Source organism: Diceros bicornis, unplaced genomic scaffold (genome assembly GCF_020826845.1).
Source record: "Diceros bicornis minor isolate mBicDic1 unplaced genomic scaffold, mDicBic1.mat.cur scaffold_97_ctg1, whole genome shotgun sequence".
Classification (NCBI taxonomy): Eukaryota; Metazoa; Chordata; class Mammalia; order Perissodactyla; family Rhinocerotidae; genus Diceros; species Diceros bicornis.
The window spans coordinates 635,667-707,755 of NW_026691866.1; the positions used below are offsets into that span (position 1 = coordinate 635,667).

General features: G+C 46.6%; 1 long non-coding RNA gene across 8 annotated transcripts; it reads left to right on the forward strand.

Annotated features, from left to right (window-relative positions):
- Window positions 1-5,862: 5,862 nt before the first annotated feature.
- Window positions 5,863-34,159, forward strand: LOC131403956 (uncharacterized). Of its 8 annotated transcripts, none has more exons than XR_009219664.1 (5): window positions 5,863-6,090; window positions 7,205-7,275; window positions 13,568-13,630; window positions 33,426-33,544; window positions 33,705-34,159. It is a non-coding gene; the product is annotated as an uncharacterized LOC131403956 (long non-coding RNA). The 8 variants fall into 8 exon arrangements; XR_009219665.1 differs by lacking the exon at window positions 5,863-6,090 and adding an exon at window positions 6,690-6,892; XR_009219663.1 differs by lacking the exons at window positions 5,863-6,090; window positions 7,205-7,275 and adding exons at window positions 11,138-11,337; window positions 13,381-13,476.
- The last annotated feature ends 37,930 nt before the right edge of the window (window positions 34,160-72,089 follow it).

Sequence of the window (72,089 nt, forward strand, 5' to 3'; positions counted from 1 at the left end):
TCCCAGGCAGAACCAAGACACCATCCAGGGAGACACCACGCAACGGAGAAAAGAGTACAAGGACTTGAGCGTGTGGAATTTATCACTTCTGAGGATTCCGCTTTGTCAACAAATGAATAATCCTGGAGACCTCGTGGAAGCCCAAATTCAAGGACTTCAGTGGAAATAGGCATGCAAGAGCTGTGAGACAGAGGGAGCCCATCTCACTGAATTAGTGAGGCTCTCGCTGGAGCCATTCAACTACTCTATTGTTCTATCGTTTGGCTGTTATTTAGCTTTCATAGAACTGGTGTATTTTAGAGACCCACACATTAGTTGTTGGTTTACACGATATGAAATAAAATGAGGGAATCTATGATTTCATTTTATTTATTGGAATTTGCACCTGATTCTTATTGTTTTAAATTAGCTATTACAAATACATTTGAGCAAAAGTTCTTAGTAACCTCATGCCCTCCTGTATTAGTCAGGGTTCTCAAGAGAAACAGAACCAGTTAAGATAGATAGATAACTATATCTACATCTACATCTACATCTACATCTATATCTACATCTACATCTATATCTATATATCTACATCTACATCTACATCTACATCTATATCTACATCTATATCTATATCTACATCTACATCTACATCTATATCTATATCTACATCTATATCTATATCTGGAGAGAGAAAGAGAGAGATTGATTAATTTTAAGGAATTGGCTTATGCAATTGTGGGGGTTTGGAAGTCCAAAGTCCACAGGGCAGTCCTGCAGGCTGGACATTTCAGCAGGAGTTGATTTTGCAGTCTTGAGTCTGAAAGCGGTCTGGAGGCAGAATTCCTTCCTCTTTTGGGAACCTCAGTCTTTTCTCTTAAGGCCTTCAACTGATTGGATGAGGCCCACCCACATTATGGAGGGAACTCTGCTTTATTCAAAGTCCACTGATTTAAATGTTAATCACATTTTAAAAATACCTTCACAGCAACATCTAAACTGGTGTTTGACCAAACAATTGGGCACCATGGCCTAGCCAAGTTGACACATAAAATTAACCATCGTACCTCTCCTCTTGACCATCATCACCTTCCACCAAGGATGACATCTTACCTTCCAGTTCCTGCCTTTCCACTTCCAAGTAATTTATGATCTCCCCTCTTCCCCCACCATGCTAATCTGTCTTTCCACTTTATCCCTATATCTGCACTGTCCCATACATAGCCACTAGATACACATGTCCTCTAAAATTTAAATTTTAATTAAAATTAAATGAAATAAAAAATTCAATTCCTCAGTAGCACTAGCCACATTCAGTTGCTCAATAGCCACATTTGGCTTGCAGCTACCGTATTGGACAGCGCAGAATAGAACATTTCCATCATTGCTGAAAGTCTATTGGCCAGAGCTGCTCTAGATGGTTCTTCATTGTAACTTTGCCTTCACTATCTAGGCTTCTCTTCTCAGACATTGACTCCTTTTTTAAAAATTTATTTTTTTATTGAGGTAACAATGGTTTATAACATTATATAAATTTCAGGTGTAGATCATTCTATTTCGACTTCTTTATAGACTACATTGTGTTCACCACCAAAAGTCTAGTTTCCATTCATCACCATACAACTGTGCCCTTTTACTCCTTTCACTCTCCCCCCACCACCCTTCCCATCTGGTAACTACCAGTCTGTTCTCTGTGTCTATGTGTTTGTTTGTTTTTGTTGTTTTTTTAAATCTTCCACATGGGAGTGAAATCATATGGTATTTGTCTTTCTCCATCTGACTTATTTCATTTAGCATAATATCCTCAAGGTCCATCCATGTTGTAAATGGCAAGATTTCATCTTTTTTTGACTGAGTAGTATTCCATTGTCAGACATCAACTCTTAATCTCAGAGTTCCAGGTTTTCAGTCTCCTTCACCATCTGGATAGTCACATAAATCCATTGAGAACGTTGTAGAAAGTTGTTTTGGTGCATTTGCATAATTGTTGCATGGAATGTTTGTGTATTAGTCAGGATAAGTGTGCCAGCTGCTGAAACAAACAACCTCAAAATATCAGTGGCTCAATATAGTGAAGGTTTAGTTCTGGCCCAAGACACAGTTCTGTGCTCTATGCTTTGCAATCATCCACTCTTCTTCCAGGGCCTCAGAGTTCTCCATTGGATCCTCTGCATCTAGCTGGCCAACTAAGGAAAAATAAGGAAGAGAGTGCAGGATGTTTGGAGGCCAGGCCTGGAAGTGGCTATATCACTTCTGCTCATACTTCATTGCCAGACTGGGTTATATAGACCCATCTAACCACTAGAAAGGATGAGAAACGTAGTCTTACTGAGTGCTAAGGAGGAAAATTAACAGAATGGTGAACACATAGTGTTATATCACGGCATGTAAAAAATGAATTCTATGTCAATGAATACTATCTCTCAAATAATGAACCATGTATATGTGTAAACTCTTCTGGGTCACAAAATATATATTTTACACATCTCATACAAGGAAAATAAAAAATATCAGTAGCTGTCAAATGATGAGTTTCGAGGCCATATAGAATGGAGGATAAGAAAGGATAGACTTTGGATTTGGAAAAGATCTTTTTGAATTCTAGCTCTACCACTAGCTGGTCAAGAACATACTGGCAGCATGATCTTAGGCCAGGTGCCCTCAAAGGACTGTTATTGGGTTTAAATAAGGCAATAAATGCTTATACTGGTGTAAATGCTCAATGGGTGGAGGGGTTCCATAGACATATTCATGTGGCATCACAGCCTTTCTCCCTACTTTCTACTTTTGAGTCATCTCTACTTAAAAGTGAATTTTCTAATAGCATAGGATGCAATGTCAAATATTTCTGAATAGTGATTGCAAAATGAAATACTTTCCATGTTCATGTCTGTTACAGGTTGAATTGTGTACCCCCTAAATTCGTATGTTGAAGTCCTAATTCCCAGCACTCCAGAATGTGACCTTATTTGGAAATAGGGTCATTGTGATATAATTAATTAAGATAAGGTCATACTGGAGGAAGGTGGGCCCCTAATCCAATATAACTGGTTTCCTTATAAAAGGGGAAATTTGGAGACACACATGCACACAGAGAGAATGCCATGTGAAAATGACATCAGAGATCGGGGTGATGCACCTCAAGCCAAGGAATGCCAAAGATTGCTGGCAAACTACCAGAAGCTAGGCGAGAGGTACGGAGCAGAGTCTTCCTCAGAAGGAACCAACCCTGCCCACACCTTGATCTCAGACTTCTGGCCTCCAGAACTGTGACACAATAAATTTTTGTTGTTTAAGCCACCCAGTTTGTGGTACTTTGTTATGGCAGCCCTAGCAAACTACATAATATAATATCCAAGCAGTTATTGACTCAAATATACAGGATTTAATTTTAAAATTGTGTGGTGTTTACACTTTAAAATGTAAAATTCTAATTTCAACATATTTCCAAAACCAATCTTCCATTCATTGATCCAACTGTTTCTGAGCTACAAAAACGGCAATTTCATATGGTTCACCCAAAGAGCCATATGTCTACTGAGATGAAACACTGGCTTTCTTTACTCTTTGCCTAATGGGGCCATTAGGGACCCATCTTTGGAACTAGACTCATTAACATTACACAGATTATCAGCTGTGACCCGGGCCAAGTCCCTTACCTGCCCTGAACCTTTTTCTCCTCTAAAAAAACAAGGGGGTGAAGCTAGATCCCCTCTAACTCGCAGCTAAGACATTCTGTAGCTTATAGGAAGACTTGTCCCTCTAGGCAGACTTCATGGCCTGTGGTCCAGGAAGTACAATCAGAGCTGTTTACAGAAATCAGCTCTGCTAATATAAACGGATTTAAGAACAATATTAAAAGGGAGTGCTCCAGCAAATTAAATATTCAAAGTGAAAAACTCTGCATTTAATAAAAGTCTGTCACCATTTAGAATGCATAATTTTAGCATAAATACTCTAGAAATATTCATTTAGTTTGCTATGTGTTATTGTTAATAAAGAGGGTCCTGCATTTAGATGTCATATGTCATTAATAAATCAACCATAGAATGCAAATTTTAATTATTTTGAATTATCTATTTACTGTTTAATTATATTTAATTTTAGACTCTCCTAAGATGGCCTAATAAAAATTTGGGATGCTAAATGATGCCTCACCTGGTTACTCTATGTATTTACTGAAAATAATTAGCTACATTAATTGTTTGGGGGATTTTTTTCCCTTAGTAAACTAATCTGGGTGAAAGGAGACCTAAATAAAATATGCTAAAAAGATACATTTTTTTTTTTTGCCAGGGTTGTAGTACAATGTTGTTTGCACTAAAATCAGTAAAGTAAACCTTTGCACACTATGTGGAAATTAATAAACATAAACCTGACTAAAATGGAGTCAGGAGGCCAAAAAGGGGAGCTCTGACACCCTATGAAGATAGCAGAGCCCAATAGGAAGAAGAAAGACTTCCTCTTCTTGCCAGCAACAGCTCAGCCAATGATAGACTACCACAACTCAGCCAATGAAAAGCCACTACACTTTCAACTCCCAGTCTCCTCCTCTTTGGAGGACTCTTTGTTTACATTAGCCCTCCCAACTTCCTCTTCCCCTCTATAAGAGTTTCTTCTCCCTTTTCTGCAGGAGGACTTGCAGGTGGCTTGACATGGTTGTAGACCTTAGATTGCAATTCTTTGCTGATCCCAAATAAACCTATTTGTGCTGGAGAAATAACTGGCTGTTTAACGTCCACAACTACCATGGAATCAATTTGGTATAATGATTTGATATAACAACTAAATAAAAGTAACATCAGGATTACCCTTAGACCTAGGCAAGAGGGCCCCTACCCTGGCTTCTGTATATTACAAAGCGTGTTCTGGCCCTTTTCTGGCCATGCCATTCTATGCAAGGCAAGGAGGCCCAGGGCCAGGGGACATGCCTGCCTAGAGCGCACTCTCTCTCTCTCTCTTTCACACACACACACACACACACACACACACACACACACACACACACCATTCTGCAACACATTTCAGGTACCCATCACCCTGACAATCCCTGCTCAAAGGGCCCTAACCTCCTTTCTGAGGCCCTTAAAGACCTCTTTCCTGGACCCTTCCTGCAAGGGTGACTATCACTTCCTGGAAGGTGCTCGCCCTTAGGCCTGAGGAGTGGCCAAGAGGAGGCTGAGGTGGGGATGAGGACAGAGCTAGGACTTGTAGACTGGGGTGGTGGCGTTGGGGAGACACACACATCCCTGCCAGTGTGTGAGGCCCCTCACAGTGCAAGACTGGGCCCGGGGTGGGAAATAAAGTGGGCTGGGGAGGGAGTCAGAGAACTAAATTTCCCTCTGGCTTTCCAGGTTCTTATGAAGGCACATTGGCCAAGGTAGGAGGAGAAAACATATTTTATCTACAATTTGTCATCGTGATTTATAATTGTTTAATATTTTGACAGATGGTATGAGGGCGTCCATTCACACTCTTGCCCTGGCCCTGGCAAATGTGAAGGGAAGGCTAAGTAACATTATAATTTTATATTATTGACCTTTGAGTAGTCCATCTCTCTTGCTAATGATTGATTTACTAGTTTAAGTCACACCTTGCAAGTAAGTGAAATTAATGACTGAGCAAAGAAACCAAAAGAAATGAAGAATAAGAGACTAAAGAAACTATAATTTCTTTTTTTCTGCCCTGCAGGTTTTGGAGTACGGTTGTCTTTCTTCAGGAAGCTTTTCCTCCAAGTTGGTGATGATGTTGATAAAAACTGATGCTTCCTATGTGCTGGGCCCTCTTCTAAACACTTACACACGTTAACAGATCTAATCTTTATAGCAATGGCATAGCTAGGCCCTGCAGTAACCATCTTCCCGGTTTTATAAATAAGGAACCCTGGGCTTCAGGAGGGTGACCTGCACTTGGTCACACAGTTGGGCAGTGGAAGAGGGGATTTGAGTCTAGGCAGCCTGGCTCAAGTCCCTGCTGCAGGATTCTATATCTGCACAAACAAATGTCTGTTTTGCAAGCAACTTGTTAGCAACTTTCCTCTCCTCACCAACTAGTAATGTGACCTACAGCATTAACCACATCCTTATGGTCAGCACGGATTTACAGGTAAGGGATTGTTCTGCTGTCAGGGCTGAACACAGTTGCTTAGAATTTTGTCTTTTTTGTGGTGTTTTCTTTTGCTTTTAAGTGCTGGTAGGAAACCAAGCTTAGCACAGTGCGTGGCACTCAGCATATCCTGGGAAGAAGAGAGGGAGAGGTGGCAGGAGGGAAAGAGAATGCGTCTTGCAAAATTAATGTAGTTTCATGCCAGGACAAAAACTGATCACGTGACTTGCTCCCAGCCAAGCTCCATCCTTTACCCATGGTGGGGATCAGGAGTGGGCTTCTGACTGACCCTCAGAGAACGGCTCCACCTGGAGGAGGACCAGGGTCTGTCCCGTGAGAGTTCTGAACGGTTAGGGAGAAGGAAGACGCCAGTCTCGGGCAGAGAGCCCTCGGCACCCAACCCCCAAGGACCCCTGCCCATCCCGCAGCGTGCAGCCTGGGCCGGCTCCCCCCAAGGCGGCTGTCAACCTCTCCCACGACACCCCGCCCCTCCACGACACCCCGCCCCTCCACGACACCCCGCCCCTCCACGACACCCCGCCCCTCCACGGCCGTCGGCCCCGCCCATTCACGGCGCCCCGTCCCGCCCCCTGCACGGCGTCGGGGCGCCGTGTTCACCCGCGGTGCATGGTGGGGCCGTCGCCCCCGACAACCCGCCCCTCCCCTCCGCGCGCTGGCCCGAGGCGGCGCGGGGCGAGCGTGGCGGCGGCGGCATGCGCCAGGCCTCCGCTCGGTCCGCGCCCCTGGCGAGCCCCGACTCCTAGGAGAGGCTGGGCCGCCTCCAGCGCGGGCTGCGGGACAGGTACGGCCTACCCGAGGCGGGGGCGGGCATAGGCCGGCGCCCAGGGTCGGCCGGTGCCCTGCCGTCTGTCCTTCCCACTCGCCCCGCCCGTGGTTCCCCTGGGCCTGGGTCCGCCCGCGACGGCCCCCAAGCTCCCACTGGGGCCTGGAGGACAGAGTTTACCGGAGAGACCCCCTTGTTGGAGATCTCCCGCTGGAGGACGCGGCCGCGTCACTGAATTTGCCCGGAAGGGGGAGTAGGAGTTCTCCTGCCTGTCACTCTCAGTCAAGCCTCGTGAATTTCTCTCGTTCCCTCTACACGCCCCCTCCGCAGTCTCTTCAAATTGTCATCCCACCCTGACAGCTGCACTGCATCAGTGGTGACAGGTCCAGGAACACAGGCAGGTGAGTGTGTGTGTGTTTGTCAAACATATGCCCTATTTAAATGCGGGAGACTTTCTGAGGGCCATAGTTCCAGCGAAGGGATGAAATTTCCAGACAGAGAAGTCCAGCTTCTGGAGTATGCGTGATACCTTGATTAAGACATGAAAGATGAGAACCGCTGAAGACAGCTAGATCTAAGAGCACATACAGAAAGAAAATTAAAAAGCACTTTGCTATAAATAACCACATAAAAGATAAGTTGTTGGAACTATTATTTAGCTGCTAAATTAATTGGTGTTGGAAATCTCTAGTTGACAAGAAAGGAAATAGATGTTTGGATCTCTTGATAAACAAAAGGTTTAATGAGTGTTAAAGTTACAAAATCATTTTAGTGAAGAGAGCTGTGTGTGTGTAACAATGCTAAAATGACAACAATAGTTATGTGTAAGGTAAAGGCAGAAGTAAGTGGTTTTGAAAAGGAATTATATTGGTTTTATGCTAGATTTAATTTTTGTCAAATGTTTATAGAGCATCTACAACAGGCCTCCTTAATTGTCCTCACCATATTTTACTCTTTAATCTTTTTCTATATCCTATTTTCTTTCTGACATACCGCCACTCACCCACCCCAGGAACCTCCTCAACTCCAGCTTTTGAAAAATCACTTCCTTCAGTGGCTTCCCTGCACTAAGTATTGATCAGCCTGTTCCCTAACTCATGCAACCTCGGCATTCTTACAGGACTCTAGATAGTGGCTTGAGTGACTTGCTCCCTGCCTAGATGGAGAATTCCAGGAGCTCAGAAACCATATCTAGCTGAAGCTTTAGCTGATAATAGAGTACCTTAGGTGGAGGAGGGGCTTGATATATGTTTGTTCAAGGAATGGAAGAAATCCCAAGTCAACCAGCTAATGTCCAGGAGGTATAAATGTCTTGTATAGAACATTAGCCACACATTGCCACTAAATAATGACCATGTTCCAGTCAACCAGGAAGAGTGGACAGTGTGATATTTCAAAGATGATATTGTGTCTGCATATACTTGATAATTAAAAGACAAGACATTGCTCTGTGCATCAGTACACTTAAAGTGCTTTTTTTTAAAGAAAAAAAACCCAGTTTCTTTAATGTTGTTTGTTAGGTTGTGTTTAAAATGAAACCATTGGGGCCAGCCCCATGGCTTAGCGGTTAAGTGCGTGCCCTCCGCTACTGGCGGCCGGGGTTCGGACTCCAGGCGTGCACCGACACACCACTTCTCTGGCCATGCTGAGGCCACGTCCCACATACAGCAACTAGAAGGATGTGCAGCTATGACATACAACTATCTACTGGGGCTTTGGGGAGAAAAAAAAAAGGAGGAGGATTGGCAATAGATGTTAGCTCAGAGCCAGTCTTCCTCAGCAAAAAGAAGAGTATTAGCATGGATGTTAGCTCAGGGCTGATCTTCCTCACACACACACACACAAAAAAACCCATTATATAAGATTAAATACATTAAAAGAAATCACCAGGGGGAAGAACAATAAGAATAATAAAATAATTTTTTGTGTGTGTGTGTGAAGATCAGCCCTGAGCTAACATCTGCCAATCCTCCTCTTTTTGCTGAGGAAGACTGGCCCTGGGCTAACATCCGTGCCCATCTTCCTCCACTTTATATGGGGCGCCACCACAGCATGGCTTGACAAGCAATGCGTCGGTGCCCGTCCGGGATCCGAACCCACGAACCCCGGGCCGGCGCAGCGGAGCGTGCGCATTTAACAGCTTGCGCCACCAGGCTGGCCCCTAAAATAAATTTTAAAATTTCAATTCTGCTCCAAGGTTCCTTAACCATTTTGAAAAACTAAAGTTTGGTTTATAGATTCAAACCAATTTAAGCTATTGTCCCATCCCCAAAGTGAAATCTTATACTGAAGTCCAGCTCCAAGTTAAAAAGCAAACAAACAAATAATAAAACAAATTCACCTCTGGGTGTGCGTGTAATTTTTTTCTTTACGTTTTACTAATTTATTTTTATTGAGGTCACGTTGGTTCGTAACATTATATAAATTTCAGGTGTATATCATTATATTTCGACTTCTGTATAGAGTCCATCGTGTTCACCACCCAAAGTCTAGTTTCCATCCGTCACTGTACACATTGTCCTGCTTTACCCCTTTCACCCTCCCCACACTCCTCTTCCGCTCTGGTAACCACCAATCTGTTCTCTGTACTGTGTGTGTTTGTTTTTTGAGTTTTTTTTTTTTTAACTGCTTTTTGACTCTGTTCTCTTAGAATAGTAGCTTAGTTACCCCAGGCCTTTAGTTATTTGTATCTCTTAGCCCAAGTTCTAAATTTTAAAATGTCACTGGTTCAAATGGCATTCTTTTTGAACTAAGTTAATTGTGAGTTATCATTTTTGCTTCCTGTGCTAGGAACACCTGGCTGTTTATAGTCCTTATGGTATAATAACTGTGTAATGATTATTACTTCATGTTTAACACTTAATGCTTTAACTATTAAGCAAGGTGAGGCTGTTGAAATTGTATAAGGAATTTGAGTCAAATTTTATAGCCTATTCATGGTTCTGCCTTTGGAGGTTGGTTTTATTTTTAAGTCAGTACAGATCTGTTGCTGTGTGTACTCGTTTTTCATTTTAAAAGTCCATAACTAACTCTAATGCATAGTTAATAAGTACAGAGGCGAATAATTTTGGATACACAGAAAAGTGCGGTGGAAACATGGAAACCTGGGTTCCAGTCTGTGAACTGTTGTGTGACCTTGACCAGGTGGTTCAGCCTCTCTGAACCTTGGTTCCTCACAGAAATGAGAGGCCTTGACTAATATGTGAAGTACGGCCACAGATTTTTTTTTCTCTAGTAAATAAAGAGCCTCAAAGTAAAAGAGTTGAAAGCTGTAGTTTGTGAAGCAACAGATAATGACTATCATTGTCTGTACCCTGTTTGAGTGTTTGAATGTGCCTGTTTTTCTCAACCAATCCCGCTGACCACAAGGACCATTGTCTCCTGAAGCTCCAGAAATTTACAGGCTGCGACCTTGGGCAGTCACAGCTGCTTTGTCAGTCCACAGACTTCCTGGGAGTGAGAGAGAAAAACAACCTGTCCTTTCTCAGCCCCCTTAGAGGTGGGTCATTGCAATGTTAGCTGGTCTAATAGCTGGGCTTTTCCCTTGTACTTGGTGCGTTTCTAGCCAGATTGTCTTAGCTGTAGTCACACATAGATGTAATTTTATATTCTGAATTTTTTCCTTTTTGTATCAGTGTTTTCTTTGCATTGTGGGAAGGTCGTTGAATCTACAAGAGCCTGATGGAATGACTCTGTACAATGCATATAGTGCCACAAGTGTAGTAGAAACATGTAAGTGGAGTTGACACTTACAATTATATAAAAACATCTGTTTAAAAGGCCCATTAACCAGCCCCAGTGTTTTCAATACCAATATTGATTCAGGGTGAGATATCGTAAAGGCCCAGAAATTGATGCTGAGGTATTAGTTGAGTTAAGCTGAAGATGATATTGATACAAAAACTGAATAACAGGTGGCTTAAAAGGAGGAAACTAAACCACATACTACACTTTAAGGACCACCCAGCTGTGTAAAACTTCGAAAGGTCCGAGTGAGGGGTGCAGGTGCCTGAAACCATTGGCAGTGGGTACATATCCCAGGGCTGGATGTTCCAAAGATTCTGAAACAGAGATTTAATCTGTAGGAATTGCAAGATGATCCTCCCAATAATCCTTTCTCTGGCTTTTTATTGGGGTAGACATCTTGTTTTAAGTCTTAAATTTAAAACATATGAAAGACAGCACTCAGAGGCACTGCTGCATGGATGATGAGGTTAGAAAATGGGCCTGTGATGAAGAGTGAATGAGATTAGCATCATTTTGCCTGGAATAGAAGGCCAAGAGGTGTTTGTGGTTTTTCAGTGTAGGAAGTGTCATGCTAGAGAAGAAGTTTGACCAGTCTGTCCCTACTGGAGATAGAGCAAGAACAAAGAAGTTTTATGTTCTTTATTAAAAAGAACTTGCTGCTCGTGAGGTGGTGGATTCCCAAAGAGACTGTGGTCCTTCTTCACTAGAAGTCAGAGGTAAATTGTTACAGTTATTTTGAAATGAGTTCAAGCTTACAGAAAAGTTGCAAGTAGAGGACAAAGACCTCTAATATTTCCCTCACCCAGATTCCTCAACTCTTAACATTTTGTTATATTTTCTCTTTCTCTTTCTATCTAAAATTATTAATCTTTTCTGAACCATTTGAGAACTGCAGATATGATGCCCCATCACTCCTAAGCACTCCAGTGCATAGTTCCAAAAAGCAAGGATGCTCTCTCTGTGATCACCATATAACCCTCCCAGTCAGGAAATCAGTGCTGATATACCAATCCACAGACCCCAGTCAAATTTCACCAACTGTCCTAGCACTGTCTTTTTTATCGTCTGGTCCAGGAGTCCATCTGTGAACCCATTTGCCATGTCTCTTCAGTCTCTCCCCATCTGTGCCTATTCCTCAGTCTTTCCCTGCCTTTCCTGTTCCTGACAGTTTCCTAGAGAACAGCTTTCATTCTGGAGAGTGAGCCTCAAGCTGGGTCCATCTGATGTTTCTTCATGACCAGATTCCAGTCATGCTTTCTTGGCAGAAATTCCACAGAAGTAAAGCATGACATCAGAGGCACAAGGTCATAGATGCCTTTAAGGGTCTGTCTCATAATTTAGTGACGAATTGCTCACTCTGTCCGGACATTCATTTTTCATGAACTAAGTATCCTATTGATCACTGAACCTTAGAAGGGAGGAAAGTGACAAATAAAAATTTCTAACATGGAAGCAATTATACCATGTTTTTTTCACTTCTCTTCTGAGGTCAGTCTTCTTAATGAGAAAATAAAGATCTGTGTGAAGCTATTAGATTAAAAATTTGTGTTTCTGTAAATTTTTTTTTTTTTCCTTTTTTTTTTTAACGTAGACATACCCCAACTGAGGAAGAGATTATTCCCCAAGCAAAGATTCAGTGTTTGGATTTTGGACCCTATTTTCCCATTAAAAGAATTTTGGTTAAATGATGGTTTCCATTCTAGATTATGCTAAGCAAAGAAATTTACTTAACCTATAATTTAGCTAACAGAGTAACTTTTGGGCTTTTTTTTTTCTCTGAAGGAAAACGGAAACTAATAATTAAGAGCTCACAAATGGAATGTGGGCTCAGCCCCTGTCCCTCAGGGGGCCAAGCTAGGCTCACCTTCTGTTGGACTCCTTGTCGTTGATTCAGTCTTTGCTTTAGCATTTTTCTCTCAGACATTATGTGATTTCTCTTTTGGCCTTTAGTTCTTGTTAACTTAGATTCGCAGTTTGGCTTCAGTTAGATGGGATTGAAGCTGGTATGTTGGTGGTGGTTGAGCGGGGCCCTCTGTGGTTAAACTTCCCAAGGACTCTTTTTGGGACTGAGATGGCTTCTCATTTAGCAGTTTCACCCCTAGCCCCTTGGTTTTGGCTGCTACCACCCCTGCTGCCCAGTTTCCCCTACCTCTTGCCCAGGCTGGGTGTGCAGGGTAAGCTCTGTCCTCTAGCTGACTGCCAGCACTCACCTGATCATCACAGGATAGCAGTCAGTGACAAATCACGGCGATGTTACAAAGTTGTAAAAAGAAATCCCCCCAAATTTGAAGTAATAGTGTTAGGGGGCCTGGTCTTCATTAAATGTGAGTGAGGGCAGGTCTACTTTTCAGAGACCTCTTCCTAACTCAGCTACTTGGCTCTGCCCAGGCTTGTCCAGTTGGGAACAGAGCAAGCCACCAGTCTTCAATCTAGGGTGGATTTGTGGAGGCATTGTGTCCAGACCTGGTGGGATCCCCATCGCTCAACTGTCACCGTCTCAGAGAAGTCTGGCCATATCATATTTTACATATTTATCTTGTTTATTGTCTCTCCTTCCCCCTAGAATGTCAGCTGCCTGAGGGCAGGGGCCTTGGTTGGTCTACACCGGATTAGTCTTCAGACCTAGAACCGTCATCATGGCACTCAAGAAATACTTGCTGAGTGATTGAACCTGCTTCCCAGCCTTTTCTTACTGCATTTCCCCATTTACTTTGAGAATCTTGTTTTTGCTTCATTTCAGTGTCCTTTTTGCTTTTTAGACTTCCGTGATGACTGCTAAGTATTTTTGTCTTGAGTTTCAAACGCAGCTGGCATTTTCTGCTTCTTAGAGAGGCCAGAGAAGCATTCTTACAAAGGTGTGATTTCAAAGGAGATCATGTTCTAAATCCAACTGCCTATTACTTATCAGTGTAATTATTCATAAAACATTTTCTTTCTGTATTATAGTGAAAAGAAGAGATTGGACCTGGAAAAGAAACTTTATGAACATAATCAATCTGACATATGCAGGTAAGAAAGGACAGTGGTAACAGTTTTTAAACCAATTTGCATGTGTTAGTCAATAAAAATTTAACCCTAATATATGTTACAAATACCATAGTTACAGTACTTTTACCATTCTCTTATTTCTAATGTGTAGCAGTTTCACCTAAACATTGCAATTTAGTATAATCACTGTCAAATGTAAGAATAAATTTGGTTAAAATTAGTATAAGATAAAAATTATCTTATTTTCATCATTCAGTATTTGTGTTATCTCAGGAATCTATTTTGCTTAAATGTCTTAAGAATAAGATGGATTATAGGCCGGCCCAGTGGCGTAGTGGTTGAGTTTCCGTGCTCCGCTGCGGCAGCCCGGGGTTTGCTGGTTCAGATCCTGGGGGCAGACCTACCTACGCATGGCTCGTTAAGCCGTGCTGAGGCAGCATCCCACACAGAAGAACTAGAAGGACCTACAACTAGGATATACAGCTATGTACTGGGGCTTTGGGGGATAAAAATAAATTAATTAATTAAATAAATTTAAAGAAGAAAATTTGAAAAAAAAAGAAAGATGCCTTGTGGTCTTTCTTTCTTTTTGGCCACAATTTAAACACCTTGAGCCTGTGTATTGATTAAGGCGTAATTGCTGTAGCTGGCCCTTCAACAAACTGCTGTAGGCAGGGTTACATGGTGTCTCACTTATTCCTGGATATATGATAATGACAGTTAAAATTACTATGAGCAGTGGATAATATATGTTATCCTTTTTATGTTACTTAATCTAATATTAAGAGCAAAATGTTAATATTTTTAATTCTATTTTATAGAAACTGAACTTCATCCTTAAGCCAGATGTATGGTGTTACCTCCAATATTGTTCATATAAAAAATTTCTGGCTATTATAGCATTTAATCTGTGATTTATTTACATCATAATATGAGTGAGAAATGAAAACATCTCATCCAGAAGAGAGAGAAGCCAAGAATATTTTAAAACCAAATCATCTATCTATTCCATTTATTTCCTCATCTTCAAGCTTATTCTTTGGTTTTAAGATTTAGTGTACTTCCAAAGGTACCAGTCAGGTAGCCATATGTCTCTAGTAGCTCTAGAAGAGACAAGAAGAGCCAGTGAGATGGTGGAAGAAGTAGCAGTGTTGTAGATGCCATGGCCTCAGAAGTGGGCCCCAGTCTGAAGGAGTCCAGGGCAGCTGCCATTTTTCTAGCCTCTGGCTAAAGGAGCAGAAGACAGGGTATAGACTTTTCCTGCACCCTATTCTTGGGTGGCTTCCTGGTGTAATGGTGGTGGGAGGGGTGAGGTGAGAGAAGAATGGGAACCTTTACCAAGCCATCATTTTGCTGAGTTTGTTCCCCTCGCTCAGCCTCTTGTTGCTTCTTGGAAGAGAGAAGGTATGATTTGCCAAAAATATGCTGTCTTTGACTGCCCGAAGGATAAAATCTAAACTGTCTAACATGGCTGTTTCAATCTGGTTCCCCACGGAAGGCAGAGTGTGAGAGGAGGGTTTGCGTGTAGGTGGTAATTTGTAGGAAGTAGTCACATAAAACTGAAGAGGAAGGCTGGGCAGAATGAAGTAGGAGCTGATCACTGCTGTGGGAACCTAGGGTTCCATCCCTCCAGGTTTTCAGAGGAGCCATGTAGTCTGCCCCTCTTCTCCCCACAAGTGTCCACTGAAGGCAAGGAAGAGGGGGCTGTTTACCTACTGGTTCCTGACCCCTGTTGGTCAGGGCTGTCCCAGGAGGTGTTGACTCCTCACATCCAGGCTTTCCGTGCTGCAGCCCTGGTAGCACCTGATGCACCTGAGGCAGGTGCTGCCAGGTTCACTGCATACAGCAGGTTGCTGCAGCTGTGGCTGGTAGAAGAAAAGGTGGGCCGGGAGGATGTGAGGAGGACATGAGAGGTGTCTGGTACAGGGGCTTCCCAGACCCTCCATTATCTGCCCCTGTTTAATTCTCATCATCACCACCCTTGTCAGCCTCCCCCTAAAATTCTTCATGGACCAAAATTCCAGTTTCTGAAGCATGACCAGATCTTTTGTAGCACAGTGTAAGCAGGTAGGCTCTGTCTTCAGGCGCCTCAGTTCAGTCCAAGTCCCACCACCTCTTCGCCCTATGACCTTGGGATGATTACTTCAACTTTCTGTGCATCCATTTCTTCATCTGTCAAATGGGGATAAGGATATTTATGAGAACTTAATGAATTAATACATATAGAACCTTAAAGCAGCGTCTGACCCAGAGAGTCAATAATTTATTATTCATCACTATTTTTGTCAATATCATCGTTATTCTTATTTATTACTTTTGAGCCTTCTAACATGCTAGTTCCCCTGCCTGAATGTTCTCCCCTCGTCTTTTTACTCTTGCTTTCCCCAATTTTGGGTTAACTCTTACCCATCCTTCAGGTCTTAGCTGAAAAGTAATTTCCACTGTGAAATCCTCCTTGAGTCCTTCTGCTAGGTTAGGGTGTCCAGTCTGTCAGGGTCCCTGACAGGTATTGTACTTACCTGATTGTTTTCCCTGTTGACCCTAGCTGAGTGGCTTTCATATTCATATTCAGAGCCCTGAATATATGAATGATTGCACGGATGCGTGGATGAGTTGCTTATGTGGTCAGCTTTGAAGGTTATTGTGGAGGCAAGAATGAAACTAGAATTTGGATGGAGAAGGCATGGTTACTATTGTACCTGTTCCAGGTGGACACTGGCCACCCCTGGCAGCTTTACCAAGTGCCTGCATGTGAAAGATAGTACATTTGGGTCTTCCTCCATTACTGTTGCTTGTGTCGAAAATGGCAGATATGGGCAGCAGTAAAACCAGTCTCAGGTTTTTTTGTTCAGAAGGAAAAATGGGAACAGCCAACCAAGATTAAAGCACAGTATTAGCATGGTAAGGAAGTTTTTAAAAATTATTGGCCCAGGGGTAGCCTGTTGGTTAATTTTGGACGTCTCCAGTATCTTTGCAAATCTGTGTTTTGAGGGTGAACGTTTTTGTGGTATTTAGCTTATTTTTGCTTGCTAAAAGAATGTTGAATAATTTATTGAGCCAAGAATAGAAATGCTACATACCAGGTACTCTTTTATGATTTAAATACTTGTAAAGGAGAAAGAGCTAGAATTAGCAGTGTTGGTTCTTTGAGAAGAATGGGCTGCACAACGTGAGCTATCCAGCATTACACTTTTGATGACAGTTTCTAAAGGTTTTTTCACAATTTGAGTAAAGTTACAGTCCATATATTATTATAAAATATTTGGGAGGTGACGTCAGCATCATGATGGAGCGAGCTCTCCCCTTAGACTCTCCCCACTAAGATACAACAAAAAGGACATTCATATACCAAAAGAGGACACTCACACAACACAAAAGACATCTGAGAGACCCACCCAGGTATACATCTGAACGTGGAGGTGCTGGACAACCCCCGGAGGAAGTGGAAGGAGGTAGGGAGAGCTCCTCTTGCTCCCCAATGGCAGTGACCTCGGGACCGCATGGCTTGCAGAGAGAGGGGGAGAGGCGACCCTCTGTGGGAAAACTGTGACTCTCCAAGTTCGCTCACAGCCCATGGGAAACCCCCACACAGAGGTGACTGAACTGTTGAGGGGTATCTTCATCAAGCTAGCACCCCAGGAGAGCAGATAGCAAAGGAAGAGCGAGAAGCCCCTGGGATTGGGCAGGCAAAAGAAAGCATCCCTCCCCCTGTCCAGTGCTCCAGCACAGCCAGTCGGCCAAAGTATCCATGGATCACTGTGGGCTGAGAATATACAGCTCTTGACCCCCACCCAATGGTGGCAGGTGGAAGCTGCAACCAGATACTATCATGCGGAGACACAAATCCACACCGTCAAACAGTGTGAAAAAATATATTAAATATCCAGACCAGAAGGAAAGTGACAAGCACCCAGAAGTCAATCCTGAAGGCACAGAAACCTATAATCTAAATGACAGAGCATTCAAAATAGCTATCATGGGGGCTGGCCCAGTGGAGTAGCGGTTAAGTTCACACGTTCTGTTTTGGCAGCCCAGGGTTCGCCAGTAGGTATCCTGGGTGCGGACCTACTCACTGCTCCTCAGGACGTGATGAGGCTGCATGCCACATAGAAGAACTAGAAGGACCGACAACTAGGATATATGACTGTGTACTGGGGCTTTGGCGATAAAAAAGAAAAAGAGGAAGATGGCAATGGATGTTAGCTCAGGGCCAATCTTCCTCAAAAGAAAAACAAAACACAAAATAGCTATCATAAAAAGGCTCTATGAGTTACAAGAAAATACAGATAGACAGTTCAATGAAATGAGGAACTTCTTCACAAAAGAGATTGAAACTATAAAGAAAGCCGGTCAGAAATGTTGGAGATGAAAAACACAATGGAGGAGATAAAGAAAAGTCTGTAATCTTTAAAGAACAGAGCTGAGAGTATGGAGGATAGAATTAGAAATCTAGAGGATAGGAGTGCAGAAATGCTCCAGATGGAGGAGAAGACAGAAGTAAGCCTAAAAAAAAGAGAGGAAATTCTGCAAGAAATATCTGACTCATTTAGGAAATGCAACATAAGGATTATAGCTATTCTAGAAGGAAAAGAGAGGGGAAAAAGGAGCAGAGAGCTTGTTCAAAGAAATAATAACTGAGAACAGTCCAAACCTGGGGAAGTTTGAAGTTTTTCCAAACCTCTCCAAGGCATGTAATAGTAAAGCTGGCAAAAGTCAATGACAAAGAAAAAATATTAAGGGCAGCAAGGCAGAAGAGAGTAAGGTACAAAGGAACTCCTATCAGGCTCTCAGCGGATTTCACAGCAGAAACTCTACAGGCTAGGAGAGAGTGGAATGATATATTCAAAATTCTGAAAGACAAAAACTTTCAGCCAAGAATATCCAGCAAAAATATCCTTCAGATATGATGGAGAAATAAAAACTTTCCCAGATAAACAAAAGCTAAGAGAGTTCATTGCCACAAGACCCCCACTACAAGAAATGCTCAAGAAGGCCCTCATACCTGGAAAAAAAAAAAAGGGGGGGGTACAAATCCGTGAGCAAGGAGAAAAATAGGTAAACAAAATCAGAAAAATTGAAGCTCTCTATCAGAACAGGTTAGCAAATACTTAATTATAACAGCAAAGATAAAGGGAAGGAAAACACCAAAAATAAATATAATCTTGTCATTTTTTTTTTTTTTTTTTTTTTTTTTTTTTTTTGTGAGGAGATCAGCCCTGAGCTAACATCCGCCAATCCTCCTCCTTTTTTGCTGAGGAAGACGGCCCTGGGCTAACATCGGTGCCTATCTTCCTCCACCCTACATGGGACGCCGCCACAGCATGGCTTACCAAGCAGTGCGTCGGTGCGCGCCCGGGATCCGAACCAGCGAACCCCGGGCCGCCGCAGCGGAGCGCGCGCACTTAACCGCCTGCGCCACCGGGCCGGCCCCCTATAATCTTGTCATTTTAACCACAAACCATAACACAAGATGGAATAAGTTGGGACAATAATAACTTAGAAGGGGAAGAGGAAACGGATGGAATTGACTTAGTCTAAGGAAATAAGAGACTATCAGAAAACGGACTATCTCATCTATGTGATTTTTTATACAAACCTCATAGTAACTACTAAGCAAATAATCAGAACACAGACATGTATGATAAATAAAGAGAAAACTAAGAAAACCATCATAGAGAACTACCAAACTGAATTGGTAGTCCAAAACACACAGGACGAGAAACAAAGGAAGTGCAGAAGAACCAGAAAATAGGTGATAAACTAGTAGCATTAAGCCCTGATATATCAATAATAACTCTAAATGTAAATAGATTGAATTCTCCAATCAAAAGAGACAGAGTGGCGGGATGGATTAAAAAACAAGACCCCACAATATGCTGCCTCCAGGAAACACATCTCAGCTCTAAAGACAAACACAGGCTCCGAGTGAAGGGATGGAAGATGATACTCGAAGCTAATGGCACATAAAAGAAAGCAGCTGTTGCCATACTTCAGACAAAGTAGACTTCAAGATAAAACAGGTAATGAGAGACAAAGAGGGGCAATATATAATGATAAAAGAGTCACTCCACCAAGAAGGCATGTCACTTATAAATATATATTCACCCAACAGAGGAACACCAAAGTACGTACAGCAACTATTAACAAACCTCAAAGGGATATTAACAACAACACAATAATAGTAGGGGACCTTAACACCCCACTTACATCGATGGATAGGTCATCCAGACAGAAAGTCAATAGGAAATAGTGGACTTAAATGAAAAACTAGACCAGATGGACTTAATAGATATATAGACAGCACTCCATCCAAACACAGCAGAATACACAGTCTTCTCAAGTGCTCATGGGACATTCTCGAGAATAGACCATATGTTGGGAAACAAGGCAAGCCTCCATAAATTTCAGAAGATTGTAATCATAATAAGCCAAATTTTATTCTTTTTGTTGCGATTGTAAATGAGATTGTATTCCTGAGTTCTCTTTCTGTCAGTTCGTTATTAGAGTATAGAAATGCAACTGATTTTTGTAAGCTGATTTTGTACCTTGCAACTTTGCTGTCGTTGTTGATTATTTCTAATAGTTTTCTGATGGATTCTTTAGTAGGGTTTTCTATATATAAAATCATGTCATCTGCAAACAGCGAGAGTTTCACTTCTTCATTGCCTATTTGAATTCCTTTTATTCCTTTTTCTTGCCTAATTTCTCTGGCCAGAACCTCCAGTACTGTGTTGAATAAGAGTGGTGAGAGTGGGCACCCTTGTCTTGTCCCTGTTCTCAGAAGGGTGGCTTTCAGTTTTTCCCCATTGAGTATGATGTTGGCTGTGGGTTTGTCATATATGGCCTTTATTATATTGAGATACTTTCCTTCTATACCCATTTTGCTGAGACTTTTTATCATAAAGGGATGTTGGATATTGTCAAAAGCCTTTTCTGCATCTATTGAGATGATCATATGGTTTTTATTCCTCGTTTTGTTAATGTGGTGTATCACGTTGATTGATTTGCGGATGTTGAACCATCCCTGTGTCCCTGATATAAATCTCACTCGATCATGGTGTGTGATCTTTTTAAGGTATTGCTGGATTTGGTTTGCCAATGTTTTGTTGAGGATTTTTGCATCTATGTTCCTCAATGATATTGGCCTGTAATTTTCCTTCTTTGTATTGTCCTTGCCTGGCTTTGGTATCAGAGTGATGTTGGCCTCATAGAATGAGTTAGGAAGTGTTCCATCTTCCTCTATTTTGGAATAGTTTGAGAAGGATAGGTTTTAAATCTTATTTGAATGTTTGGTAAAATTCTCCAGAGAAGCCATCTGGTCCTGGACTTTTATTTTTTGGGAGGTTTTTGATTACTGTTTCAATCTCTTTACATGTGATTTGTCTGTTCAGATTCTCTATTTCTTCTTGATTCAGTTTTGGAAGGTTGTATGAATCTAAGAATTTATCCATTTCTTCTAGATGTCCAATTTGTTGGCATATGGTTTTTCATAGTATTCTCTTATAATCCTTTGTATTTCTGTGGTGTCCATTGTAATTTCTCCTCTTTCATTTCTAATTTTATTTATTTGAGCCTTGTCTCCTTTTTCCTTAGTAAGTCTGGCTAAAGGTTTGTCAATTTTGTTTATCATCTCAAAGAACCAGCTCTTTGTTTCATTGATCTTTTCTACTGTTTTTTAATGGTGACAAAGGGGCCATACTAATGTAAGGTGCTAATCACAGGGAAAATTTGGTGTGTGAAGTATATGGGAACTCTGTATTATCATCACAATTTTCTGTAAATCTAAAACTATTCTAACATTAAAATTTTATTTAACAATTTTTTAAAAATAAAGGCAGGGCTCCCTGATATCAATAAGCCTCGTGAAAATGCATTCATTAATAATCAGAGGAAGCACCCCCCACATGCTTGTACACACACACACACACACACACACACACACACAAACAAACTCGGGCACAGGGAGGGAGCCCCGGATCTGACTCTGACATCTCAATGAACAGATTCCAAAAAGCAATTACACTGCCAAGTATTATGCTAAAACAATTATTGAAATTGCTAGTCAAAAACAGTTAATGGATTAATTAAGACAGATTGACCTAAAAGCTGATTTAAAATTAACCTGACGCGTGCATGCTATCTAGATAGTGACTCTCTCCTATGAGCTAGCCTCTCATTAAAATCAAATTCCACTGGGAGAAATTACACACTTGCACCGTGATTGGGAAGAACAGGCCGCGTTCACTCAACCATTGATGGAACTGGAGGGTCATCAGACGAGGTAAATGGAAATGAGTGTCCTGTCCTTCCAGGTGCGCTGCGATCTGTCTCAGTAACAAGCCACCTCCCTCCCATTTTTCCCTTTGAAAATGATGGAAACTCATTAAAATTGCGTCAGCTCAGGACCCCAAACCACTAGGTGCCTGAGTGGGCACATCTGAAGCTTCCAAAGGGAAAGATCGGAAGGGAGGGGCCGTGGGCTGGGGTCCCGTGGACGCACTGCGGGCAGGGAAGGGAACTGAGCAGCTCTGAAAATGAGGCCCCTCAAGCACTTGAGGAAACTCGATGGCTTCCACCCCTCGTTTCTCTAAAGGTGAGAAAACCCATGCTTGTTGGAGACCAAACTCCAGGCAGGTGGCAGAGGCAGGAGCTCTTTTCAGCGTAATGCTTTTCCCCACCCAGCACCTTCTCCTTTCCACTGCCGTATCCAGATGGAAAGAACTCATGGTGAGGTTTGTGGGTTTACAGGCCTGGATCACACCTTGCTCCTGAGTTTAGCCCAGGGGTGTCCCAGTCTGAGTGAGCAGTTTTCGCTTGTCCCCATATCCCTAGCCGGCTGCCTGCCACTGGCTAACCTAGGATCCTGTGGTGTGTGCGCCCATGTTGGGGGATGCACCTGAGAAGGCCTGCCCTGCTGGAGGAGGGTCATGGGCACCCCTCCCTCCAAGGACCCTGGCTCCTGGCAAGAAGGTCTCAGCTGATGTCTGGAACACAGGGGTGTAGGCTCCTTGTTCCTTGTAAACCCCTGGAGTTACCTTGATAACATTTTTTTTAAATGGATCCCCTGCTCAGCATTTTTATGAGATAAAGAATTTCCCCCATTAAAATTATTCAAGTTTAGTAATAATATATTATTGGGACAAGCAGGAAAACACAGGATGCTCCAAAATGATCCATTACTTGGAGGATTTTAAAATTCTAATGAGAGAAACCACTCTCTCTCATTGTTCATCCTCTTGGCCATCAGCAAGATTAGTCTGGGAGAAGGACAAGGCAGGAATTGGGTACATTCCTTATTTATCTCTCTGATTTCTCCAGAGTTTTTCTTTTCTTCAAAGAGAAATCTCTGGGCTCTGCAGGGCTTGTCAGTGGTGATGTCAGGCAACTCTGAGACTGTGCAGAGCAGGAGGATGAGAACAGGGGAGGGAGAAGAGGAAGAGCTGGGACCATCACTTCCCATCACAGGCTGAGGCTGAGTTAATCTCCACCTAGGTCAGGATCCCAGGAATCGGATGTCATCGGCCTTGTCACACCGTGGGGGTTGGGAACAGAGAACAGCCAAGTCGCCACGGCCACTTTCAGAGAAATAAAGTGGGAGGGCACCACTGGGAGCCAGTTTGAAAATGGTCACTAATGTGAAATAATAAGACACACTTTTCAGAAAAGTGAAGACAATTCTTTTGGTTCTCAGACTCGCAAACACCGTGTGTTCTTTAGGAGCAGACTGAAGCCGTTGACCTCTAGGGTGATTGTGAAAGGAATTTGGGCTCCGTCACTGTTTCTGAATAAGTCAGAACAGTCCATCACTCACTCCTTGGCAATGCGGAGGATGACCATTGTCCAGGTGCTGTGGGGTTGAGACCTCTATCACTCAGGGCATCCTGCCAGGCAGAGGGGGCTGGCCTGGTGGCCACTAGACTTTTATCAGATGTGGGATTTGCAAATATTTTCTGCCATTTTGGATTGTGGATTATCTTTTTTCCTTCTTAATATTCTCCTTTTATGCACAAAAGTTTTTCATTTTGAAGTCCAATTTGTCTAATTTTTCTTTTGTTACTTGTGCTTTTGGTGTTATATTTAAGAAATCATCGCCAAATTCAAGTCACAAAGATTTACTCCTATGTTTTCTTCTATGAGTTTTATAATTTTGGCTCTTATATGTAGGCCTTGGATCCATTTTGAACTCATTTTGTGGATGGTGTGAGGTGAGGGTCCAGCTTCACGCTTTTGCATGTGGGTGTCCAGTTGTTCCAGCACCTGTACTAACTGTTTGTGGGTTTCTTCGGATTTTTCCTCATGTATGATTCTATCTGCATAAAGAGGCATAAAGAGGCAACTCTACTGCATTTCCAATTGTTGTGATTTTTATTTTTATTTTATTTCAAACTGTCTGTGCCTTTATATTTAAAGTGCAATTTTTGTAGATAGTATACATTTGGGTCTTATTTTTATATCCCTCCCGAGAATCTCAGCCTTTAACTGAACTCTTCGGTCCACTAATGTGTAAAATGATGAGCAAACAAGATGGTGGGATAGGAGTTTCAAGCACAGGTTGTTCAGCAACAGCCTTGAACAAAAAGAACAAAGTTAGAGGCATCACACTTCCTGACTTCAAAATATACTACAAAGCTATGGGGGCCAGCCCGGTAGCATAGTGGTTAAGTTCGCCTGCTCCACTTCGGAGGCCCAGGGTTCACAGGTTCAGATCCTGGGCGCGGACCTACACACTGCTCATCAAGCCATGCTGTGGTGGTGCCCCACATACCCAAAATAGAGGAATATGGGAACAGATGTTAGCTCAGGGCTAATCTTCCTCACCAAAATATATATATGTATACTACAAAGCCATAGTAATCAAAACAGCATGGCACCGGCATTAAAACAGACACACAGACCGATGGAATAGAAGAGAGAGCCCAGAAATAACTCCATGCATTTATGGTAAATTGATCTTTGACAAAGTTGTCAAGAATACACAATGGGGAAAGGATAGTCTCTTCAACAAATAGTGTTGGGAAAACTGGTTTTCCACACATGGAAGAACTGAACCCTTACCTCACTCCATATGTAAAAATTAACTCAAAATGGATTAAAGACTTAAATTTAAGACCTGAGACCATAAAACTATTAGAAGAAAATATAGGAGAAAAACTTGAGATTGGTCTGGGCAATGCTTTTTTTGGACATGACCCCAAAAGCAGAGGCAACAAAAGTAAAAGTAGACTAATGGGATTCATTCAAACTAAAAAGCTTCTGCACAGCAAAGGAAATCATCAACAGAGTGAAAAGACAACTTACAGAATGGGAGAAAATATTTGCAAACTGTAATCTGATGAGGGGTTAATATCTAAAATATATAAAGAACTCATACAACTCAATAGCGAGAAACAAGTAACTCAGCTGAAAAATGAGCAAAGGATATGAATAAACATTTCTCAAAAGAAGACATATGAATGGCCAACAGATACATGAAAAGGTGCTCAACATCACTAGTCATCAGGGAAATGCAAATCAAAACCACAATCAGATATCACCTCACACCTGTTAGAATGGCCATCATCAAAAAAACAAAAAATAACATGTCTTGTTGAGGATGTGGAGAAAAGGGAACCCTTGTGCACCATTGGTGGAAATGTAAATTGGTGTGGCCACTGTGGAAACTAGTATGCAGGTTCCTCAAAAAATTAGCAATAGTATCAATAGAACACCTTGGTATGATTGATAGAACCAATCATTGTACATAAAACAGATCTGCACATATATGATAAATAAAAGAACGTAAGGGAAAAAATTAACAGTAGAACTACCACGTGATCCAACAGTCCCACTCCTGGGATATATCCAAAGGAAATGCAATCAGTATTTCAAAGAGATATCTGCACCCCCATGTTCACTGCAGCATTAATCACAGTAGTCGAGATATGGAAACAACCCAAGTGTCCGTTGACAGATGAATCGATAAAGAAGATGTGGTACATATACACAACAGAATATTATTCAATCATGAGAAAGAAGGAAATCCTGCCATTTGTGACAACAGGGACGAGCCTGGAGGACATTAAGCTAAACGAAACAAGCCAGACAGAGAAAGACAAATATGGTATAATCTCACTTATACGTGGAATCTAAAAAAACAAAAAAACACATGGAACTCATAGAAGCAGAGATTAGAACGGTTACCAGGGGCTGGGGTTGAGGGGGGGAGATGGTGGTCAGGGGTACAAAGGTGCAGTGACGCGGGTTGAGTAAGTCCAGAGATCTAACGTACAGCACGATGACCACAGTTAATACTACTGTGCTGAATACTTGAGATCCGCTAAAAGAGTAGCTGGGTGCTCTCATCACAAAAAAATGGTAACTGTGTGAGGAGATGAGGTGTCAATTAGCTTGACTGCAGTAGTTATTTCACTACGTATATGTACATCAAATCAGCATTGGATACTTTAAAATATATAATTTTTATTAAAAATATATAAAATTAAAAATAAATAGCTATTGACATAGTTTTGGGTCTGTAACTTTATTTCTTTTTTCTATTCGTTTCCTCCAGTTTTTTCCCCTTTATTTGTCTTTTTAAAACTTTCCTACTGGTTTTTTCAAAGGAAGTAGTGGAGACATGATTCACATGCCATAAAAGTCAAGTTTTTTTATTTTACAGTACTGTTTGTTATGAACACATACATTCATAAACCACCACAGAAATCAAGACAGAAAACAGCTCTGCTGCTCCCAAAATTCCCTGTCTGCCCCTTGTGGCAGCCCCTCCTCCCCACTAGCCAACACTGATCTGCTCCCTATCAGTAGTTCTGCTTCTTCCTGAATCTCACAGGGATGGGATCACACACTATGTAACAACTTTTTGAGCTTTACCTTCTTTACTTAGCAGATTGTATTTGATATTCATCCATTTCGTCTCACATATAAAATGCTTATTCCTTTTCATTACTGAATAATATTTCATTGGATGGATGTGCCACTTATTTACTAGCTGAAGAACATTTATATCTACAGTTTGTCTGTTTGGGTTGTTTCCAGTTTTTGGAAATTGTGAATAAGTCTGCTATAAACATCAACATACAGATTTTTGTGTGAACGTAACATTTTGATTCTCTTTGACATATATCCAAGAATAAGATTACTGGATCAGAAAGATTACATGGTCAACATTTCTTGAACTTTACAAGCAACTCTCAAAATGTTTTCCAATATGGCTGAAACATTCTACTTTCCCAGCAGGAGTGTACGAGCATTCTGGTTGCTCTGCATTCTTGCCAGTACTTGATATTGTTGCTAATTTTTTAAGCCATTCTGAAAGGTGCACACATGTATCTCATTGTGGTTTTAATTTGAATTTCTCTGATGACTGATGATGTTGAGCATTTTTTCCTGTACTTTCATTCCATTTGTGTATCATTTTTGCTGAAGTGCCTCTTCAAATCTTTTGCCAATTTTTTACGAGGTTGTTTGTTTTGTTATTCAGATTGAAGAGTTCTTCATATACAGCGAATAAAAAGCCTTCACAGATGTGTGTTGCAGAAATGGTTTCTCCCAGTTTTTGACTTGTTTTCCTTCTCTCAACAGTGTCTTTTGAAGAGAAGAAGTTCTTAGTTTTGATAAAGTTTAACTAAACAAAATTTGTTATGGGTGTGCTTTTGGTTTCATACCTGAGAAATCTTTGCCTAATCCAAGGTCATGAATATTTTCTCCTAGAAGATTTATAGTTTTAGATTTTACACTTACTGCTATGATTCACTTTGAGTTAATTTTTGTATGTGGTGTGAGACATGGGTCCAAGGATTTTGGGGTTTTGTTTTGTTTTGAGTTATATATTATGGTGGATATTTTTGCATATGAATATTCAATTTTTCCAGTGCCTCTTTTTGAAAATACCATTCTTTCTCCATTAAGTTATTTTAGCAACTTTGTCAAATATCAATTGCTCATACATGTGTGGTTCTGTTTCTGGATTCTCTCTTCTGTTCCACTGATCTGTGTGTTTATTCGTTCACCAGCACACTATTGATTATCGTAATGTTATAATATGCCTGGAAAGCAGGTAGTTTAAGGCCTCCAACTGTGTTCTTCTTTTTCAAAATTGTTTTGGCTATTCTAATTACTTTGCCTACTCAAATAAATTGTAGAATCAACTTCATAGTTTCTACCAAAAATATGCTGGAATTGTAATTGGTATAGATCAACTTAAGGAAAATTAATATTTAAAATACTGAGTCTTCCAATCCACGAACACTGTATATTTCTGCTGGGGTCTGAATGCTTATGTCCTCCCAAAATTCACATGTTGAAATCCTAACCCCCAAGGTTGAGAGTGTTAGAAGGTGGGGCCTCTGGGAGGTGCTTGTGTCATGTGGGTCGAGCCCTCATGAACAAGATTAGTGCCTTTATAACAAAAGAGGCTCCAGAGAGAGCCCTTGTCCCCTCCACCGTGTGAGGACACAGCAAGAAGGCACCAGCTATGAACCAGGAAGCGGGCTGTCAGCAGAATGTGACCGTGCTGGCGCCTTGATCTTGGACTCTCAGCCTCGAGAACTGTGGGAAATAAATGTCTGTTGTTTATAAGCTATCCAGTCTGTGGGTTTTTTACAGCAGCCCGAATAGACTAAGACCATTTCCCTGCTTATTGAAGTTTTCTTTCACTTCTTCCATCAGTGTTTTGTAGTTTTCAGCATAGAGATTCTACAGGCATATTATAGGATTTATTCCTAAATATGTTATGATTTTTGTTGCTATTGTAAGTTGCACTTTAAAAATGTCAGTTTCTGGGGGCCGGCCTGGTGGCGCAGTTGTTAAGTTCTCATACTTCACTTCCACGGCCCTGGGTTCTCGGGTTCAGATCCTGGGCATGGATCTACACACTGCTCATCAAGCCATGCTGTGGCAGCATCCCATACAAAGTAGAAGAAGATTGGCACAGGTGTGAGCTCAGGGACCATCTTCCTCAAGCAAAAGAAAAAACATGTCAATTTCCAATCATTTATTGCCACTGTATAGAAATGCAAATGATTTTCGTATGTTGACTTTGTATCCTATGACCTTGTTACACTCATTTATGAATTCCAGTAGCCTTTTTTTTTTGTTATATTCTTAAGGATTTTTTATGTAGACAGTCATGTCATCTGTGAAAAAAGACAGTTTTACTCCTTCCTTTCCAATCTGTATGCCTTTTATTTGATTTTCTTGCTATTTCACACCAACTAAGAATCCAGTGTGGTGTTGACTGGGGACAATGAGAGCGGATGTCTCTGCCTTGATCCTGACTTACAGGGGAAGCCTTTAGTCTCACTGTCTGTGATGACTGCAGGTTCTCAGGGACGCCTTGTATCAAGTTAGAGAAGTTCCCTCTACTTCTACTTTCCTGGACTTTTATAAATGGATGTAGAATTTCTTCAAATGCATTTTCTGCATGTCACATGATTTTCTTCTTTACTCTGGTGATGTGGTGGATTACACTGTTTTATTTTTTGTCCTATTGGCTATTTTTTTTTCAGTCATTTCTCCAGGGTTCACAATCTCCATCTCTAACTTTTCCTGTTCCACTTACAATTAACATTTTAGTACTTCAGGTAAAATATGGAAATAGTGCAGCCATATTGGGCCACCCCGCCCATCCTTTATGCTGTAGTAACTGTATGTACTGCATCTACATATCTTATGAACCTCAGAAGAAAATATTATCATTTTTTAAAGACTTTATTTTTTTAGAGCAGTTTTTGTTTCACAACAAAATTGAGTGTTTGGTACATATATGCCCTGCTCCCATATGCACAGCCCCCCCACTATCAACTTTGCCCATCGGATGGTGTAATTGTTACAGATGACGAACCTGCACTGACATGTCATCATCACCCAAAGTCCACAGTTTACACCGGGTTCATTCTCGCTGTTGTGCATTCTGTGGGTTTGGACAGATGTCTGATGACATGTATCCACCATTACTGTGTCATACAGAATAGTTTCACTGCCCTAAAATCCCTCTATGCTCACCTATTCGTCCTTCTACCCTACCCATAATATTACAGTTTTTACTGTAAGTTGTGTGTATTATACAAAAGTTAGAAGGAGAAAGCAGAAAAAATGAGTAGCCTTTGACATTTACCTAGATATTTACCATTTCTGAAGCTACTTATTCCATTCTGAGGATCTGAGATTCCTTTTCTGGTATAATTTCCCTTCTCCTAAAGAATTTCCTTTAGCATCTTCTATTGTAGAGATTTGCTGGTAATAATTTCTCTTAGTTTCTCTAAATCTGGAAATGCTGTCTTTCAACAGTGATTTTCGAAGGATATTTTTGCTGGATATACGATTCTGCATTGACAGGTCTTTTTTTCTCTCTCTCTCAACACTTTAAATCTCTTTTCTCATTCTCTTCTGGTCCCCATAGTTTCTGATGAGAAGTCAGCTATTAATCAAATCATTATTCCCCTCTGTGTGAACTGTCATTTTTCTCTGTTGCTTCCAACATTTGCTTTTCGGCCTTGGTATCCAGCTGCTTGATCTGATGTGTCTCTATGTGGGACTGTCTTCATTCTGCTTGGTGTTAGTTGAGCATCATATTTGCAAATGTCTATCTTCCATCACTTGGATAATTCCAGCCACTATTTCTTCAAGTATTTTTGTCTGCACGTTCTGTCTCTCCATTCCTTCTTTGAAGCCGACCACATGTATATTAAAGTTTGATCTTACCTAAGAGTGACTGAGGCTCTGTTATTTTTCCACCCTTTTTTCTTTCTATTTTCCATGTTAATTTCTATTGCTCTACTTAAATTCCATGTAAAGAATTTGTTATTTCTAATATTGTATTTTTCAATTCTAAAATTTTCTTTTTTAAATTTTTCTGCTGAGATTTCCTACTCTTTCATTTGCTACAAGCATGTTTGTTTACCTTCACGGAGGATAGTTATGACAATCACTTTAAAATCTTTGTTTAATACTTATGCTTTCAGCCAAGATGAAATAACAGGGAACTAATTTACCCTTCTTCCCACAACAACTGAAAATTTTGGGGAACATATATGAAACAGTAGTTTTCACACAGTGGGTCTCAGGCAGCAGAGTTCAGTGACCCCTGAGAGACCTGGAACTGACAAGGTGGGCCCTGTGATGGCCCTGCTGCCTGGAGAGAGAATTCCAGGCTCCATCACAGGGAAGGAGAACCCAGGTGGACCCCTGAGCTCTCCCTGAGTTGAAGAGATGGCACTGGGTGTCCTGGGAGGCTGAGGTGACTAGAGCACATATGGAAGACCACCCAAGAAGTGAGAACTGCAGCAAGAGAGAACTTCACAGATTCTCCGTGGGCCCACTGCATCTTCCACTGAGTAATGACCAGTGCACCCATGTGAGGAAACTACCCAACACTACAGAATCAAACACCAAAAAATTAGAGGAAATAATTCTTGGAGCTCACACAGACAGGAATGGTTTGGGTTCAGCCAGTCCACACATGGCTTAGGAAAGCCCCATAACTCGCAGGAGATTGTGTCCAGTATTCAGAGTGGCCTCAGTGGTGGAACACAGTCAGCCCTGGACTAAATGTGACTCAGATCCCACCTGACAAAGCTTAGAATCAGCCTGAATGTTTCCAATTGTTTCAAAGTAACACAACTCTGCCCCAGGAAACAGCTCAAGAATATTTTTAGGAGTACAAACTATCCAGGTTCCAACAAGGAAGAATACACAATGTCTACCAGCCAACCAGAAATTACCTGGTATGCAAAAAAGCAGAAAAACACATCGTGTAATGAGGAGACAAATCACTCAATTGATACTGACCACAAACAGCACAGATGACGTAATTCATAGACAAAGATGGGATGTTATTACTGTCGTCATATTCCACATGTTCAAGAAGTTAGAGACAAGACTGACAATGTAGGGGGTCGGGGGTGGGTGAAATAGGTGAGGGGATAAGAGGTACAAACTTCCAGTCATAAAATGAATAAGTCGTGGGGATGGGATTACATCATGGGGAACAAAGTCAACAATATTGTCATAACTTTGTATGGTGACAGATGGAACTAGATTTATCATGGTGATCACTTTATAATGTATATAAATGTCAAATCACTATGTGGTGCACCTGAAACTATCATAATATTGTATGTCAATACTTCAGTAAAAAAAAGAAAAGGCTGATGATGTTAAGTAGAAATATGGAAGATAGGAAAAAGACCCAAAAACTTTTAGAGATGAAATGTCTGTAATTAAACACCTGTAATGAAAACTTACTAGATGAGATTAAGAGCAAATCTGTCAAAAGATTAATGAACTTGAAGACATACCATAGAAACCATTCAAAATAAAATACAGAGAGAAAATAGACCAAAGAAAATGAACAGAAAGTTAACTGCAGGACAACTTCAAATGGCCTCAAATATATGTAATCAGAGTCCCAGAAAGAGAAAGAGAAGAAAACAGAAAAAACAATTTGAGGAAATAATGACTGAAAATTTTCCATATTTTATTAAAAAAAAAAAAACTATAAACCCACATCTCCAAGATACTTAATGAACCCCAAGTCTAAGAAGTATGAACAAGGCACATCATAATTAAATTGCTTAAATAGGGTGATAACAAGATAATCATGAAATCAGACAGGAGAGAAAAAGACCTGCTGAGTGCAGAGGAACAAAGGTTAGAATGAAGACAGATCTCTTACTGGATCTCAGGCCAGAGCAGAGTGAAGCAAGGTCTTCAGAGTATTGAGAAAAAAAGCTGCTAATTTATGATTCTATGCCTGGCAGCAAAGGGTACAAATAAGATAAAATATCAACTTTCTCAGACACACAAGAGCTGAGATAATTCACGGTCACCAGCGGATCAGCGCTGAGAGATGCTGAAGGAAAATGACACAATATGGAAACCTTATGTGAAGAAAGGGATAGAGAGCACTTTCTGTGGGGTATGTAACATGTCGAATAAAACGTGTGACAACATGGACACGGAGGCTGCAGTGGGGGTGGGAGAGTACTGTTGTGAGGTTGTTCAGGCGTCATGAAGTGGTCTGATATTATTTGGAGATAAACTGTGAAAAGTTAAAGATGTGTACTGTAAACCCTAAGGCATGCACACACACGCACACACACAGCAAAGACTCATCCAGAATAAGCCAAAAAAGACGATTAAATGGAATCATAAAAAATACTTAAATTATCCAAAAAAAAGCAGTCTAAGAGGAAAAAGCAAACAAAAAACAGATTGGTCAACTAAGAAACAAATCGCAGGATAGATTCAAATCTAACTATTATCAGCAGTAACATTAGATGACAGTGGTCTAAAAACCCCATTTAAAAGGCATAATTTGTCAGATTGAATAGGAAAGCAAACTCAACTACATGCTGCCTACCCCAAACCCACTTTAAATATAAAAACACAAATAAATTAAAAATAAAGAGATTGGAAAAACATGCCATGCTAACACTAGTTGAAAGAAAGCTGGAGAAGCTATACTAATAGTAGATAAAGCAGATTTCAGGCACAGTGAATATGACCGGGAATAAAGGAGGTCGTTGTGAAATACAAAAGGGTCCGTTATCAAGAAGACATAATACAGACTGTTTATGCACCTAATAACCGAGCTTTATGGCACATGAAGAAAAATCCTTATCTGCCAGTTCCAACACCTGGGTCATCTTGGGATTTATCTCAGTTGATCCTCTTTTCTCTTAATAATGTGTCCCACTTACTTGATTTTTGGATGTTGGGTGATTTTGCACTGTGTCCTGGACATTATGAATGTGGTGTGGTGGAAATTCTGGATTCTGTTATTTTCCACCAATGACTGTGTCTCTTGGTTCAGCAGGTAGTGATCTCAGCTGGTCTTGAACCGCAAACTGGCTCCTGGCTGCAGCTCCAGCCTCAGTTCAGATCTTCTGTTGTTAGCGAGTGGCTTGCGCATGCGTGGTTCAGTCCATCAGAAAGGTGAGGGCAGAGTCTGAAGTTTCCCCTGCACATTTCTTCCCCTCCTGCAATCCCCCTCCCTCTTCAGTGACCATGTCCCGGACGAGGTGCCTGGAGAAACTCAAAGGTGGGTTTGGAAGCAATTAACTGTTATTCCAAGCTGTTTCTTTTCCTTTTGTAGGTTAAGGAGATGTAACCACCAGCCATCCTGAAACTGACCAAATGAGGCACTCAAGGGAGATGTAACCACCAGCCATCCTGAAACTGACCAAATGAGGCACTCAAGGGAGATGTAACCACCAGCCATCCTGAAACTGACCAAATGAGGCACTCAAGGGAGATGTAACCACCAGCCATCCTGAAACTGACCAAGCCTCACCACAAGAGCTATGCCCATGACCTTTGCTTTATTTTTAATGCAAAGATCTCTCCAGGAGGAGCTTAGGCCTCATTATGTGGAAGCATGTTCTCCAGCTGAGCCTGTGCAAGTGAATACCCCCACCTCTCCCTTTTGAATATTATTCCCCAACTGAAATAAAAGTTCCTGCTTCCCTTAGTTCTGGGACGCCATGACTTTGGAAATGATTCCTCACGGCCTCCTATTTGCTGCAAATACAGTTTACTTTGTGAGACAACTTCCACTGGTATAGTCTTATTTAACTCACCAGGAGGCGGGCCCACTTGGTTCGGTAACAAGCCCACTTGGTTTGGTAACAACCACAGTCCCCCAGTTTCATTTTTCTTGTTCTTGGGCTGTGAAGACTGTGGTTTTCCCAGAGCCACTGCCTCCCATGCCCTGCTCTGACTGCACATGGCCCCAGAGTGGAAGCCACAGGAATTCACTTCAAACTACTCCCCCGGAATCTGTCTGCTGCTGTTCACTCCCCAGTGCCGTCAAGCGGCTCCTGGTTGCGTTATGTACAGATTTTCTAGTTCTCTGTGGGTGAGGCAGTGTGGCGTGATCTTACAAAATCATTACAGGAAGCAGAACCAGTAATTACCCGTCCACTTTTAGAACTGCCTTGTGCACGAACCTCACATCCTTTGAGTCACATTTGGAAAAAGTGTACTTTTCATCTGTTTCAAAGGTCGAGATAGCTTCACTGCAGGGGACTTGAATAGATTACCATCTTCCAGAGGACATGAGTGCAGCGTAGTGAACGGAACCCCTGAATAGCCACGGGTGCACTAGACAAGGGTTGGGGTCGGCTACCCCAGGAGGGAGGAGGAGAGGACAGCTGGAGCCTATTCTGTTTTCAGAGTCCCTGTCAGCACAGCTGTCTGCTCCTGCCCAGAAGCCACCTCCCCTCCTTCTTTGTATGTCCTTAGGGAAAAATAAAGCCAACCTCCTTTTCTCCCCCCTCATCCCCACCAACCCGCCAGTCGTTCAGTGTCAGCCTGACACCATGCCCACCAGTCATTCAGTGTCAGCCTGACACATGCCCACTGGTCAGAGTGGGCCCAGGATCCAAGGACACACCACTGAGCAGTTGGTCTCTGCCTCACAGCTCAGCAGAGATAGTCATGGTAACAGACGCCAGGTGAGAGGGAGATGGGTGAGGGTCAGGACAGAGGAGGTTACACCTGAGGGAAGTTGGGGGTCCCCCTTGTGCCACGGAAGGAGGGTGGTCCTCACTCTGCAGGCAGCAGGAGCTGGGGCACCCAGGAGTGTTGTGCTAGGAGCGTTGTGATCCGACTGCGTTTCACTCAGCATTAACAAGCTCCCACCCAGCCTCCGCCCCTGGCACGCCCAGTGCGTCTCCAGAGAGGGGCAGACACGAGCCAGAAGGATCCCGGCGGCAGTATTTCCCCACCAAGTGCAGGGGGAAGGGCTGTGGTCCTGGGTTTGGAGCTGAGAGGAGGTGGAGAGCTCCAGCACGGGAGGGCGGGGGTGAGCAGGGAATTGACGGGGAGCCCAGCCAGGGACATTGCCAGGACAGGAAAGCGGGTGCAGGTCGGTCCTGGGGGCTCAGTGTTCAGGTGACGGTCTAAGGGCTGGAGCTCTCCCCTGCACACTCATTTCCTGTGGATGGGGCGGCAGGGCCCCAGAACCCTGACACACTGTTGTTAAGACAGTAAATCTTGTAACAGCAGCCACCGTGCATCAAGCACACGCTCCTGCCGTGCTTCACCTGCACCACCTCCCCTTCTGACCACCTCCCGGAAGTGACCTGTAGACCCCATGGGGTTGTCGGATGGTCCTGGTGAGCTGACAGGGTGACGCGGTGGGAGGAAATGAGGGGGATGCTGCTGGCTCTGCTGGCCACGCCACAGCCGGGACTCAGGGCCAGGACACGAGCTTCGTGGGGGTGCTTGCCCCCCATACAGACGTGACGCTGTGACTGGAGCTGCTCAAGAACTTGGTCCGGCCGTGTGACTCCTGAGTGGGGAGCAGCCAGGCTGGCCACACGCGGGCGCTCCTGGAACATGCGTGCGGAGCCTCTGCTCCAACCGTCTGCATCCTGGTCCCCTCAGGAGCAGCTATGGGACCCAAGCGCTCTCTTCTTCTTGACGGTTGACTGCACTTGTCTGAAGCTGGCGGACACAGTCAAGGCGGTGGGAAACGCTGGGCATCGTGAGGGGGACTGGGCCCACCCTCAGAATGAGCACGTGTGTGTGTTGTGTGCCACTGCTGGCTTAGGCATGCTTATAAGTGACATACATGTGCGCACATGCACACACACACGCACGCACACTCACAGCTCCCTTTCACCGGAAGTGTTCCCGAGGGAACGCCAGCCCAGCCCTGGCCTGTGTCCAGGTCTCTGTCACACCCCTGCAGCTGGAAGGCGTGAGCTGAGACAAGGAGAGAGAAGAGGACACCAGGAGAGGAGAAACTGCCTGTTCCAGGAGGTGTCAAGGAGAACAGCGCCCCGTCTCTGAGGCAGAAGCTGGGGCCTTCTCGGGTCCCCTGAGGGCTTGGCCAAGTCACTTTCTACAGAGAACTTGGGGTCCCCACAGCCTGTCCAGGGCCCCTTCCCTGGCTCTACTGAGAAAATACAGACCACTCTGGACAGCACCCACGAGGGCCACGGTGAGACCTGTCTGCGGGGCAGCGGCCTGGAGCAGGCCCTGTTCAGAGGGGCCGGGAGATGTCACCAGGCTGTTAGGGGGGTGGTCTGGGAGGCTCAGAGCAGGATGTCAGAGGCGGTCCATGCCGTGCTGACCGTGTGACTCACGGGGTGCTGGAAAAAAATGGAACTAACCAGAATGCTGAAGCAGCTCTCTCCTGGCCTGAACAGACTCCTCTGTGCTTCTCCCGCCCAGAGGAAGAGGCCAGCAGTGTCCCCATAGCTTCATTCACCTGCCCACACCTGCTGGCCAGGACTCAGGGAAGAAGCCAGGCCTGCTGGTGCCCTGGGCACTGGGTTCCGTACAGGACACTGACTCACACCTCACAGACAGACGCAGCCCCACCCCCTGCCCCTCTGCCCCCTGCCCCCTCACCCCCTCACCCCTGACCCCTCTGCACCCCTGACCCCTGACCCCCGACCCCTGCTCCCCTTGGGCCGGGCTCCAGCAGCACCACAGCAGCTGATGCCTGGCTAGAGTTTCAAGCTGTGGCTTTGACTCATCGCATCTCTGCTCCTTGACTCATCGCCCTGTGACCCGCTCGGAAACCACCCTCTGGTCCTGGGTTGCCTCTCATCCCCGCCTTCTCCCTGGACTCTCACCCTAAGAGCCCAGATGTCTCTGCCCATCTTTCCTTTAAACATTTTTTGAGCAGAGCAGGGCTGATCTTAAAAACATAAATCATGTCTGTTTTGGCCAAATGCAGTGATTTCTCCCAGATTGAGAAATAAATCTGTTTATTAAAAATAATTCTGTTGCAACGAAGCAGGACTGGGGCAGATCTGAGCCGTGATCAGCGTGAGCCGCAGAGAGCAGAACGTACAGCCTTCGCCCCTAAATGTCAGGCCCAGATTATGGGGCTGAGAAGAAACAAAAGATAAGAATGGACGAGGAGAATGGGATTTGGACAAGGATGTTCCTGCAGATGCCTGTGGAGACAGGAGGGAGGAGGGAGGACCAGGGCCTGGGACAGATGCCCTTCCAGGTCCCGTTGGAGAACCGCCAGTCCTGCAAGGCCGGCCTGCGTCAGGGCCACACCGGACACCAGGGGCCCCAGGGATGCTCTCGCTGCGGTGACTTGACAGCAGGAACATCAGAGGGAGGTACAAACTTCATGAGCACTGTCCAGGGATCCTCACTCCAGGCCAGACCCCAGGCTCTGCCTGTAGGTACCACCCGGGGCCACGTCCACAGGGGCTGCCACAGTCCTGTCACCAGAACGACAGTGCGGAGGGTGATGATAGCATCTGTCGTTCATTAAACATGACGCCGCCTTTCTGCAAAGCCGTCAGCCCTCCTGGGGCCCAGCTAAGAAATGGCCTATAAAACCCTGACTCATGACCTCAAAGCACATTTGCCAACCTAAAGAGCCTTCTCGGCAACTGTGTCCAGGGTTTATCCGTGTGCAGTAATTTCACACCCCTGACCTTTAACACGTCCACGGTCTGACACCTCCCCCCAGAAGCTCTCCCCATCAGCAGCACTGAAGCGTCCAGAACATGCTCCACAGTCGTGGGAGACCAGGGCCCTGTCCCTCTGGGTGACAAGTGGCAGCCCTCTGCCCTTTGCCAGCGGACATGTCGGCACACACGGGCCACTGCCTTCGTGGTGGTCTCCAAGCTGCCAGGGAGGAGGAGCTCAGCCCTGTCCCCTTTCTGTTTGTTTCCATGGTAACCTTGAGACTCAGGGGCAGGCCTCCTCCCTGGCCAGAGCTGACCGGCCCTCCTCTGCCCACGTCACCCTGGGCAGAGCGTGGGGTGTGCAGAGGACAGACAGTTGCAGGTGGGGACCCTGTGCAGGGCTCACCTGGAGCTCACCTGGGGCTTCACCTGAAGGTCAAGAGGCCACAGGGATGGTGATGACTGAGCTTGAACTCCACCCCAGATGGTCTCATTCCCAGGCCAGTTGTCTTCCCAGAGAACCCAAGGCTTCCTGAGTAACTGTCAGACCAGGAAGGGTGGTCCTACACCTCAGGCACCACTGTGAACCAGAAGGTGGTGGAGCCTGGTGGCCTGGTGCCTCATAAAGACCCAGGGAAGTGCTTTCTTCCCTCTCCCTCCTCCCACGTCCCTCCTCCCTCCTTCCCTGCCTCCCAGAGGCACTAGGCCTAGACTGGGAACAAGCCCCCACCTCACTGAGCCCCCAGTTTGGATGAGGGACGCCCTCGGAGACGTCCCTTGAGTGAAGCTCTGTGACCCGGCTGCCATTGGAACGCCCACCCGTTCTGGGGGTTGGCTCTACCTCCGCCCTGGGGCCTGGAGGACTTTTCCAGAGCTTGACTAGAAGCTCCCAGGCCCCTGAGCACACTTTGCTCTCCAGCTCGCAAGGATCTCCCCCAGATTCCCGGGCCCTGTCCCAGCCAGGCCCCTCGCGCCTGCCAGGCCTGGGAGCCAGGCCATCGGCTCCTCTCGGGTGACAGTCAGCAATCCTGGGACGCTCCGGGTTCCAACGCAGAGAAACAGGTGCGTGCGTTTGGGGAGAAGAGACTCCGGTTCCTGCCAGGTGAAGTGACCGACGACGGAGGGAGGCTCCTCCCGGTCACAGAATCGGCCATCACAGGTCCCTCCACTCTTTACATTTCTGGAGGCCACCTGGGAAGTGACGGGTCACCAGGAACTGGTAACATGATGGACAGCAAGTAATTAGGGGTGGATTCTCCCTGTTTGCAGCGTCTGGGGCCGCTGTGTGCACAGCAGATCAGGTGAGGAGGGAAAGGGGTGCTCAGGGCTGTGGGGAATGGGTGGGCATGGAGATTGGACCTCTGCCCACCCTGCCCCATGGGCCCCCACCCGCCCGAGCCCAGCGGTCTCTCTGCACCTTCACTCCCTCCCAGCCAGGGCCCCTGGATGAAGGAGAGATGGCTCTGCAGCCATAAGTCCCGCACCCTGAAATCCAGACCCAGCGCCAAGCCCTGCAGTCTGTCGGCCTGTTGAGGGCGTGACTCTGGGAAGGAGGGAGCAGGGTGCACGGGCCTGCAGCTTCATCAGGGGGCAGAGAAACAGCGGTGAGCACAGTGGGAGATGCCTGCCAGGTGAAGGCCCACGGCTGCGGGAGTCGGCCCTGCACAGAGCCAGCGAGCCAGACCCGCAGCAGCAGCACGTGTAACCCGGCCACGTGGACTCCTCTGACTGAGGGTGTGGCCTGTGGGCTCCATGCTGGGTCAGGTGTCCCTGCCACTGGGGGACATTTTAGGGCACAGTGTGCATGACCTTGGGGATCGAGGTGAATTCCAGTAGGTGAGGAGAGGCCACGTGTCTGCTCCTATTTTATATCCGTGTTTTCAGTAACTCCATCAGGTCGGTCTGGGCCACTTTAAGGAAGCCCCTGTCCCACTCCTGCCCCAAGTGGCCAGTCTGTAAGAAGAGCTGGGCAGGCCTGGAAGACACAGCACAGAGCCGCAGCAGAGGCAGGGGCAGCTCGGGGCCCGGGGGCGTCAGCAAGCCGAGCCAGAGGTGGCTGTCGCTGGACATCGCAAACTACACCAACTGTTATGGTCAAACCGACTGTTGGGGGACAGTTAGCTAAAGTTCCAGGTTTCTCTTTGTGGTGATGAAAATGCCCCGGGACTGACCATGGTGATGGTTGCACTTATCTACGAATAAGCCAAAACCATCAAAGGGCACCCTTTCAATGGTGAATGTGTGGTGTGTGAATTACAACTCAACAAAGCTGTTTAAAATGAATGAATGAACAAATAAATAAATACAATGAAAATGGAAAAGAAAAGGATCTGTGAGCTCCTCTAGGTGTTGGGTGTTGGAGATTTCCAGAGGTTCCGGGTCCCCTCTCTGAGGCCGAGCACCTCACCTCAGCCAGCAGGACCTCAGTTTACTCGTGTGTAATTAAGAGATTATCACACACACACGCACCCTGCCATGGGGCCGTTTGGAAGGTGAAGGCGATAATAGTCTTCAGCACAGCCTGACACACAGAGGACATTAAAAGCCATTGCTGCATTCATTATCTGAGTGTTAATATATTACTGAGAGGGGTCCTGAACCACTGCCATAGCGAGTCTCTGCAGAGGTCAGAGGCTCCTCAAGGCCAGGGAGCTGCCCGAAGGGGATGGGACCGAGGGCGCAGATGTCCTGCAGGAGGGTCAGTTGGGGCAGCTAATGGGGCAGGTGGATGGCCTCACCCAAAACCCACCTGCCCAGCAGTGGGGACTCACTTGGAGGCTCCGCTCCCACCCTGCTCCCTCCAGGTGGAGAAAGTGAGGTCAGCCCGGCAGAGCTGAAGGAGGTGGGAAGGCCACTGAAGACTCTCTCTGAGTCACCTGGCGATTTCCCAACCCTGAGTCATGCCCTCCCTACTGGGACTAAGCACTGGTATGATTTGATTTAAGTTGCATGAGAAGTTGATGATTGTATCTAAAGTACCATTGTTGCTACTAATATTATTACTACTACACTTACAACTCTGATGATGATACTAGTAGTATAGTAACAAAAATATTTATTAAGTATTTATGTGCCAAGCACTTAGCATAGTTGTATCTCATATATCTAAATAGGCATTTTTACAATATCATCATTTACTTTCTCATTATTGATATTACACAACAATAGTCACAAATAGTCAAACCATGGTATAAGCAAAAGGTTAGAAACAAGCATTTGATTTACAAAAAGGAAGGTTTCCCATTCCTTTGGAGCCTCCTTAACCCTTCTTGAAGGAAGACAAATGCGTCCTCTTGTGGGCGTCACCAGCACTGCTTCGACTGGCTGACACACTTAGCTGTGTGACTTTGGGATATTAATAAATGTCTTTCAGCCTGTTTCCGTACAGTAGAATGGAGACAATATTGCTTACCTTGTAGGAATGTTAGGGTGAAATGAGAAAATACACATCAAGTGCCTGAGACATTTTAGGCATTTAAAGTGAGCAACTTGAATTTTACCCATATACAGCAACGATTGTCAATTGGGTTGGAGGAGAGGACATGTTCTCCTATAGAAGCCTATCAGAATTTCTTTTATTTTTTTATTTTTTATTTTTTTGGTGAGGAAGACCGGCCACGAGCTAACATCCTTTGCCAACCTTCCTCTCTTTTTTTTGCTTGAGGAAAATTGGCCCTGAGCTCAATCTGTGCCCATCTTCCTCTATTTTGTATGTGGAATGCTGCCACAGCATGGCTTGATGAGTGGTGTGTAGGTCTGTGCCCGGGATCCGAACCTGCAAACCCCGGGCCACTGCAGCAGAGTATGCAAACCGCTACACCACTAGTCATCAGAATTTCTGAGTGAGGCCTTTTTAAAATCATATATGATCTCCCCCAAATGGACATTCTTTTCTCCTCTTTTTCTTTCCTCCCCCTCTCAACTCCAGAACTATGGCTATGTCAAACAACTTTTCCTGATGAAAGACTTTTATGTTGGGATAGAGTGGAAGAAAGCTTGAGAACTTTTGATAAAAGTAGTAGTTTCCAACTTCCCTGTATCAGATCACTTGGGGATCTTGATCTAAGCAGATTCCCTGGCTGAACTACCTAACAGAAGTTCTCAAACTCTAGTATGCATGCACCCGAAGTGCAACTTCCTTTGGATTGCTGACAGTGAAAGGGAGCAGGGAGGGGGAGAGAGGAGAGAGATGAGTTTTGTGTTTAAGAATGAAGAACCCAGTTGACTTTCTGTAAATTGTTAAGGGTCGCATTCTGCTTTACTATGTCTCCTTGTAACTAACTACCCGCATTTATGCATTGCGAAAGATGGGTCTGTGAAGAAAACATCACAGGGACTGATGCCCTGTTAAGGGAAATGCTCCTGACTAATGATGCCAAAAACCACTCTCCTAAACAACTCCAAGAAGGTATAGTAGATTGATACTCCTTCTTCCCCTTTAGTAGTGCAAAGAGATGTTAGGCTCATTGAAATCTTAAAATCATGCAGAATAGAGGTTCTTTCACTTTGAGGGAAGCCAGCGGATGAAAGCTTAAGCGAAAAAGCTGAAGTGCCGTTGTCACGTCGTTGTACGTGCCACTCAAAGAGTGTTACAAACGATGGCGAGGACCGAGGGGCTTCACGTCATTTCAACAGTCCAAGTACACCACCTTCTGAAAGAAATGGCACTTCATCAACTTGTCAAGGTAGGTTATATTTTTGCCTGGGTCTGTTGGTATGTGTAATAGGAACCTTCATCACTGTTGTTGTGAGACCTAATTTGATAAATTTGATGAGCATAATTCATTAGGTACCTCCATCTAATTTCTCTGGAATTATTTTTAGATAACACAAGAGTGGTCAGAAATCCTTGGACTACTTTATTCTTGGTTTGGCTTTCAATTGATTTGGACATTTTGCTAGCTTAAATCATTTTTTGAAGCAGGCAAGGCAAAATAAATGATATTCAGAAATTGATGTTATTTGTAGGCAGGATTATTAATTATAAGTTAGAATTTTAGAAAACATTGATTTGTATTGTAAGACAAAATCTAGTTAGCCTCATTCATTCTTGATAAGTTTGCATGAACTTCTGAAGCCAGTACCCTGCATGAGGATGAGATATGTTTTAGGTATGATCCTTGAATAGTTCTAATTAGATTTATTTAAGTGAAATATATTAAGAATAACATAAGACTCTTAATTTTTAAAAAATATTTCTCTGGCTTTGACTATATGGAAATGATTGGTCGTTATTTGCCTAAGCCAGAAACCTAGGAGACATCCTGTACACGTTGCTCTACCTTATTTCTCCGTGCAAATCTCTATCTCCATTGACAACTCCCTGGTCCAAACTACCATCTCTTGTTTAGAGCATGCAATAACTTCTTTTCCTGCTTTCACTCATGCCATTCTTTAACTGATCACTGGCAGGGAGAAAAGAGGTGGCCATGACTGACTTAAGTCTCAACGTATCCACTTCCTAAAATCAAGAATGGAGTCGTGTTCCTCTAAAGCACATGACTATGTGTGGAGGAGGGTGGCTGCTGGAACTCAAGTGTGATTGTGTTAGGAGTGAGGAAGAGGAGATGGAATAGTTACTGGAGAGGTGACCAATAGTGTTGTCTACACTGTTTTGACCCTTAGCCCTTTTGACTTTCTTTCCATTCCTTCAAAGGGTCATGCTTTCTTCTGCCTCAGAGCCTTTGCTTGTGTTAGTGTCTCTTCTGAGGAAAGTTACATCTTCAACTTGTTATCCTCCTCTTCCATTAGGTATCGCTTAAATTTCACTTCCTTGAGGGAGCCATGCTGACCTTTCCGTTAGATCAGATTTGGTTTCCCTGTTATTTTGTGTCATCTCACTGTGTTTGTCTCCTTCACAGCACTTGTCTGTGAAGTGTTTATTATCCATGTGTCTGTGTGCATCTTTTATTGATCTCTGCTTCCCCTAGCAGACTGTGTTCTCCATGAGGTCAGGAGCCATGTCAGTTTGCTTACCATTGTAACCCCGGAACCTAGCAGAGTGCTTGGCGTATAGTAGGTGCTAGATAACTATTTGTTGTGTGAATGAATGGAGTTGATTTTGAGCTAATTATAGAAACTCTGGTTTATAATATTTATATACAACCTGTATTTTTTTTAGAAAAGCTTTATTGAAACATACTTGACAAAACAAACTGCATTTATTTAAATGGTACGCTTCGGGGTCCTCGCGTCAGGGCCTGCACAGGGCCCTCCTGGCGAATCGCGGCGCCGCTGCCTCGCCGCCCCCTCGCGCGGGGAGGGGCGGGGGCCGGGGGCGAGCGCGCCTGCGCGCCGGGTGCCTTGTCCCAAGTTCACGTGTCTCGAGGGTGGGACTGCGGGTCTCTGCTTGCAACCGCGGCGCTAGAGCGGAGCGTGGGCTGCGGCGGCCGGAGTCATGGCAGGACAGGCATTTAGAAAGTCTCTTCCCCTCTTTGACCGAGTTTTGGTTGAAAGGAGTGCAGCCGAAACTGTAACCAAAGGAGGCATTATGCTTCCAGAAAAATCTCAAGGAAAAGTATTGCAAGCAACAGTAGTAGCTGTTGGATCGGGCTCTAAAGGAAAGAGTGGAGAGATTCAACCAGTTAGTCTGAAAGTGGGAGATAAAGTTCTTCTCCTAGAGTTCGGAGGCACCAAAGTAGCTCTAGACGACAAGGATTATTTCTTATTTAGAGATGGTGACATTCTTGGAAAGTATGTAGACTGAAATGAATCACTATTGAAATGGCATCACGTGAAGCTGCCCATTCCACTGAAGTACTGAAATCTTTCATCATGTAAATAATTTCCATGTCTCTCTTTTATAATAAACTAATGATATCCAAACTAATGACATCCCGTGTCTCTAAAATTTAGTTTCACTGTACTGATATAAACATTTCCAAATAAAAATATATAAATGAAAAAATATAAAATAAAATAAATGGTACGCTTTGATAAGTTATGGCCTCCACCATAAGGTGTACCTCCATGAAACCTTCAGTCAGCATCAAGATAGTGAACATATCCACTACCTTCAAAAGTTTTCTCATGCACCTTTGTTATCCCTCCTTCCCACCCCTCTGTGACTTTCTCTCCCCAAACAACCACTGATTTGCTTTCTATCACTATAGATTAGTTTGCATTTTCTAGAGTTTATATAAATGGAATCAGACAATTTGTACACCAATTTTGTCTAGCTTCTGTCACTTAACATAATTCTTTTGAAATTCATCCATGTTGTGTGTGTCAACAGTTTGTTCCTTTGTGTTGCTGAGTAAGGTTCTGTTCTATGGATATACTACAAATTGTTTATCCAGTCACGTGTTGATGTATATGTGAGTTGTTTCTAGTTTTGGGCTATTACAAATAAAGCTGCTATGAACATTTGTATGTCAGTCTTTGTTATGGACATGTGCTTTCCTTTTTATGGGCAAATACATAAGAGTAGAATGAGTGGATCACTTATGTTTAACTCTTTAAGAAACTTCCAAACTGTTACCCAAAGTGTTTATACATTATACCATTTTACATTCCCACCAGCAGTGTCCGAGAGTTCCCATTTCTCTACATCTTTGCTTACACTTGGTATGGTCAGTCTTGTCTGCCATTCTAATAGGCATGTAGTGTGGTATCTCATTGTGGTTTTAATTTTCATTTCCCTGATGACTTATGATGTTGAGCATCTTTTCATGTGCTTATGAGCCATCTGTATATCTTCTCTGATAAAATGTCTTTTTGAAACTTTTGCCTGTTTTTTTTTTCTTATTGTTAAGTTTTGAGAGTTCTTTATATATTTTGAATACAAGTGTTTTTCTATCAAATATAGTTTTAGGTTTTACTGTTAGGTCTAAAATCCATTTCGAGTTATTTTTGGTATATGGTGTGAGGTATGGATCCAAGTTCATTTATTTTGCCTATGGATATCTCATTGTTCAGCACCATTTATTGAAAAGGCTATCCTTTGTCCACTGCATTGCCTTTGTTCCTTGGTAAAAAATCCGTTGTCAATATATACACAACTTGCATTTTAGCATCATTGTGAGTTTGGGCTGTTTAGAATAGTCTCTTGGAGCATCAGATGCGATAAATCAGGGTTGGATTCTTTCCATTTTTAAGCAAATTCTTTAGTAAGATATAAGCTAAATACAGAAAAGCATACAAATCCTAAGTGTATAGCTTGATGAATTTTCACAAAGTAAACACACTCGTGTATCTACCACCTAGATAAAAATAGGACATTACCAACACCCTACAGCCCCTTCTTATGCTCTTTTCTAGTCACTATCCTTTCTCTCCACAGGTATTGGCTATCCTCCCTTCTGTCACCATTGATGAGTTTTGCCTCTTTATAGAAATGGAGTGATATCTGTACTCTTGAGTCTGCGTGCTTTTGCTTAACATTGTATTTTGGGGATTCATTTGTGTTGTTGCATATAGTAGTAGTTCTTGTTGTGGTATATTATTTACTTCTATGAACATATCACAGTTTATTAATCCGTTCTGCAGTTATTAGACATTTGGATGGTTTCTACATTAGGCTTTTAATGCTTTTATGAACATTCTTGTTCATTCTTTTGCCTTACCTATTAGGTAAGTATTTTCTCTTGGATATATACCTAAGAATGGCATTGCTGGTCATAGTGTATGGATATGTTCAGCTATAGTAGAGACTGCCAACATTTTCCAAAGTGGTTGAACCAGTTTATGCAACCCCTTCCCTACATCCAGTAGTATATGGGAATTACGTTGCTCAGCATTCTTGTTAACACTTGCTATGTCCAGTCTTCTAAAATTTTAGCCATTCTGGTGCATGGATGGTGTTCTCGTGAGTTTGAATTGGTATTTCTCTGGTGACTAATGAGGTTGAGCATCTTTTTATATGTTTATTGGTCATTTGAATATTCCTTTTAGTGAATTGCCTATTTAGATTGCCCATATTTCTATTGGGTTGTTTCTTACTGATTTCTATGAGTTTCTTTTTTTTTTTAAATATCTTCTGGATATGTCTTGTTTCTTTATAACTTTGTATTTTAGAGACTTAACCCCTCCAATAAGCTTCCTGCAAATGTCCCTGCTATAGAGAAGAGGAAGATAAGCCTTTTGGTCTATGCAAATAATATGATTTTTTTTTTTAATGAATTGGGGTAAATCTCATTTGGCACATGGCAGTTCAGTTTTTCTAAAACTAAATTATTGTTTTTGGTAGACGTTCCCTGGCCTTTAATGGGCCCATGCAAATTGGCCCCTTGATTTATTTGGGACAGGGTTTCTCAAAAGTGGCACTATTAAAATTTGAATGGGATAATTCTTTGTTGTGGCAGCTGTCCTGTGCACTGTGGGATGCTTAGCAGCATCTCCCAGGCCTCAACCCACTAGAGGCCAGTAGTACCTACCCCCCACTTTGTGACAACCAAAAATGTTTCCAGACCTTGCTGAATGTCCCTGGGGTGGGAGGTGGGGGTGTTAAAATTGCCCCGGTCGAGAAACACTGATCTAGATTTGTTTTGTGGGTATTTTACCAGTTTACCAGGAAATTACAGAGCTCAAAATTAGGTGTCTTTTCTGAAATCCATATGGAAATACAAAGGACTAAGAATAGCCAAGATATTTTTTAAGCAGCAGGTCAAGGTGAGAAGACTTGATCTATGAGATATCCTGATTTATTATATATAAAGCTATAGTAACTAAAGCACTTTGGTATTAGCACAGTGTTAGACCAGTGGAAAACAGTAGAGAACCCAAATCCAGTTCCACGTGTATCCAGAAACTTGATTTCTTTTAATAGAAGTGCTCTTACAGAGCAGAGGGCAAAGGAGGGGCATTTCTTTAAGTGATCCTGGGACTATTAGATATCAGTATGGAAAAAATTCAAATTGGAACCCTACTTTACTCCGTACACAAAAATCCATTCCAGGTAGATTAAAGACCTAGGCATGAAAGGCAAAACTATTAAGATGTTAGAATATAGTGGTTTTCAAACGATGTTCTTAAGAGTCTTAGAACAAACATGGCTTGTAGTGGCAAGGGGACAGTGGATCAGGGAAGTTCTAGGTCTTGCGTGCTCTTTTGGAAATTTTAAACGCTATTTCTTAAAAAACTGTAGTCCTCCTCAGAAAAGGTTGAAAACCCGTGCTGTGTGGCATAGATAGCCTTCTGTGTTTGTGCAGACTCAAACTTGTTCTTTTTTTTTGAAAATAGTATTGGACTTGCTTATAGGGCTTTCTCCCCTAGTAGTCTGTAAATCCTTCAAGGCCAGGGACTGGTTTTTTTTCATTGTTTTTCCATGGGGTCTGGAATTGTATGGACTCAATAAAATAAATGCTTGTTAAATGAATTCAAGAACTGGGAGTGGAGGGAATGTATAGAGAAGAGCAGAGAAGAAGGAAGGTACTTTGAAGAACACTCTCATTTACAGAAAGGGAGAAACCAATGTATTGGAATAGTTAAGAACCATGTTACAGATATTAAAGAAAAAGCAAATGCATTTATTCTGTTGCAAGAATACAGAGTGTTATGTTTGGCTGTATACCTAGAGGTTATGCTTATGGATTTTAGAATCAGACAGCAGGAGTCAGTCATATCTAGGCTCTGCCTCTTACTAGCTAAACAATATTGGGCATGAACTTGACTTCTTTAAAACCTAGTATTCGCACTTATAAAATGGGAATAATATCATTCGGTGATTTAAGAGGTCGTTGATGACCTTGAGATAGAGCTTTCCAGATTGTGGGATTAAAAGCTAGATTATAGGAGCTTGATTCTACTATATTGTTAAGCCTAAAGAACATTGAGAAGCTTAGTAGGAAACAAACATTGAGACACTGTAAAGAACGATTTTTATAGAAATGAAATACATTTTCTTGAGAGAATCTTACAGTTATATTTTTTAAGCCACGTTATTGGGAGTGGTCTACAAAAGCATAAAGCTACAATTGGACTTTCCTGTTGAAAGTATATTTCTCAAAATGTTTGCTATATCTTTGTTAAGGTAAACTGAGTGGTAAAGTGCTTTTAAACATCTTGAGCATTTCATGTTTTAAAGTATGTTATGAAATTTTTAGAAATAAATCATACATCTTGATTCCAATATTTTTCTAGAAAAATTTCCTGGAGCAACCCCTGATGGCCTAGCGGTTAAAGTTTGGCACGCTCCGCTTCGGAGTCCCAGGTTCAGTTCCCAGGCGCGAAACACACCACTCGTCTCTCATTGACTATGCTGTGGCAGTGGCTCATGTAGAAGAACTAGAAGGATTTACACATAGAATATAGAACTATGTAGTGGGGCTTTGGGAAGGGAGAAAGAAGAGAGGCAGATTGGCAACAGATGTTAGCTCAGGGCAAATCTTTCCAAGCAGGGAAAAAAAAAGAAAAAGAAAAATTGCCTAAGTGTAAGTTATTTATACTCATATTTTATGACTTCTTATATAAGAAACTCCTGAAAAAAACTATACTGGCTGCAAAGCTATCTGCCAATAAACAGGTGTCCATATGGAGAGATGAAAATGGTGATTTTCAAGTAGAGAAGAATTCAACCCTTATAAACCACACAGTAGGTAAACAGAATTTGTTGGCAGTGAAATATTCCCGTTAGTTCTAGTAGAACAAGGTAGCCAAGCATCAATCAAGATTTCAGTGGTGCTTGTAGAGAGTAGTTGGGTCATGTCACAGACGTAAATTGTAAATTATTGTAACTTCATTTTATATAGTTACTCATTACAAAGGAGTTTATTCTTATACTAGATTATTGAGGCTAACATCATTAAAATGAAACTGCATGGTGCTTTCTTATATAAGAGGAATTTGACAGTAAACTATTTACTTAAGGCATATACTGATAGTATAACTACTTTGTACTTTTAATTCTTCTGTTGTTTTGATCTAATAATGGCATTTTGGGGGGTCAAAATACCTTTTTTTAGAAACCTTGATACAAGCATATGCTGTCTTCAAAATCTTACTTCAAATAAAGCAATAGAGGCAAGTTGGAAGTAAAAACATGGAATACATAAACAAAATAATAAGGGAATTATGGTGCCAATTATCAATGGATTGCCCCTGTGTAACAACATCAGAGTGTTGCCCTCTATTGTCTGTTCTGCAATAATGGAGCTGCACCCAGTAGACATTTCTCTTTTGCACCTGGCAGGGGTTAAGCTTTTGTCAGAGAAGGTTTAGGACAAAGGGCCTTCCATCCTAATTCCAGGGTGCTTCCATTCTTTTCTTTTTCTTTCTCCTGCAGTACAACCAGCAGTGGCACAATTCAGGGGTGTCTACATGGACTCACCCACAGTGGGTGATCCACAGTGGATTCAGTGGATCCCCTTGGATGGCTTAATAACGAGAATGAGTGGCACCGCTGCAAGTGGAATCCCAGTGAATCCAGTAGGCATCCCAGCCGCAGCCTACCTGCCCCGGGGAGGGGACAGGGCTTTCCTGTTTGCCAGTCTCAGCCTGCTGTTCCCTACCTGCTGAGCTCTGCCCTGACCAGGGACTGGTACTGGCCTTGGGAAACATGACAATCTTCTCCACCATCCCTGTGCTGCAATCATTCCTTCTCCAACAAGGCCTGAAGGCAGCCTTGGCGAGGGGGTCCTCTCCCAAATTTGTTTCTTTCTTAACTACTCTACTGTAATTCTGGGCTATTCTCTATAGTTCCCTTTAAAGGTTTATGGTTAATTGTTCATTATATAAACTGTCCCTGCTCAAGCTATTGGTTGGTTTCCGTGTCCTGATTGAACACTGATTCTTATCATTATATATTATTTTATAGGGTGTTAGTGCTAAGGGGAAAAATGAAAGGGGAACAAGTTGCATAGGGAGTGTCAGGACAAGAGGATAGTTTATATTTTAAATGACATGGTCAATACAGCCTCATGAAGATGACATTTGAACACAGAATTAAAGATAGTGAAGAAGATGAGGCATGAAATCATCATGTGGAAGAGGATTCCAAGTGGAAGGAACATAGAGTACAAGTCTACAGGTGGGAGAGTGCCTGGCATGTACCAGGAGCATAATGGAGGGCAGAGGGACTGGAGCAAATGGTACAGGGGATGACTGGCCAAAGATGATGTCAGAGAGAGTGTGGGACCAATTGTATTGGGCTTGAGGTCCATCATAAGGACTTGAACTTTCCCCCTGAGAGAAATGGAGAGCCCCTTGAGAGATTTCACAATGTCAGGGTGTGACATCTGGTTTTAAAGGGCCACTCCAATTGGTGCATTGAGGATAGATTGCGGGTCAAATATAGAGGCAGAGAAAGCAGTTAGAAGGATAGAGCGATAATCCAGGCCAGAACAATGGTGCAATGTGGTCCACCCAGCCATCAGGAAGTAACAGGGTGTGGACTTACATACCCACCGCAAGCAAAGGAAAAACTAGTCCAAATACCTGATATGATTATTTCGCTAATGATCAGTCTACATATGCAGTGGGTACAAGTCCACAAGGCCAGAGAAAAGCAACCTTCATGTAAAGAAAAATTCTAAGGAACTGTAAGTCACACCACCTGCAACCACCACAGATTCTAGAATTATTTGAGATGCCAAGACAATGAGGAGGGAATAATCTTTTCAACAAGCAGTGCTGGGACAGGTGGATATCCACATGTGAAAGAATAAAGGTGAACCCCTACCTCACACCATATACAAAAATGTTACATCTTCTTACCATCAAAGATGTAAATGTAAGACCTAAAACTATAAAACTCTTGGAAGAAAACATGGCCCTGGATTAGGCAATGTTTTTGTAATTGTGGCACCCAACACATAAGCAACCAAGGGAAAACAGATCAATTAAACTTCATGAAAAGTAAAACTTGAGTGCGTTGAAAGACACGATCAAGAAAGCGAAAAGACGACTCACAGAAGGGGAGAATATGTTTACAGATCTTTACATATCTGATAAAAGTCTACTATTGAGAATATATAATACATTCTCCCCTCTCAACAATAAAATACAAATAGCACAATGAAAAATGGGCAATGCGTTTGGATAGGCATTTCTCCACCAGAAATACATGCCTGCCTGGTGCTGTGCTGTCCCTGCCTGAGGCTGCAGTTCCTGTGCTGGCCATCAGGTGGCAGCCTCCTGTGTCAGTGGTGCCCACTGAGCTTTGCTGGAGCAATTTGGGGAGAGGAGGATTCATGCAGAAGTCATGCTGACCCTCCGCCTGCCTCAGGACCCACTTGCACTTCCTATTACTAGTGTTCCTCTTCACCGACTGAGTGGAGCAAAAGCAGGAAGGAGGGATCCAAGATGCCCCTATTTGTTCATTCGGCAGCTATGTGCCAAGCCATCACCCTGGGCCGGGAGCCCTGGTGGGCCCAAGGGTGGTGCTGAAATCTACCCAGTGGTCCCTGCCCACCAGGAGCTCAGTCTGGAGGCAGATGGACAAAAGCACAAAATCAGAGACACGTGAAAGAGAAGAGCATGAACTGGAATGAAAATAAAGAGTGTCCTGCAGGGAGGGCTGGGGTCTCACTGGGTAGGAGGGTCTGAAAGGCCTGACTGAGGTGACATTTGCTGTGACCAGAATGACATGAGGACCCAGCGCTGCACTCACCTGTGATCAGCGTGCCAGGGAGAAGGCACTGCTGGTGTGGAGACACCCAGGCAGAAGTGAATTTGGCCAGAGGAGGTTAGAGAGGTGGGCACTGTGGCTGCAGAGAACCTGGAGGGGAGAGGAGGGAGAAGGGCAGGCCAGACCTGGGAACTGGGAGATGGTGTGAGGTGTTTCCTCCTCTCTGACAACACTGCTCCCCACCCTGCATCTGTAAACCGCAAATATTCACTCTCTCTCCATCTCTGTGGACCAGGAATCCTGCACAGCTGAGCTGGAGCCTCTGCTCATGACAACTTCCAGGTTGGGGCTGTGGCCTCCACCGAGGCTGGACCAGGGTGAGATGTGCTGTCAAGCTTACTCCTGTGGGCTCGGTCAGGATCAGCTTCACTGAGAGCCTGGCTCCTTTCTGTCTGTTGGCCAGGGCACTCCCTTGGTTTTCTTCTGCGTGGGCCTCTGCATAGGGGAGCTCAGGACGTCCATGTATGTCCCCAGGTCCAGGGGTTAGACAGACTGAGAGAGGGGAACAAGGGGAGAGGGAAGAGGGAACACAAGAGAGCGAGTGAGAGAGAATGACAGCCTCGGTGATGGAATCTGGGAAGGGTCGTCCTGTCACTTGTGCTGGGTCTGCTGGTCAGAAGCCAGTCCCTAAGCAGTCAGTGGTCCACAGGGACGTATAGAACAGGCAGGGAGCTCATCCCTGCAGGGGCACGCTGACCTTGACTCGAGTGTCCTGGTGGCGAAAGGCTCCCTTCCTACCTGGGCTGATCCTGCGTTGAGCTCAGATCCTCCTCCTTGGGAGTGTTGCTCATCGCGGCCCGGGTGTGCTCTCCCGGGTTCCCTGGGCTCCTGTCCCCTCCAGGTGGGAGATGTACACTGAGGGGGCTGAGGCCAGAGCAAGCAGGGACCACTCCACCCTCCCAGCTCATTTGCTTCCTTCCCCAGGAGGGCCGACTCCTCAGGAGCCTCTCCTCACTGCTCACCATCTTCTCTGCTCTGAGAGCACCTCGTTTCAGCCTCTGAAGAAGACCTGGGGAGAAGTTTCCAGGTGGGAAGGCCTCTCTCCATGGGAGCCCCAGAGTGGACAGGGACCTTCGACAGGGCTGGGCATTGTCCCCTCAGTCAACTTGGACTTCCTGGGAGGCAGCAACCCCTGGGGGCAGGGCCTAGGCTGGGGGCAGGTCTCTAAGCATCCCCACAATGCCCATCTTCCTGGTCTCACCTGATTGAGCACAGGCCTGCACAACCACACCACCTTGCAGACCCCCTGGGGTTACGTGCAGCCCATCAAGGCCGCTGTGTCTGTCTCATCGTGTGGTTGTCCGTCTCACCTTCCTGGCTGATTCGCTGCTCTGTTCTAGATCCAACCTCAGGCGGCTGCAAAGTTGACCTTCCACGTCAGCTTGCCACTGAGATGGCTACTGTTTCCAGAAATGCTTAGGGGCCGGGCTTTGCCCACGCATGGCGACATCAAGTGGGCAACCTCTGACAGTGAAGCCACCCCCATTCAGGCTTGCGCCGCTCACAGGGCCGTCACACTGAGGGGGTGGGGACGGGACCTGCCCTGGGCAAAAACACCACGACTCTCACTGTTCTTCCCTCAGCTTCACATGCTCCTCAGTTGGTTGTATGTCTTTGGTCTCTTCCCAGAGCTTGTTTTCTGACAGCACGTCCGGTGTGATCATGGCTTTCCGGGAAGAGGATTGGCTGAACTCCTCACTCAACCATTCGGTGCGTCCTGCCGACCCACGCCGATCACTTTCTGAAGGCGCATCCTTTCAGCAATCTGAGGACCCAAGATTGTGAGTCTGTGTCCTGGAGGGATTTTGAGAAGAGCTGGTGGGATGGCAGTATTGCAAAGCGTAAAGTCTTGCTTCCAGAAAGCTCTCTGGGATCCTCATCATCCTGCTGTTTTGGAGTCAAAGCCCTGAGATCTTTAAAAAGCCAGCAATGTTAGAACATGGGCAGGACAAACAAAAGTCTCTGGGCTCCAACACCAACTAAAATATTCTGAATTTCTAGTAACCTGAGACGAGTGGAAAGGAGTTGGGAGTGTGGAGTGGAGGGGCGGTTTGGGCCAACTACGCATCTGGGAGGAGAAATGCGATGCAGAGCAGCCTTTCTGGGGGCATACGTGTGGGACATGTGTGCAGGCCCCCGCTGCAGACATTGCTGCTGCTGCCCTTCAGTTCCCTCAGCCCACTTGAGTCCCTGCAGTCCCTGGGAGCCAGTCCCCAGCAGGCCCACAGTGTCCCCCTGGAGCACCTGCATCCACTCTCTGCCTGAGGGCTCTCTCCTGCAGCGGGAGCTTCCTCTCCTGCGAGCCTGTGCCAGCCTGTAGCACAGAAGCCTTCACGACCCGGGGTAAACCCTCCACCCACGGGCACAGAGCCAGTCCGGGTGGGATCTCGTCTCCCGACAGGACTAGGATGGATGCTCACCTCAGTGCTCCCTCGTCAGGCCCCGCCCTGGCGCTCCTCCTCCAGGCTCCCTTCCCCATGGCCTCCCTCGGGCCTCCTCCCTCACCTGCAGACAAACCACTCGCCCTACGTCCTGGTCTGCTCTGGGCCCAGACTCTGCGGAGGCTGCACGCTAGCTGTGACGTGGAGCAGGCCGTCCAGCCTTCTGGACTTGAGCTTCCTCACCTGTGAGATGGGGACACAGGCCTGCCTCCCGGAGTCGTCAGAGGAGACGCAGCGTGGGGAGACGCACACCGCTGCAAAGAAGGACGCCCGCTAACCACCCAGGGAAAACCCCAACCTTGCCAAAGCAACAGGAGCTCGCGAGGCTGCGGGAGGAACGCGGGCAGCCTGTCCACACAACGTGGAGAGTCGCTGACGAGTGTGGCCGTGCAGGGTAGGCCCCCGGACAGTGGAAGAGCCATTCGACAAGGAGGGGGACAGGACAGACGCTTCCAAGGAGAAAGATTTAAGTGTTGGAGGATCACAGAGGCCTTAGGAAAATCATGAGGCCCTGGAACATGTTTACTGAAATGCTATTATTGGCCGGAAGAATGTGTTACAATACCCAGTCCACTCTGGATTACTTCTCATTGGCTGTCGGAATGAGTGCACACTTGTGATTAGAACCCACATTTTGTTAAATGTAGGATATCTTTATTTTTCTTAACTTTTAATTATTTTTTTTGGTCGATGAAGTGCCAAGCATGGGTTTTCTCCGTTCTTTTCTTTGCATGGGTGGCCTCTATTTTCAGAAGTGGATTCCTGGTGCTCATCACCCCTGCTAACCCGAGGGACAGCCCTCTTTCAGGTCACACAGTGGATGTGAGCTCCAGGTGGGCAGGGACCACGTGGGGTCATACTCACTGGTGAAGTTACAGTGCTCAGCCCACGGCAGGGACCAGAACGTATTGGCTGAATGAGTGAGTGAAACAATGAACGAATGCATGAATGAGTACATGAGTGCAGGAGTGAGTGAGTGAAGGAATGAGTGAAGGAATGACTGGGTGAATGAAGCAATAAGTGAGTAAACCACAGAAGCTGGATCCACACAGGAGGAGCCTTTATCTGTGGGGGGCTCACAGGGGGTCACAGCACAAGCCCTGGACGGTGGCATGGAGCATGTCCAGCTGTCCTCCCAGCGCTGAGCCTCCGTCACCTGCAACACAGTGTGGTCCTGGATCTTCTTCAGCTCCTCCTCAAACAATGCTGAATGTTCCCGGGAGCAGGGCAGCAGGAAGGGAACCTGAGGAGGGACTTCCCAGACCCTGCGCCCTGGAGGACCACTGTGACTGCCTGGCAGGGGGCTCTTAACACGCTCCGGGCACCAGGCTAGAGATGCTCAAGCAATTCCTCAGGGAAGTCTCCCAACAGCCCATCAGGAGGCCAAGTTATTTCCTCATTGTACAGATGGGGAAACTGAGGCTGAGAGCCTCACCTGCATCACCAGCTAGAAAGAGGCTGAGCAGGGACTAGGACCCCTGTTTCTCTGACTTTGGATCATTCCAAACCACTGTCCTGCACTGTGGCCTCCTCGGGCTCAGGGGTCCTGGCCTCCCTGGGGCCTGCACCCTTCTGGCCTCCAGCCATCACTGAACTAAAGGGACAGGGCCACTCCGTCTGCCTGGGGCTGGGTATGGTGGCCGAGGAATGGCCAGCTGTGGGCGCTGTGGGCTCTCCCAGTAGCAAGGACCAGCCTATCCCCCCGCAGAGTGAGGTCTCTCTGGGCATCAGGACCAAAAGTTCTCAGAACTTTAGGGAAAAGAGGTCCCTCTCTCAGCATGGGGGAGCCCTTCTCAGGCAGGCCCAAGGGGTCTAAGAGGCACTGGGTTCAAATCCCGGCTCTGCCACTCTGCAGGGCACAGAGGGGGCAAGTCTCTTTGAGCCTCAGTTTCCTCATCAGTGAAATGAAGACAATAATTGCTCCTCCCCCAAGGAGTTGTGGGGAGGATTCAAGGAGATAGCTCAAGAGGAGAACAGAGGCCCCGGTAAGTGCTCATCACCGCGAGCTGTTCCTGCTGATGTCACCCCACTCAGAGCCCCCTGGGGCCCTTTGCCTCTGCCCACTCTGATCTCCCACCAGGCATGCCCTACTCGCTCTGACTCCGCTGTTCCTCTGGAATGCCTTTCTCCACCCCATCTTGTCCCACGGCAGTCAGCCAGCCAGGTGGGGATCCGGGACCCAGCCCCATCTCTCCTCTCTTGATTCCTCTTCATTAGAGCTAGCAGCTGTTGAGATCTGAGAAGGTGCAGGGCGCTCCAGGTGCAGCCTCAGCGAACTTGTCTGACACCACCATGAAAGGTCGGCTGTCACCCCACTTCACAGGGGAGGAAACCGAGGCTCCAATGGCAGTGCCTCTCCGAGGTCACCAGGGCTCTCTCCCTCATCCCCACTGAGCAGGGCCCCTCCATCGCAGAGGCTGAATGTGCTGGATATGTGGGCTGGGGCTGGCACAGTGCCTGAGGCAGCCATCACTCCTGGAAAACCCTGAGGTGTGCTTTGGGCACGATGACCTTCTCCAAAGCCTCTAGCCCCGTGCTCTGACCTTCTGGCACCTTCTATGACACCTCCACTCTGTCTTGTAAAAGTCACTTCTGCTCACACAAGCTCAAGTGGGTCCTGCTGTTGCAACTGAGAACTCCCCCTGGAGGGAGCATGTTCAAGGAGGTCCCTGTGACTCACTGCACTGACCTAGATGTACTTTCCTGACTGAGGATGGGGCTCTCTGCTTGGAGGGAGAGGGAGCAGGCAGGAGTGTCCAGACCCTCATCATCATCTGTCCTGGATGGCAGGCCAGGCTGCTCAGCTCAGGTGAGTTAGGGAGCAGGAGGGGCATGGGCAAGGCCAAAGCGGGGTCAGGTGTGTTAGGGGCGGGGCCAGGGGTGAGGGGAGTGGGAGGGACAGAAGCAACAGGAGCGAGGCCTTCCAGCTGGGCAGGTCACCCCAGGTACCTTCATCCCCTGCATCCTAGCTGCTCCTCCTTCTCCCTCCCTCCCTCAGGTCTCTGTTTCAGGGTCTCTGGACTCCCTGTTCCCAAACAAGATCACAGGGTAGAAGGAGACCTTGGGTGTCAGAGACTGTGACCAACACCTTAACATCACGTTTACAGTATGAGCCAGAATCTCCGCCTCTAGGGATCGGTCCTAAAGAAGTAGAGATTTATGGATGCAGGTGTTCCTTTCAGCACGATGACGGGAGTGAAAAATCAGAAATGATCCGTGTTGCCCAGCAGAGGCTCTTAGGCAATTCTGAGGCCGACGCAGAGGAGGAAGAGGATTGACTGGCCAGGGTACAGCCCTGGGGAAATCAGGTTCCAGAAGAGCACACTCCCTGCAGTCCTTCCCACACGATAGCCGCAAGTGCACACCCACACACACTTGCACATAGACATACCCATGTGCATACAGATGCACACAGCTGAATGGGCACATGCACACACGTGCACACACACGTGCATACAAAGGCAAAGGACTGAAACGGTGAACACTGCCTGTTAAGGGCACTCCTCAGTTTCCACTTAATTCTTAATTCCCTTAGAATTCATTCTTTTCCTGTAATTAACGTACATTGTCTTTGTAATAAAAACCTTTACAAAGAAAAACGAAATAATGTACTTCAGTCCAAAGATGAGTGATAAATGGATAACATTAACATGTGATTTTAATCTTGTTAGAATTATAAGAGGAATAGAGGCACATTCTATCAAGTTGAAACATCACGCAGGCCTCTAAAGGAGAAGAGAAGCGAGTGGCAATTCCCATCCCCAGAGGTGAGCCCCATGGATGATTTGGTGCGTATCTCTCTGGCTCTGTCTCTCTCTTTCTCTGTCTGTCTCTGTCGCTCTCTCACACACAGATTCATGTTCCTAGATGCATGTCTTCTGGCTGATATCACATATTAGTGGTCTTACAGATGGGACGGATGGATCCCATCGCCTCGCCATGGACAGTAGCGTTCCTTCCAATTGCTTGCTATTGCAACCAGTGCTGTGATGAATAGTCTGGAAAATACATCTTTGAAAAGTTGGGCAGGAATTTCTGTGGGATGAAGTCCTGGGATCAGTACCGCCAGCACAGGCGTGCCCCTGGGGACTGCGATGGGTCCTGCAGGTTGGTCTCCAGAGAGGAGTGTCCTTTCACACTTGTCTCTAGGGGTCTACTGGGGCCTCTGCTTCCTCACATTGTCACCAGGTCTGGTCGTCACCACACTGGAACCCAGCCCGTCTGATGGGGCCCAGTGCCCTCTCCACAGTGTCTCCATGTGCGCGTCTCCTCCTCGGGGAGCTCGCGCATCTCTGACACATGCTGCCCCTGTGTATCACCTCTCGTTGGCGTTGAATGTGTTTGCTCTTTATCTCTTTTTAAAACTCTGACTTTCGAGTGTTTTTTTGGACCACAAGGATGCGTAACATTTCCCTGGCCTTGTGTCATGAGGAATACATTCCGGTTTGTGGTTTGTCTTTCCAGCTTTCTACCCTTTCTTGTTTTTGTTTTGGCCGCAGGAAGAGCAACGCGTTTCGTGTGTGGCTTCTGGCTCTGGTGTCCCACGTAGAACAGCAGTCTGTACCCCAAGATTATGCACATATTTACCAGAAGGGCTTTCTTTGATACATCAAATCTAGACTCCATCTGGGATTTTCCTATCAAATTAGAGAAATTCTATTTCAAATAAAAACAGAAAAGGAAAACCTATCAGGCCGTGCGAAAAGAAATGGGCAGACACACATGGCCACCTACGGCATGATTTCACTTATAAGAAACATGCAGAACAGATTAAAAAAAAAACAAAACAGTGACAGAAAACAGATTAGGGGTTGCCAGGGCCTGAGGGAGAAAGTGGGAGTGAGTGCTTTTAGAACAGGGTGTTCTTTTGGAGAATGAAATATTGTAAACGCATACAGCGGTGATGGCTGCACAGCATTGTGAATGTACTTAATGCTCAGGAAGTGTACAATTTAAAATGAAAAACAGTAAACTGTTAAAAGATGAAAGTGAAATTTATTTTAAATAATCAAGATATAAACAATAAAAAAAGCAATGAAAGGAACCATGAAATAGAGAAACACAATTAGGAGGATGGGGAAGGAAATTGGTGGTAAGGGAGCAGGTGGAACAGGTGGGACTGGAGGTGCTAATGAGGGAGGTTCCCGAGCCAGCTCTCCCAGGCCTCAGAATTTGGCCTCAGCTGCCTCTCTGTCTCATGCAGGCGCCTGTGCAGAGCTTGACTCTCCTTACACAGAGGCTGGGCCCTCAGCCGCCTCCTGATCTCCTGCAGGAGCCTGTGCAGGGGATGGCTCTCCCTGCACAGAGGCTGTAGCCTCAGCTGCCTCCCTGTCTCCTGCAGGAGACTGTGCAAGGGATGGCTCTCCCTGCACGGAGGCTGGGCCCTCTGCTGGCTCTCGTTCTCCTGCAGGAGCCTGTGCAGGGCATGGCTCTCCCTGCACAGAGGTTGGGGCCTCAGCTGCCTCCTGTTCTCCTGCAGGAGCCAGTGCAGGGGATGGCTCTCCCTGCTTGGAGGCTGAGGCCTCAGCTGCCTCTTGGTTTGTCTTTCCAGCTTTCTACCCTTTCTTGTTTTTGTTTAGGCTGCAGGAAGAGCAACGCATTTCGTGTGTGGCTTCTGGCTTTGGTGTCGCACTTAGAACAGCAGTCTGTACCCCAAGATTATGCACATATTTACCAAAAGGGCTTTCTTTGATACATCAAATCTAGACTCCATCTGGGATTTTCCTATCAAATTAGAGAAATTCTATTTCAAATAAAAACAGAAAAGGAAAACCTATCAGGCCGTGCGAAAATAAATGGGCAGAAAACACATGGCCACCTATGGCATGATTTCACTTATAGGAAACATCCTGAACAGATTTAAAAAAAAAAAGGAAACAGTGACAGAAAACAGATTAGGGGTTGCCAGGGCCTGAGGGAGAAAGTGGGAGTGAGTGCTTTTAGAACAGGGTGTTCTTTTGGAGAATGAAATACTCTAAACGCATACAGAGGTGATGGCTGCACAGCATTGTGAATGTACTTAATGCTCATGAAGTGTACAATTTAAAATGAAAAACAGTAAACTGTTAAAAGATGAAAGTGAAATTTATTTTAAATAATCAAGATATAAACAATAAAAAAAAATCAATGAAAGAAACCAAGAAATAGAGAAACACAATTAGGAGGATGGGGAAGGAAATTGGTGGTAAGGGAGTAGGTGGAACAGGTGGGACTGGAGGTGCTAATGAGGGAGGGTCCTGAGCCAGCTCTCCCAGGCCGCAGAGATTGGCCTCAGCTGCCTCCCTGTGTCCTGCAGGCGCCTGTGCAAGGGATGGCTCTCCCTGCACAGAGGCTGGGGCCTCAGCTGCCTCTCGTTCTCCTCCCTGAGCCTGTGCAGGGCTTGGCTCTCCCTGCACAGAGGCTGGGCCCTCAGCTGCCTCCTGTTCTCCTGCTGGAGGCTGTGCAGGGGATGGCTCTCCCTGCACAGAGGCTGGGCCCTCAGCTGCCTCCTGTTCTCCTGCTGGAGGCTGTGCAGGGGATGGCTCTCCCTGAACAGAGGCTGGGGCCTCAGCTGCCTCCCTGTCTCCTGCAGGAGACTGTGCAGGGGATGGCTCTCCCTGCACAGAGGCTGGGGCCTCAGCTGCCTCCCTGTCTCCTGCAGGAGACTGTGCAGGGGATGGCTCTCCCTGCACAGCGGCTGGGCCCTCAGCTGCCTCCTGTTCTCCTGCCGGAGAGAGTGCAGGGGATGGCTCTCCCTGCACAGAGGCTGGGCCCTCAGCTGCCTCCTGTTCTCCTGCAGGAGACTGTGCAGGGGATGGCTCTCCCTGCACAGAGGCTGGGCCCTCAGCTGCCTCCTGTTCTCCTGCTGGAGGCTGTGCAGGAGATGGCTCTCCCTGCACAGAGGCTGGGGCCTCAGCTGCCTCCTGTTCTCCTGCAGGAGGCTGTGCAGGGGATGGCTCTCCCTGCACAGAGGCTGGGGCCTCAGCTGCCTCCTGTTCTCCTGCAGGAGACTGTGCAGGGTATAGCTCTCCCTGCACAGAGGCTGGGCCCTCAGCTGCCTCCTGGTCTCCTGCAGGAGACTGTGCAGGGGATGGCTCTCCCTGCACAGAGGCTGGGCCCGCAGCTGCCTCCTGTTCTCCTGCAGGAGACTGTGCAGGGGATGGCTCTCCCTGCACAGAGGCTGGGCCCTCAGCTGCCTCCTGTTCTCCTGCTGGAGGCTGTGCAGGGGATGGCTCTCCCTGCACAGAGGCTGGGGCCTCAGCTGCCTCCTGTTCTCCTGCAGGAGACTGTGCAGGGTATAGCTCTCCCTGCACAGAGGCTGGGCCCTCAGCTGCCTCCTGTTCTCCTGCAGGAGACTGTGCAGGGGATGGCTCTCCCTGCACAGAGGCTGGGCCCTCAGCTGCCTCCTGTTCTCCTGCAGGAGACTGTGCAGGGGATGGTTCTCCCTGCACAGAGGCTGGGCCCTCAGCTGCCTCCTGTTCTCCTGCTGGAGGCTGTGCAGGGGATGGCTCTCCCTGCACAGAGGCTGGGGCCTCAGCTGCCTCCCTGTCTCCTGCAGGAGATTGTGCAGGGGATGGCTCTCCCTGCACAGAGGCTGGGCCCTCAGCTGCCTCCTGTTCTCCTGCAGGAGCCTGTGCAGGGGATGGCTCTCCCTGCACAGAGGCTGGGGCCTCAGCTGCCTCCTGTTCTCCTGCAGGAGGCTGTGCAGGGGATGGCTCTCCCTGCACAGAGGCTGGGGCCTCAGCTGCCTCCTGGTCTCCTGCAGGAGACTGTGCAGGGTATAGCTCTCCCTGCACAGAGGCTGGGGCCTCAGCTGCCTCCTGGTCTCCTGCCAGAGAGAGTGCAGGGGATGGCTCTCCCTGCACAGAGGCTGGGGCCTCAGCTGCCTCCTGTTCTCCTGCAGGAGACTGTGCAGGGGATGGCTCTCCCTGCACAGAGGCTGGGGCCTCAGCTGCCTCCTGTTCTCCTGCAGGAGCCTGTGCAGGGGATGGCTCTCCCTGCACAGAGGCTGAGGCCTCAGCTGCCTCTTGGAGTCCTGCGGGAGTCTGTGCAGGAGATGTCTGTCCCAGCACGGAGGCAGGGGTCTCAGCTGCCTCCTCGTCTCCTGCAGGAGGCTGTGCAGGGGATGGCCCTCCCTGCACAGAGGTTTGGGCCTCTTCTGCCTCCTGGTATGCTACAGGAGACTCTGCAGGGGATGGCGCTCCCTGCACGGAGGCTGTGGCCTCAGCTGCCTCCTGCGCTGCTGCAGGACATGGTGGGTATGATGGTTTTCCCGGGATTGAAGCTGGGTCTTCTGGTGGCTCTGAGGGTTTTATCACTGTCACTGCAGACCGTCTCCCGGTAGCTGCTGGTCCAGGCCTGTGGGACACCGGCGCCTCCATCGGGGAGATGGATGGAATATCCCCTTCCGCCAGCTCCACACTGATCTTCTTCGTGGAGCTCTGCAAAGACAGTGACTGGCTCCGTCCCAGAGGCATCAGAGCCCTGCCCAGCTGTCCCTGCTGCTCTTCTGCCCTCTGGTCCTAATTCTCCCAGATCAGGCACACACCTGTGCCTGTACATTATTCCACCCCTGAGGAAAGACCTACACCTCAGGGGCTTGGGATAAACCTCAGGCAGAAGGGCACCACCCCGCACTCCACATCCCACCCAGCCGGCCTTGACCTGGGCTTTGAACCTGACCGACCCCCCAAGGTTTCTAACACCTCACCGACTGCTCCTGCTCACGGTGGTCTACCCACATGAACCCGCCCATCCAGGCACACATGGGGAGGGGATGTAGGGCTGCCCAGATGGGACCACAGTGGTAGTCTGGTTTGGAATGGCCTTCCCTGGGCCTCCCGGTGTTACCTTTCCGTCCCTCCGGGTAAACGACCAGAGCCGTCGGCCGCGAGAGGGGCACCAGCATCTGCATCGGTCTTTGGGGGCTTTCCTGGGGCTCCGGCCCCTGGTCATTGGGAAGCAGCAACTAAACATGTTGCTAGAGAAGTGAGCTCGCTTGGGGGCTGTGTTTAGGATGTGGGTGCCTAGTTACCAGGGTTCCAAGTTCTATTGGGCTCTGTGAGGTCACTTCCTGGGATCTCCTTACCTAAGCTTCCTCCTCACACAAGACCTTCCTAAGGGCCCCCCGGGATGCTGACTGCTCACTCTCCATCTCCACACCCTGTCCAGACACAGTCACACTGACACAGTCCACCCCACAGCCTCTGGGGAGGTCTGGACGCAACCAGGGCCCCAGCTTTGAGGACACAAAGTTGAATTCAGTCCCGCTCCTGCTTCTTGCCAGTGATGTCACCCTGGACAACCCTGCGCCTCTCAGGGCCTCCCCTCTCAGGGTCTCTCCTGTGCTCATGTCCCTCTCTGTAGTGGGGGTCATTCTAGCATCTACTTCCTAGGGATGTCATCAGGTGTATAGACCTAGAGATCCCTTCAGAGTCTGTGAATCCCGTGGGCTGCTCCCACACGTAGCTCCTGCACAGACTTGGCAGTGCAAGGATTACAGAAAGGGCTGGCTGTGGCAGAGAATACAACGCAAAGAGGCTTGGGTCTGCTGGGCGTCTGGGAGAGGCACTTCCCCTCTTGCCTGTTTCCAGTGTTCCTAGGGAGAGTTGAAATGAAATGACGTTCAGACATCATCTCCTTCTGGCTCGCAACCCTCCAGGGCCTCCTGTTATGTTTAGACTCAGGTCCAAGTGCCTGAGTGGTGGTCATCTCAGCCTATGTGGTGGGCAGCCCCCACAACGGCTCCCAGCGTTCCCACTTCCTAGGCACACATCCTATGTAATCCCCGCTCCTCTATGAGAATGGACTTTGCGGCTGGCTTCTAACCAATAGAATAGGGCCGAGTGATGGGATGTCACTTCCACGGTCAGCTTAATGAAAAGTCTGTGACTTCTGTGTGGTTCTGTCTCTCCTGTGTTCATTCTATCTCTCTGTCTCTGTCTCTCTCTCTCTGTCTTTGTCTCTCTCTGTCTCTGTGTCTCTGGCTGTCTGTATCTCTCTTGGTCTCTCCCTGTCTCTCTGTCTCTCTCTTTGTCTCCCTGTCTCTGTCTGTGTCTACTCTCTTTGTCTCTCCTCCCCATCTTTCTATCTCTGTGTGTCACTGTCTCTCTTTCTCTCCCTCTTTCTGTCTCTCTGATCCACTATTCAGGAGAAGCCATATCAGATATTATGAGCTTCCTTCCCTATGACACCCCCTAATGCAAAGAACTGGCAGAGGGTCCCGGCCCACAGACAGAAAAGGCCTGAAACCCCCCATCCAAACTGAATCCTACCACTGCCCCGATACTTGTGAATGATCTCCGAGATGGCTCCTGCCTCTATCGAGCTTCAGTTGAGAACACAGCCCCAGCCTCCTGCTAGACCTTGACGGGGAGCCTCCCAGCTGACCTGAGCCTGGACCCTGGTAGAGACACTGTCAGATGCTCAATGATAGGTCTCGTAAGTGCTAAGTGAGGCTAATGCTGTCACCCAGCATAGACAGCTAGTACCTCCTTCCAGGCCTGGGTCTGGCCCTGCCATCCTCTCTCCCTCACTTCTCTCCTCCCCAGCTCACTCTAGCCACACTGGCTCTTTTCTCACCTCCTCTCTCGTCAAATCCTCTTCTGCCTCCAAGTCTCTGTGCCTTTGAGCTTCCCCCCAGCACGCTGTTTGCAGACAGATGCAGGGCTGGCTCCTCTTGTCCTTCTGCTCAGGGCACAAATGTCCCCAGGGGGGCCCTTTACACCCACCTAGGGGCTCCAGGCCCTCCCTCCTCCAGCACCCTGCTTCATTGCTCTGTAGCACCTTCTCTTCCTTTTCACATGGATTTGTTCATGATTTTGTCCTTTCCACCTCCAGGCTGTGAGCTCCTGGAGGACAGAGACCATGTGGGTGCTTTCAGCACTGCCCTCAGGACTAACATGGGCCCTGCTCAGGGTGAGTGCTGGGGCCACAGTAGCTGAAAGAATCATGAAAGGATCTCAGGGTCCCCTCCCGCCTCTGAGCAGCTCCCATTGTGGACGTGGATGCCAGTAATCAAAGGTGCCTGTTGCTTTGGACAGGGGAACACCCAGAACGAGCCCTGGGCGTCCCTTCCCTGCTCCACTTGCTGCATTGAGCATGAGTGGACACAGGACACCCCTGGTGGTCAGCCCCAGCCTTGCAGCCCCAGGCAGGAAAGCAGAAAGCAAAACACACACCTTTCTTTGTTTGGGGTCCTCAAGGCAGTGGTTCCACCAGGGCCGAGGAAGCAAAGGAGCAGGACCTGTGGGCTCCAGGAGGGACGTGAGGGACCTCAGAAGCCTCTCTTGCTCCTCGCTTTCCCTCCACTGGCCGTGGCGTGTCCCGTTGACTCACAAGGCCTCCTCGCCCCAGCCAGGGCAATGACTCCACCTCACTTCCAAAGGAGGCCCCCGAGGCTCCGACAAGGATGGCCTTGTCCCTGGTCCCCAGACAAGTCGACCAGTGCTCTGCCATGTTCTGCACTGCCCGGGGCCCCAGTCCCCAAGCTCTCAGGCTGCCTTCTGCTCAGCAAGACCTCGAGGGAATGGAATGCATTTTACAAGGACTCAGAGAACAGTGGGTCATGGATGGAGAACGAAGGTCAATAGACTCTTCTACAAGCCTGTGGGACCCTTAGAGTCACCCCATCTATGCACCCCAATTTACAGAGGCGTAAGATCTAGCCTTCTCTGCTGTATCCCCTCCCCCCTAGGGGGTCACATCCTAGTTCCCGGTGCCCAGAGTGGTGGCCACAGGACGCCAGACCTGGTTCTCTACAGGCTGCTCTAGGGATGGCCCCAACCCCTGCATCCCCCTGTGTACCTTGGGGACCCCCTGCCCACCAGTCTGGCATCTCTCCCCTTCATGCTATGGGCCTGGGCATGTTGTTAGGGGACCGGATGCCCATGCCCCATGGCAGAGCTGCCTCCAACCTCTTTCTTCCTTCCTCCTGTCACCTCCCCAGTGAGCACTTCCCTTCTGAGACCGGGCTGGGCATTCAGAGTGTGTGTGTATGCTTGTGTGTGTGAGTGTGTCCACGTGGGGATGCGTATAGCAAAGGGCCCTACATGGGAGGGCGTTGGCAGGGGTCCCCCAGGGTATTAGGGGCTCTCATTCCCAAAGCAAACCCCTTGGAAGTGCTGAGGCTGGCCTAAGAGCTTGGAATGCTCTCTTCCCCTCTGGACTCTGCCCACCTTGTGACCCCAGGGCCTGTCCCTGCTTCTCCTGGCCTCAGTTTCCCAACTGTCCTGTGAGGGTTGGACACGGAGCAACATCAGCCCCGATGAGCATGGACATGGCCTGTGATCTCCGCCCACATGAGTGTGGCAGGGATACCCTCACGGTCTCACAGGCCTCTCTCCTGTGCGGCAACCAGGCCTCCTGTCCGTGGTCAGGCACACAGAGGGGCCCTGCAGACAGCGCTTCTGGGTGACACAGCTCGCAGCACACACGTGTAACACAACGGTCCCTTGACATGGCTGCTTTCGTCTGTCCCCTCCCCAGCCAACTGCTCGGTGACCCTCACATCCCCTACGTCGCAGGAACACGCCACAGAAGCCAGGTGGGCCACACGGTGCACAGTTGGGTAGGTTGGACATCTGGGGACGTGAGGGTCACTGAATATACACCGACTTCACTGTCCTGGTCCACAGACTCCATCCCAGGGTCCAGCTCCATGCATGGCTGGTCCTGCAGACACGAAGACAGTGGTGGACACAGACCCTGGGCAGGGAGAAGGCCAGGCTGCCCTTTTCCCTCCTCCTCTACACCCCCTCCCTACCACATGAGGTCCAGCCAGTCCCTGCCTGCAGCCCTGGCGGGTGTAGGAGGAGCTGAAGGGAGCCCAGCTGGGCAACTATTGGAGGGAGTTACTGTTATTAGGGAGCCCCCTGGGTGCTGAGTGATTGCACCCCATTTTACAGATGACCAGTGGTCCCAGCATTCAAGGTCACTCTGCTCTAAGTGACCAAGTCCAGACGTGAACAGGGGACTAGAAATCCTTGATTTTCACCAGCATTGAGCCCAGCATTGACCATCGAGGCCTTGTCCTGCGTTGGGGCTCCCCCAGCCAGGCGACCTCCTGAGTCCAAGCACTTTGGGCAGCTTCGTCTCCCTGCTTGAATCCCAACACACTCTCCTGAGGTCAGAGTCACTGACCCCATTTTTCATGGAGGAAACTGAGGCTCCGAGAAGACACCACATGACCTTGCCTGTCACAGGGCTGTGAGGTGACCCAGCTGTGGGTTTGACCCCAGGTCAATCTGACCCTAAAGGCTCTGCTAGCACAGGAGCCTGAGGAGGTGGCCTGTGAGCCCAGCACAGAGGTGAGTCCATCCTGGATGGGGGCTCGGGGGAGGGGCACTGCAGGCTAGGAGCTCTGAAGGGGGCAGGGGCTTGGCAGGGTCCTTGGGGAGGAAGGCTTTAGGGAGGGTGGGGTGCGGTGAGGGGTGCACTCTGGGGACGGTGTCTGGACCAGATCACACAGGGCCGTGACTCAGGCAAGGAGTCGGGCTTCACTACAGGTTGGTTGGACTTGAACGAGCAGTCTCATCAGAGCCTCAGGCGGTTAGATCCTAGATTTGGAGGGAGCTCGGTGGGCACCTTATCCACCTCCACTCAAGCCAAGATCCCCAAGAACCAACAGGATGAGAAGGCTGCCTCCATTTCTTCCCATGTACAGTGGGCACTGTGGCGGTTGCCTACCTCCTGCCTGGGCTGGGCCTGCTGCCTGGAGGGCCCAGAGAGGGCTTCTTGTCAAAGTAGCCATTCAGGACAGGTCTGTGCTCAGAGAGCTCTGAGTGATGGGACCAAGGGCACGTCCCACCAGTGGGCTAAACAAGACGCTCCTGTCCACGTTGCTGTTGTTTACTCCAGGTGGACAGGGATGATGCAGCATCGCCCACCGTGTGGATGGAGAGGGCCAGCGAGGAGCTATGGTTGAAGAGCCTCAGACACGACGCTTGTGTGTGACCAAAGCTGCCATGGGTGTGGTGGAGGCTGAGGAGGAGGAAGTGCTGCTGGAGGCCAAGATGAAACCAGAGACCATCGGGGACCAGGGGGCGGTTGATTTCCATCACTGTGGGGGTGGCATGATCAGCAGAGTCTCTGGACCCGGCAGGACACCCCAGGCCGGCATCCAGCTCCTGGGGTTCTTGGCCCCTTTGTAGGTGTCACTGGGGAACACTGGTCCCAGGCAAGAAGGGACTGGGAGTGGGCTGTCAGGGAGAATGGGGAGGGCAGCCACCTTCTTTTCCTTGCCATCAGGGGCCTCTGGCTCAAAACTCATGTTGCTCTCCTCCACCTTGGAGCTGGAGGAACCAGCCAAGTGCTCGCTGAGCATTGGACAATGTCCCTGCCACTGAGGTCCTGGCCCCACCTGAGGTGTCCCAGCACTTGGAGTGGGAGCCGTGCCTGGTCCTGAAGCCTGTGTTGGGGCCTGTTGGCTTGGAGGCTGGACGGAAGGGCTGCATTTGCAGAGGTCACGCCCCCTGGGTGAGTGGGGACCCTGGGACACCTGAAGTCACAGATGCAAGTGACCCGCACCTGGGAAGGTGTGAGGGAGGTGCACAGAGGGCAGTGCCTCAGTGGCAGGCAGAGCTTCATGCCCATGGGCAGCACTCCTTGGCAAAGATCAGCTAGTCCTTTGGACCCTAGAGGGCAGAAGGCACCTAAGGCTCCCAGTGGTCCACGGGAGGCCAGGACAGCCTGCTGACTGGCAGGCATCAGGCCTGCAGCACGAGAGGTTCAGGGTGAAACTGCTCCTGGGTAGCCTGGGCCAGCTGGTTGGACAGAAAAGATGGCCACCTGGTTTTTGTCACTCTAGTCTGTACGTGCTCATCTCCCCAGCTAGCCAGACCCTGGGGAGGGTGGTCCTGTGGCTAAACAGCACTAGGGACTGAGGAGAAGGTGCCCTTGGCAATATCGAGTCCCTCTTCTTCATGTGAAGCAGGGTTGAGCTGGCTCCATGCCTGACTTCACCCCCTTGGTGACGGCGGGCTTCCTCAGGTCAAAGTCATACTAGGCATCGGGTTCATGGCACTGAACACATTGGCATCCTCAGGGGTCTTCAGCATGGGGGGGAGGGGCCAAAGGAGGGTTGGCTGTGCTCAGGACAGCCACACCAGGGACAGGGAAATGCACAGAGACAGGAAGCAGATCAGTGCTTGTCAGGGGGTGGGGGAGTGGATATGGGGGCATGGCTGCTTCATGGGTACAGGGGTTCTGGTGGGCTGAAGCAATGATCTGGAACTAGATAACGGTGACGGTACACAGCATAGAGGATGTAGTTAATGGCCGGCCCTGAACTGTACAACTTGAAGTGATGAAAACATTAAACTTTATTGAATCTAAATTGGAACACATAAAACATAAGAAATCATAAAACATAGAAAAGGGAAAGACATCTCTGGGTGGGGGCTGGAGCCGGCCAGGCCTTAGTTGCTGGCGATGTGGGTGGTGCTGCAGCTGCCCTAGTGCCGGAGCCACTGCTGTGGCTGATGCTGGAGATCCCCCCAGCTCTGGCGGTGCAACTGGCTCAGGAGCTGGACCTGAGCTGGGGCTAGAGCTGGGTCTGTCTCAGGCGGTGGTGCCTGACCTGCTTCTAGAATTGTCTCCGGTCCTGAGACTGACTCTAGCTCTGCCTTATTGACAGATGTGGTGCGGGAGCGAGTGATGGGAATGGCTGCGGCTCTGGAGCTGGTCGAGTGTGGGAGCTGGGGGAGCTCTAGTTCTGGAGCTGGCTGCACCTGAGCTCTGGAGCTGCTGCCAGAGCTCTCACTAGTCCACAGCTGGAGCAGGATCTGCTTCTATGTGGCTCTAACTTTGTAGGTCGAGGTAACTCTGGCTCTGCTGCTGGTGACCGAGCCTTCTCTAGCTCCACAGCTGGTAAACAACGTGTCCTGACCTTTAGATGGTGTCAGTGACATCACCAACCCATCACGAGCTGTCCATCAGATGGTGGGAGCACTCCAGCAAATAGCATCTATTACGTTAGTGTTATTTCATCTCAGTTCCAGTTACATATTTATTTTAAATATACTTAGAAGGAGAATAGGATAACAGAAACCATTTACTCTTTGCTGAGATCTAACAGAGCACACCTTATTGATGTCGTTTTTTAAGAACTATTACACAGTGGAAGACACCATTCTCCTTCCTCTCTCTTTCCTCCCCAAAGGTAACTACTGTCTTGAAGTTAATATATGTATTCCATACACATTTTCTCTTGCAAAAAACAGTTGTCCCCAATTTGCTGAGATTTTTTTATGTGTCTATCAAAGATATGCTTCTGAGCAGATGCTGTTAAAAACTCTGTCCTTTCAAAGTAAAGATGACAAGTCAACCATTAGTTGAGAAACTGCCTGCTTTTTAGACATCATTTTTAAAAGAGAGGTTTGAAAATATCTCCATCATGTTACCATTGATCCTCCCTATTTGGAAGAGTTACATTCTATTAATTTTTAGCAAACACTGCATGAGCCAGACTGAACCAGTGCTCCTAGGGGAAGGACAAGGTTAGGTTTCTGCAGTCTTTGGTCGTGACATGTTTGGGAACCTGTCAACGCATAGCCTTGTTTTACGTTTGTCTCTTTTGAAAAGACCTTATTTAGTATAGACTGTAGACACATTATTTGAACTCCCAGCCAATATCACTATCCATAACCCATGCCTGGAGGAAGCTCATCTAACGCAAGTGTTTTCTACATATGGCCCATCACAGGCTTCCTGTGCTTAGGAACACTACACAGCACTTCAGCACTATGTTTGCGGATCATTACAAAGAGGAAAAACAGCAGCAAGAAGCAAAAAAGGTGAAAAACGTACCATTTAATAGACCAGGAAAAGGACACTTGTTGACCTGAGAGCTGAAACAAGAGCGTCACCTTGTTCTACCTCAGCTGGGAACGTGCGCCTCAGGCAACTCCCACTTTCTGCCACTCTGCACCCGTCCAGGAATTACCAGGGAAAACACAGTGTGTGTTGGGGTTGGATTCACCTGTAAATGTTAGTGACTAGGTGAATTCACGAATATCAAATTACTGAATAAGGAGGATTGACTCTGTTCTGTTGCCAAAAACAATGAGTGTGTGAAACTCATACTTCAGAACTTCAACATGGAAGGCTTTCTC